We start from the raw sequence: 71730 nt of genomic DNA on the forward strand, positions 1-71730 counted from the left end.
CAGCCTCCACGCTGACACCCCACGAGGTCTGGTCACTCCTCCCGTACCCAGCAGGGCTCCAATGCACACAAACACCTGCAACGAGAACAGGCTGGATGCTCTAGCTCCCGTGCTCAGCCACCCCCCTCTCCCTTACACCCTTCTCCAGCCCCGGCTTCTCCCAAGAGGTCAAGTTCACACTTCAGCTGGCCCCTGGATGGCCCATGGGTAATTCAAAGAACATATCAAAAATGTACTCGCCCGGAGGGTCGCCGTCTGGCCGGGTGGAATAAGCACCTCTGTAAAACCGGAAACCCGCTCCTCTGTAAAAGCAACAAGATTACCGGCAAAATGGTCAAACTCAACTTTTTCAGAACTCTGGCAATTCATCAAAGGCCCACAGCAATCTAAGAAGTGTTCATCCGAAGAGTACATGCCTTTCAGCAACTTCCAACTCACTTTCCCTCCAATATTCCACCCCTGAAGGTTAAAACCCGAGACACCAAGCACAGCCCACCTCCGCATCCCCACGGCCTCCCCTCCCCCGTCCTGGGGCCTTAGCCAAGGACCCTGACCCCGTCATTTGTCAGACCAAGAGCCATCCCAGAGGAAGCCTGTCTCAGCTGGACCACCCTGGCTTTGGTCTCTGCTCCTTCACCTCGCCCATCCTCCTTCCTGCACCAGAATCACGTGGTTCCCACCTTCAAAACCCCTCCATGGCTCGCAAAGATAGAGACCAAACCCACACACCCAGCTTTGTGAACCCTCCTCAAACTAGCTGGAAGGCTCCCATACACCCTTTCCTGCTCCAGTGATGCAAACTGTAGGGAACAAAGCTGAGACCTGAGTATAATCCGCCTTGGCCGAAGTCACACCCAACTGCTGCTGGGACTTAGGGCTGTTGGCAGGTAAGACCACATGAGAGCTGGCAGTGGGCCAAGCTCTGTGCAAGCAGAGATATCGGGTTGGCCAGAAAGTTCATTCGGGTCTTCCCGTAACACCCTACACAAAAAGACCCAAACGAACTTTTTGGCCAACCCAACACTTTCATTTCATTTCATTGCCTTACGAGGTTGGTACCATTATCTGATCCCACAGATGAGGGAAATTGAGGCTTTTATTTTAACCACTTGGTCCCCACAGCTTGGGAGAGTGGCTGCAGCTCTGCAGGAGGATGCCTTCAGTGTGAAGGACCCCAGGGCTATCTCAGCTCCCCAGAGACCCCTGGAGGGGTGGGCAAGCCCAGAGGCACAGAGGCCTGGACCTACCTTTAAGAGGAGGGGCCCCTGGATTAAGACTTAGCTCTGCTCTCACCATGTAAATGTATTTTTTTTATATCATTCTTAGCACTACAGTACCTTAAATAACTTCACAGATCTATCAGGAATGCACAAAGAATTTGGGAAACCAGTGCTTTAAACTCAAGCCTGGCTATTTGAGACCATCACTGGGGGAAGCCAGAGGAAGCTTGGCTCCCACCGTGTGGGGCAAAGGCAGGGAAAATACCAGACGGAGATTTCTGGCTAAACTGTCTTCAAAGGAGTCATGGGTCTCCTAGTTTAGTTGGGACCCTACAGCCCATCACACTTACAACCATCCTTCACTCCCCTTCTTCACCATGGAAAAAAATGGACTCAAAGTTACAAGGTATACAATTTGAGATTTATATAAGCTTAAGTTATTTAAACTGCACAGTGCTGAATGCAGTCTAAAAAAGAATCAAACACACACCACTGCAAGGTAATTCAATGAGCTGCTTTTTTTTCTTTTCTTTTTTTTTTAAACAAATTTGTACAGAAAAAAAACAAAAACAAAAATCCCCGGATCACACCTATACCATACAGTCACCCTGTCAGGTATGCAGGATGCGATGGGAGCTGGGACGGGCAGCGGTAGCCGGCACAAGTAACTTCTGCTCACAGACAACATGGGATGTGGAAAAATCGTGGGTTCCCTTTGTTCTCCAGTGTATCTTGTACAAAATAATTACATTTTTTAAACATATTTACAGAGTTTGCACAAATAGAAAATGGTTACAAATTACAACAGGATTGGCAAGACAACAGTTCCCCCCTCTCCCACTGACCGAGGCTGGAGGTATGATTGCTTTGTATTTACAGATGCATTAAAAAGTCTGCCTTCTTTAGAGACCTAGACGGAATTTATAAAAAACGGTTAAATATCATAAATTCATTTGTAAGCTGTACAAGTGATCGATGCCCATCAGTCAGTTCGTGTCTTGCTCCCTGAAGATAGACTCTGAAGGTAAAAGAAACCCTTCCCCACAAGCAAGCAACACCTCCCCTGGCCTGTCTGCCACAGGGGCTTGGGTCTGGGTAGCAGAGGAAACAGGAGTAATGGAGGAACGGAATGGAGGGGGGCAGGACAACCTAGTTGAGACAGTTTTCCCTCCGCTTTTGTTTTAAATAAACAGCTTGCAACCAGGATTAGCCAACTGGCTTGTTATTCGCCATCCTATGGCTTTGAAAAGAACCCACAGTTCTTTCCTTGTCTCAGAGACGAAACATCTCAACATGACTACAGTACAGAAAGAAAGGACTTTCGGGGGAGGACAAATGTTTGTAATTCTGATGTAAAGTCTTTGCCTTGAGTACCAAGCCCAACTTCAACAGTGCAAAAAAGACTCCAGAAGCGGCGTGGGGAGGGGGTCAGAGGCTCGAGTAATAGCTGTCCACCCACTGAGCAAGTCCTCGCTCCACCAGCGACCGGTTTATCAACACCACCTAGGAGAGAAAGGTCTCTGGAGAGCACGGCCACGGCACCAGGGACCACTTCCCAAGCCGGCGTGGGTTCCCCCCTCACCGCAGGCGCCTGAGTCATGGGGTGGAAATCTGATTCATCTTCTGGGCCAACAGGGGATTCGCTTACAGGTTCTGTCGGCATGCAAATAGCCTTTCCAATAGGCTGAGGAAATCTAGGCTTTAGTACCAGGAGATGAAGGAGAAACCCCAAATGGACAAGGTCCAGGAAGGCTCACGGACATTCCGTTGTGGGGACTGTCACGTGCACTGTAGGATGTTTACAGCACCTCCGGCCTCTACCCACTAAGATGACACTAGCATTACTCCCAACTGTGGCCACCAACAGCGTCTCTGGGTGTTAAAAGGGAAAGAAGGACAGAACTCACTTCATCTCCAATCACACTCCAGAGCTGAATCAGAGGAAGGCCGGTTGGACTATACCTCGTCACCTGAAAAAAAAAAACAAAAACAAAACCCTCCACACCATGTTTAAAAGCTACCCCATGCACCTCTCCTTAGAGACTGCTGGCCAACCCGGGGTGTGAGGCACAGGAAAGCAGGCACCGAAAAGTCAGTTCCCAAGAAGCCCAGAGAGTTAGGCGAGGCCGGGAGGGACTGCAGATGCCAGGGAGGAGGCTCCTGAGACAGACCCTGAGCGGCCTGCCCCCCGCTCCCGCCCCCCCCTCCCCCAGCCACACACCTGAGCCAGCAGTGCTGCATTGCCTGTCATCTCACTCATAGCTGCATCCGCCTCAGGTGAGAAGTGGTCATCATCTTTAGAAGGAAAAGCAGCATTTAGACTCTCACTGAGGCGAGGCACTCGTCACTCACACAGCTTGCAGGTGTTTTCCAAGCAGAAGACTTCACACACTCCCGTGGACTTAAGAACTCCATGGGGCGTAGCCACACCTACGCCAGGTTCAGAGCCCCAAGCCTCCCCGGGGCTCCAAGTGGGTACACTCGGGGTGCCTGCTGCATGCCAACCGCTGGGGGACGGAGGGCCAAAGGGACAGAAGCTCTGCCTTCAGCGGAAATACCACCACCACCGCCGCCACTTATTTGGGGGCCACGTGGACTGAGCACGTTGTATGTGTTCTCACACCGAATCAAGAACACGCTTTACAGGCGAGAGCACGGAGACACAGGCCAGTGGCCAAAGGTCAACCAGCTCCCAGAGCGATGCAGGTGGAATTCAGATCGAGGCAGCTGGCCACACAGCCCAATTCAGGCAGTGACTCTAAGTGGGCAGGGCACGCAGACCACATTCTTTGTCAGGTTATACAGGTCACGTCCTTGTACAAGGACATACCCAAGGCGAGAGGCAGTGAGGACGGGAGGGGCAGGATTAAGGTCTGGGAACGTCTTATGAGCCACGTTCTGGCAGGTGCCTCTGTTGGAAGCCGGAAGCCTCTCAAAGCTGGAGGCCTGGGCAGAGTCTAGAACAGTGGACCTGAAAGGGTGGTCCATGGACCAGCAGTACTGGCATCGCTGCAGAACTCGTTAGAAATGCGAGTTCTCAGGCTTCCGCCCAGACCTATTCCATCGGAAGAGCGGCAGCAATCTGTGTTTGCTTAAGCCCTGTAGGTGAGAACGAGGGTCTCAAAGAGAAAGACCTACTTTCAACACCTGCCTGCACCCCCCCAAGCCAGAGGCCCCACCTGTTACCTGACAGGGGCATCACGCTGTCCAGAAGGACCTCTGCTCCCTGGAACGGCAGGGTCACAAAGTCAGACCTAGAAAGGCAAGAAAGGCACAAGCTGAACATGGACTTCACGGCTGACTCACTCTGGGCTGACGTTCGCCTTCTGCTTAGCGCCGTGAGCCCCACAACCCAGGGTGAAGCCACACAGAGGTACACATGACAGGCAGCAGGCCACAGCGCCCAGCTTGCCCTGCCACAGGCCTGGCCTCAGAGGCGCTGCCTGCGTCCCGCTCCCAAAGAGAAGCTGCCTCACTTTTGCCTAATGACACTTGGGGGAATTCTTCTACCAGACGGGCCTTTCTAGCTCCGTCTGGCTGAGGCGAGCATGGAGTTTGTTTATATCATACTCTGCTAAAACAGAGTAGGCAGCAGCAGGGAAGAGTCAACCCACGTCCCAGGCTCCAGCTCTGCAGAAACCACTCCCGACTCACCGGATCTGCCGGAGCACGTCTACTTTCACTCTCTTGTATCCACCATAGTCAACGTAGCGAATCTCGACTTCATTGGTCTCCTCGTAGGAGGCCACCACTTGGGCTCGCCACCAGGCACCGTCCACGCCAGGGGCAGCGCAGATGACCGTTACTGCAGGGCAGGACGAGAGCATGTGCAAAGGCCCGGCTCAGGGCAGGGCGACAGCAAGCATCCCCCAAGGGGAGGACTTGGCCCGCCTCACATCTGCGCCGCCCAAAAAGCTACCCAGACCAAAAGGTGTTCATCCACATCTGTTTACTCTGAGACTTCCTGAAGCCAGAGGTAGACACAGATTAACCGGAATAAACCAAGTAAATTCCACAATTCAGGGAATGGACCAGCAACTCTGCCTTCTACTCTTTAAGGGAATGTTCCAGAAAAACATCGAGAGCCTCCAAGTGCAGACCTCCATGGCTGGTTGCTAGCACCTGCTCTGGCTCACAACTCAGATGCAGGGCTCGTCAGAAGGCTCCCAGGCCTAAACCCCACTTCTTCTGGCCTTTGCTTCAGGAAGGCACTGAGAGCACTAATGCCCAGGGCAGCCAACCAGGCCAGAGAGCAAGTGCCCCCAGCGTCACCAACCGCACCCTGGCGCAGCAGCGGGGGGGTCTGTGACACAGCTGGCCACGCTGTGTCCTAACCCTTAAAGGCAGCCCCTGACGTAGTCACCTCCTGGCCTCCAGTTTGCTCATTGCTTCTGGGCTGAAGCAACATCAGAGAATCTGACAAAAGTGAAATCCTTATTCCTCTAAAAGAAAACCCATAAAAAATGCTACCGAAATTTCAAAGGTTTTCCTCATGCCTTAAAGCCCTCTGGGGGCTCCAGGTTAGGAGTCCCTGATGGGGTGGGTTAGAGACACGTTTCAACGTTCGATTCCCTCCCGCTAACGAGGGCAACAAAGGTAACAGCTCCTGCGCAGGGACCACCTGGGCAAGTCACTGACTTTCTCACCTGTCCACTAGAGATGACCCAACCCACCACAGGACTTGTTGCACTTGGGGATCTTCAGGTACTGTGCATGTTTAACACACACAGTGGCCAACTGCAATTCCTAGATCAAGTGGGCATCAGCCCCACTCAACAGGTAAGTAGCAGAGCTGGATCCAAACCCAGGTGCCAACAACTCTACTCTGACCCCTTTCCTCCGTCAGCCGATGGAAACGCCATATTGGTCTAGCCAGGAAACTCAGCCCAGCACACTCCATGCCAACAGCAAGAACCCAGGGATGCTGCTCCCACGAAGGGTCCAAAACAGCCTTCTCTCGGTCAAGACCAAGGGCAGAACAACAGGAGACCCCCAAAGCTTCTCCCCAAGCCTGGCCAGAGCCCAGCCTCCCCTCTGACCCCCAGGGCAGCACTTACTTTCCACTGGGGTGGGCAAGGTGGGGATTCCAGGCTGAGAGTAGCAGAGGTACATCTGCTGGTCCAGGCTGCGCAGCGCATGGAAGGTAGGGTGTGTGTGCTGCTGCACAAACAGGTGCCCGGCATTGACCTGGTTGACCACGATCACCTCCACAGTGATGCCATCCGGGAGCATGAGCTGCAGAGGAGAGGGGTGGTGAGCACGGCAGCAACTCTTCTCATGTCTGGGATGAGCACTGAGGCCCCAGGGGAAGTGTCTGAACTGGCACATCTTTGAAAAAGGCATGACTACCCAAAGCAACATGGCACCCAGAGGCTGACAGAGGTTCAAGGAGAACTATTTGAGCCGTGCAGTGTTTGGCTCCACTGTGGCCCTTGCCCTGCAATACCACAAGTAACCACTAGAGGCGGCCTCAGCTCAGCTGGGCAGAGAGGCTCCCAGGAGCCAGCTGTGGATGCAACGTCCCGCCTCCCACTGGCCTGGGCACAACTTCCCTCCCTCGCCTCTTCAAGAGTCTGTAAGACCCAGGGAAGGCAAACAGGAATGAGGTGGCCACTGAGAACAAGAATAAGAGGTAGACCAGCCCTCGGACCCCTCAGCCAGCTCACTGGGACCTGCAGCTGACCCCAGGAGCTCTGGTTTGACAGCATCTCTCTGCTCTGCCTTTCTACCAGCAAGCAGAGGCCTGAGGTCAGGTCCACCGTCAAGGTCTGCACAGTCCGAGCCATTTGTTCTTCTCGACTCTCCACAGACATCCTCCCAACTCATTCCCACTCTGGGATTTGGAATGTAGGTTTGCTCGGTGCGAGGTCCCATGCTAAAGACCCTAGAAGAGGCCAAGACTGGTCTCTCAAAAAAAAAAAAAAAAAAAACTGTCCTTAAGGCACTCGTTTCCCTGATACTAAGGCAACATCCAGGTGCACCGGATGGACACAGTAGGGCATCTACTCCACCTCCCAGCCAGGTGGCCACAAAAAGAGCCTCTGGCTGAGAGTTCTGTGCCTCCCCCCCGCTCCTGCCCCCGTCCTCTCAGTGCTGCTGGCTGAGAGGCACCTCTCCAGTCCCACCCAGCCACAGAGCACAAGGGGAGGAAGCCTTACCAACCACTCACTTACTTAAAAAAAAAGTGGGTCTGTAGTCGAACCTGGTGGGAAAAACCCTATGATTCAGAAGTGGAGCATGGAGTGGGGTTCAGACCACTCCCAGATACCCATGGGAAAGGAAAGGGACATTCACCTCTCCCCGCAAAGCACAAGGGTCTTTGGAGGGAGGAAGATACCCTCCCCTAAACAAAATCCAGCTTGGAGCTGCACATTCACTCCACCTGTGAAATGCAGTGTTCTCGGCCTTCAGAACCCTACAGCTCTACTCCCGGTGAGACGGGGCTCAACAGGGCTCGGGGCACACAGCAGGGAAGGATGACAGGCCCCAGAGAGCCTGCAGCCCCAGCACACAGGCCCCCGACGCGCCCGCTACCCCTCTGCCGGGGCTTCCGGGGTGGGGGCGGAGGCAGGGGTTCTTCTCCTTTATGACCCAGGAACCTCCCGTGAGGCAGGAAGGCGAAGGGGAGCCTTCGCCAGGGCCACCGCTAGACCTGGCTCAACTAGGAGGAAGGAACAACGACACAGTAAGAGCCCATTCGAGCCCAAAACGGTGGGTCCCAACCAGGTCTCAGAGGTGATCCAGGACACAGCACCAGCTTTAAGGAGTCCCGAGCCAGCCTGCACACACCCAGTCTGGACAGACTATAATCCTCTCTAGGCAAACGCCCTGAAAACACGAAGGGTGCCCAGGCGGCAGAGCCAGGGGAGAGTGGTCCTTCCGAGCAGCAGGGAGCGAGAGGCCTGTGGCTTCCGACCAGCACTGCGGCCCTCAACCCGATCCAGAGAGCACAGGCTAGAAGCAGAACTGACCAGTGGAGGGCAGAGGTGAGAGGGCACGGGCATCAGTGTGCTCCCGGCCTTCCTGGCCCACGCTCTTGGGAGTCTCCTGTTCGGGGGAGGCTGGGGGAAAGGGGCACAGGCAGCCCCGGCCCCCAGAGGCATGCTCACCCAGGAAGTCATCGGGAGAGAAGGCAGGGCCAGCGAAGGCAGTGGGGGAGCGTAGATGTTGGTGAGGTTCAGTTCCTTGAACTTCTTCCCAATCAAGCTCAGGGCCTTGTCCACATGATGCTGAGAGCCTGAGTGGGGTGTGGGAAGCAGGACACAGCCACAGGGGTAAGACAGACAGCAGAAGGGCACTCAGGCACACCCCCCACCGCACGGGACTTTTCCTAGAGTTCGGGTACGTCTCTCATGTGCCAGATGCCAGGCCTCGCCTCCGGATGAAAGGCACCTAAAGAAGCTTGCCGCCTGCTGACCTTTCAGACGAGACCTCTACTGTTGTGACTACACTCACGGTAACAGGAGCCTAGCAGCCAGGGAGGCCCAGGCTTCCTCGACCATCAACCCAGGACCCCTGGCCTGCCCCTGAGTGCCCACGCCTTTCCTGACCAGAAGACCAGACTCAGGGGGGACCCGAGTCTCTTTCAAGCACCAGAAGTGGAAAGGAGGGTAAAGGGAAGCCCCACTCCCTTCACCTAGGGTGAGAAGCAGGGCTTTCCACTCAGAGACTTAAATCCCAAAAGGGGAGCAACCGGGACTCAAACGCTTCAAGTTACTTACACTTCAGGTAAGAAAACTCAACACAGGGCAGCAGCCGCCACTGACCTTCTATGTGGCAGATCTGGACGTTCTGGGTGTACGGAAGGCTTGAGATGTAGATCTTGGCACCAGACGTCTGCTTCAGAAAACTCACATACCGCCCCTGCTTGCCAATCAGCCGACCAACTAGGTGCTTCCAGAGAGAAGGAAAGACGAGAACTTAATGAGAAATCAACTCCCTGCATCCCCAAGACCTGCCTTTGTTTTATACCAGGTCAGCCTCGAACATAATATCTGTTAACACGTCAGCACTCACTTGCCAGGCACCGTTCTAAGCACTTACATTTACTCAGAGTAAATGTATGAAGCAAACTGCATGCGTTTATCACCATTTTACAGTTGAGGGAACAAACCCAGAGGGGTTAAGTAACTCGCCCAAGCTCACACAGCGACTAAGCAGCTGAACTAGGCAGTAGGGCTCCAGGCCTGGGCAGTTTCCATTTCATCCCCGACAGTGGGGCCCGTATTCAGAAGCTGCAGAGGCAGTATTTTCTCCTCCCAGATCCACACTGTGAGATGTTTCACTAGCACAAAGTTTGATTTACAAGTCGTCCACTCCTCCAAGTCTGCTCAGGTCCGAAAAAGAGGCTCGATTTGAAAATAAAAGTCTATGAAAGAGCCCTTGGGCTCCAAACTTAGCCACAACGTTAAGACGAGCCCTGAAACATTCCCCAACGACCCCACCCCGAGGAGCCGCGAGGGACATGGTCACTCCTCACCCAGAGCTGCCTGGGTGTGCCCTTTGCAACCACTGAAGGAGAAGAGGGCAGGACTGCCATCAGGGTGACCAGGGGAAGAAAGAACTCAGGGAGCCAGAACCGCAGGGCAGAGCCGCCCCCTAGACCCCGAGTTCAAACCAATCCAAGTCTCCACCTCGGTGGGAGGCTAAGAGCCTCAGGAGAATGCAGTCGGCCAATTATTTCTGAGCCCCAGAGACAGACATCAAGATCGAGCTAGTAAGATGTAAGTTAGAAAAGAAGCTAGAAACCACTTAAGCACCCTGGAACTGGGGGACTGGTGAAGTAAATTGACATTCACACAATGCATAATGCAGTTAAAATTACATTTTCAAAGAATAACTCAGAAAGCTAAATTGTTAAATATTTAAAAGCATTAATTAGAGCAACATAATCTTAGTTTTGTTTAAAAACCACAGGGTGCAAGATGAGAAGGAAATAAAAGTCTTCCCAGTCACTCTCGGGGGTGGAATTAGAGCCTGATTTTTATTTTCTTCCTACACTGCTACACTTCTCAAGCCCTCTAAGATACAAGTTTATGCTGTGCTCAATCATAAAACACACTTTGCGTCGGAGAGCACGAGAAGAGCAGCGAGGGGACTCCCGGCCGGCCCCTGCCCTCAGTCCAGTCTTGCTGCCATCTCCAAACAGATCTGAGTCCCAGGCCCCCAAGAAAAGCCCCAGAGGAGGGGAGCAGGCCTGCGAGTGGGAAGAGGATGCTCCTGAAGGCAGCCGGAGGGATCCCACTCTGCAGGAAGCTCTCTGGATCCCGGCAAAGTGGAGCGCTCCCATCCCTTCAGCCTCTGGCTCCCTGGGCGCTTCTTCCGGTTTACGGCCCCTCCCTCAGACCCCTGACCCCAGCCCGATGACGCTGCGCCTGGGGGCACCGAGAGCTCGCAGCCCTTACCTTAGGCACCTCGATCTCCCAGACGGTGAGGTCGACCTTCTTGGGATGGGAGCCTGCCTGGGCATTTTGGAAACCGTCAGGCTTCCTGAGGCCACAGCAGCTGTCCACCGAATCCATGCTGTTCCCGTCCGAACCTGCAGGGGAGGAAGCAACACGCACAGACACACAGACACCAGCCAGAGCAGTTAATAACATCCAACTTCCAAACTCGCATTCCCGGGAGGCCCCCGCCCCTTGCCCCCTCCCTCAAACTTGGCAGGTGACTGTCAACTCGCCGTCTAGAAGGCTCAGCACAGCCCCCAATGAAAGGAGGCCTGGGGGTGTAGAGACACCTAATTTTAGCCTGTCACTTACAGTCCCACTTGCTTAATTGGCAGCCGCGCCCAGCACAGCTGCTGGAGCAGAGACAAGTGGTGAACTACGAAGAGGGCGACGCTGGCCCAGGAAGGGGGGCCCACGGGGGGGAGGGGGGCCGGCAGGTCCCACGGTCTCAGCAGCTGGAAGTAGGTCCCCATGGAGACCAACCCGTCACAGCTGGTCCGCACCCTTCCAACTATGCAGCCCCTCAGACGAAGGGCCCCTGGTCCCCAAGGCCCCAGGCCTGGGCACACAGGCGGTGGCCTTCTGCCAAGCAGAGCTAGAGAGAGTCCTCCACGGCCCTTATCCCGGACAGGGTCCTGCCAGAGAAGGTGACGGAAGGAGGCCCCCCTCCCCTCTGCTTAGGCCTGACTCGTGCCGCTCCTCTGAGTGCTCTTCTGGGCCCAGGGTGGGTCTTCGACCCCCGCTCAAAACCGGAGCGAAAGTCCGGTCCCGAGAGGAGAGAGCGGGACGCGGGACTGGCTCCGACAGGGGCTGCTCCACTCCCGTGCGGGGTGTGCCAAGGGGCCCATCTCAGAAAACGGGGGCCAGACCAGCTTCAGAGAAGTGGCTCTGGCTTCAGTATGGAAGGCTCAAGTGCCAGAAGGAGCTCATTCCTCAGCGTCTACTAACTAGGTTATTTTCCACAGCGTTTCTCCAAACCCTGGACGGACACAGTCCTCTGCCGAGCAATCCACATGCTACCTGGATGCGGGGGAGGCAGGCGCTGCTGCCAGCTAAGGACGAGTCCCCGTGAAGCGACTCCTTCAGCCCCGGGGGCCCAGACGCGCTTCACGCAGGGAACACCACCCCTTCAGAGAGAAGCCTGCTTAGCCGGCCTGCTAGGACCAGAGGTGGCTGACGGGGGGCTCGGCTCGTACACGGCCCCCAGCCGCTGCCCGACGGAACAGGACGCGCCTGTCACCCCAGTGACACCTAGAGGCAGCTCCAACCACACCAGGAACTCCGGCAAGGCCGGCTCCACTCAGCTGGGTGGTCCCTGGGCCACTCTAAGCTTCGACTTCCTCGCGCCCAAGGCAAGGCTACTGCGGGAGAATGCTGGAAGGCTCGAGCCTGGAGCCGGGCACAGCCAGTGCTCAGTGGGTGGCTCCACCACGCTCCCACCTGCCATGCCCACGCCTCCCCGCTCACCACTCTCTCCCCTGCAGCCTGGACACATCTGAGTAGCTACTACAATCAAACTGGAGTCAGCATGGTGAGGCTGAGGGGCAAGAGGCAAAGGGAAACTCCTTTATTCCTAGAAGATTTTCACCCATTTTAAGATGCTTTAAAACAATTTTAAAGCATTTTAACATCCCTGAAGTTGGGTGCATCTTACGGTCTCTGGCTTCCTGCACTCATGAGCAGCAGCATTTCTTTCTTCTTTTGGAGGTACACACAAAACAGCAGCGTCTTAACAACAGCATCTTACAGGTGACAACCTGTAGCGTGTGGTACACACCAGATGCTGCCGAAAGCAGTAATATTCCCAAGAGTCCCGACCTTCCTGGAGCCGCGACGGTAGGGAGTGGCTCCAGGACAAGCAAGCTGGATACCCACAGAGGGAATCCATGGCCTCTTTCCGTGAGATCAATGAAAATACCCCAGGGAAGCTGCAAAACCGGGGACAGGAGCTGCTGACCTGTCTACGCTGGGGTCAGCACTCGAAAAACCCAGTGGACACTTCGTTACCAAAGTGCCCCTTTCCCGGGGGTGGAACTGCAGCTGCACAGAAAGGAAATGGCTGAGGTTCTCTGCGAAGGAATAGGTGACAGCAACACGCAGGGAGGAGTGAGCCTCCCGCAAGGATTCAAGGCTGTGGCCATTCTCTGGGCACTTACCCCGAAAGAGCTTCTGGAGAAGGAAAGCAGGCGAAGACATGGGAACAAGCACATGATTAAAAGGAAATAAACCATAAAAAAAAGCTTACCCATCCTTGGTACTCAAGGGAATTAAAGCTGAGGAGGCCTCTCCTTTTTAGAAAAAAAGCTACTACGAGGTTAGCGTTTAAGAGAGAGCCACACTCAGGTTAATGGGTGAACCCAACTTTGAGCTGGTTCCTTCGGAAGGACTGGGAAGGGTCCCCTGGCTGACGAACCAAGTTACAGTTGCCGTGGCTTTGGGGTTCAGGGCAGCTTAACTTCTCAGTTACCCACCAGCTCTATGCTGTACCCCGACTTTCTGCAGGCCGGCTGGGACACAGCATTGGAGAGCGTCATTACTTGCACAAGGAGCAGAGGCAGGCCGGCTGCCTTTCCCGACCAAATAAAGGGAGACCCCTGGTCCTCTGAGGGACACCCCAGGCCCTCCTACCTCCCGAATGATCTGCTTCCGCACCCATGGTCCATCCATCCTCAGCCCCCAGGTCCGACAGCTCCCCTTTCAGCACCCCGTTGCTGAAGGGCACAGTACTTTCTGGCAGCAGCGGGGTGGCAGCCTTGTCCCTGGGGCTGGAGGTGGTCTCGGTACAAGAGTCTTCGAGCCCCGAAGTGCTGACAGAATCTGAGCACTGCCCAGAGGAGGCCACGGAGGGGACACCCTGGCCGTTGCTGGACACGCAGGTGACACAAGCGGCATCTTCTGCCAGGATGCTTGCCTCGTCCAGTGACTCTCCAAGGGAGGCAGCCGGTGGAGGGCAGGGGGCCAGGGAGACGTGGTGCGCGGAGTTCTTTGGCTTCCTGTCCTTGGTGGGGCTGGACAGGGGGCTGGTCAGGCAGCTCACGTACGTCTTTGGTGGGGGCAGATCCTCTGCCAGCAGGTCTGCGGAGGGGAAGGCGGCGTCCACCGGGCCCGTGGCTGCCCCCGCTGCGGCCAGAGCAGGCTCCGCGGCATCCTGGCCCAGGGCAGCTCTCTGGTGGGCTCGGGCACAGCTCTCCTCCTTCGGCCCTTGGAGCTGAGCGGCCGAGGCCTGGTGCACCCGACCCGCGATCCTGCCCATCGTGGTGCTCAGCACCTCCTCGGTGGCCTCCAGGATCACTTTGGAGATGATCTGGAAGGCAGCCTGCTCGACCTTCTCGTTTCTGTCCAAGGTCTCTTCCTTGCCCAGCTCCCGGCTGAAGTCTCCGTCCCAGCCTCTGCTCCCCCTGACCCGGGGCGCTGGTGTCTCATCTGGCGTTGCCAGCTCCGAGTGGGCCGACTCCACGAAGCTACTCAGCAACTTCCCCACGGGGTCCTCGTCCACCGCCAGCAGGCTGCTCCCCTTCTCTCCCCCTCCTCCCAAGGGAGCCAGGCTGGGGGCTCTGCTGCTCGGCAACTCGGGGCCCTGCTCCCGGGACACGGGACCTTCTTCCGGCACGTTTTCTCCCGTCACCACGTCACCTGTGCCTTCGGCACCACCCGTCTCCCTGGTCTTCTCCCCAGGGTCCACCTTCTCTGCGGGGGCTGCAGACTGGCCCTGCCGGCGCCGCCCTGCCGGCCTGCCCATCACGGTCTCTCGATTACACACCTCAGCTGCTTCGTGGGGGAACGGAACGCCTTTTGGGGACGGCAGGGGACACTCTAGAGGAGCACACTTGGCTTCGTCACCCGTCAGAGCGAGCTCCACCCTTGCACTGTCCTCTTTGCGTGGTCCTGGTGGAAACCCCGTGTCCGTGGTGTTGGGAAGGCCGCCCGAGGACTCTGATTGCCGGTAGGCCGGGTGTGCCCGCAGCAGGGCCGGCGGCTCCACAGGGGGCTTGCTGGCGGTGGGGAGCTCCCTCTCCGGCGGCTGGGCGGCACCAGGGGGCGGGGCCGCTGCTCCAGGACAGGGGTCCTCCACGGGGAGCGCGTCCTCCGTGGCAGGGCCAGCCCTCAGCTTCACAGCGCTGGCGCCCATCTGTTTGTTGTGGCTGCTGAGGTGCTCTTTTTTACGAGAGAAAAACCACCACCAGCCGAGGAGCGCCAGCACTCCAGGCAGTGCCAAGGGGAAAAGTGAGCGGAACTGGATCGCCATCCTGGAGGCCTGAAGTAACTATACCTGCGAGAACAGGAGAGAAAAGGGGATGCTGTGAGAGCCAGGTAAGAGGATCCTGATACGACTGCACAGCAAAGACAAACAGGTTACGGCAGAGCCTTTGCTCCCCCACTTTCCCTGACCCCAGAAGGAGCATCCCTCCCTCTCGGCACGCCCAAGACTCTGGGTGATCCTTGGAGGTGGGTCGGCAGGAAGACACACCTCCCCCACTTCTGCCCCCTCATCCATGCACACTCCCTTGAAACAAGCTGAGCCTTCTCTTGAAACCAAATCCCTTCCTGCATCACTTTTTTTTTTTTTTTGCGGTACGCGGGCCTCTCACTGTTGTGGCCTCTCCCATTGCGGAGCACAGGTTCCAGATGCGCAGGCTCAGCGGCCATAGCTCACGGGCCCAGCCGGTCCGCGGCATGTGGGATCCTCCCGGACCGGGGCACGAACCCGCGTCCCCTGCATCGGCAGGCAGACTCAACCACTGCGCCACCGGGGAAGCCCTTGCATCACTTCTTGATGCCAAATTCTCCCTATGTTCCCCCAAGGGACTAGTTATGTTTAGTGCTTTAGTTCTCTAAACTCCCAGAGCACTTATCTATCCAGGTGGTGTTGGAGCATTTTTAAACACCAATGGAATCCACATGTACATGTCCCTCGCGTGCACCCCCAAAATCATGAGTCAGTGAAATAGTAGTTACGCAGCAGTAAAGTCAGAACAGAGGATGAGTAAGATTTTTAAAAGGATAGGGGAGGACTTCCCTGGTGGCACAGTGGTTAAGAATCTGCCTGCCAATGCAGGGGACAAAGGTTCGATCCCTGGTCCGGGAAGATCCCACATGCCGCGGAGCAACTAAGCCCGTGCGCCACAACTACTGAGCTCACGTACTGCAACTACTGAAGCCGGCACACCTAGAGCCTGTGCTCTGCAACAAGGGAAGCCACTGCAATGAGAAGCCCGCGCACCACAACAGAGTAGCCCCCGCTCGCCGCAACTAGAGAAAGCCCACACGCAGCAACGAAGACACAACGCAGCCGCCCCAGAAAAAGGATAGGGGATACTCCAAGGTGAGGGACCAGTAAAACACACAGTGGCGTGGAGATAGGGTCATGTTTGAGAGTCAAGTCGTTTACTGGGCTCGATGAGGGTCCTGCACCCGCTGCAGAGTCTGGACTTTTTCCTGTAGACAACAGAGAACCAGCTTTGGTCTGCAAGGCACACACACCAAACTGTGTCTCTAGCTTATTCTGGGTGCAGGACAAAGAGTATTAAGCGAAAGAAAGCTGAAGACCTAGAGTCCGTTAGATCCAGGTAAGCAGAAATAAGAGCCCAGAGGAAGGCGGGAGACACGTAAAGGAGACAGGGAACTGTTTTCTTCACCTGTAAGGTGGGGACACACCTTGTAAAGGATGGCTGGTATAAGATCACTTGAGATACGTGTTAATCCTTGTAAAGCAGGTTAGCTCTCATTAGAGGTATGTGACAAACTTATTCTAGAACACACACTTGTATCCTCTGCCTCCCATACAGCAAATTTTATTGTCTGCAAAAACTGTAAGTCTTCTTAAAACCAAAAATCCTCCACTGATATGGTGAATTACTCCTTAATTGGGTTTGTGCTTTGTTGCAGAGATGAATGTAAATGCTTTAACAACTCTTATTTACTTATATCAGTGTTCAATTTACTTCTATCAATGTTCTCGGGAAAAACCAGAGCAGAGTTCCCCAGGTGGTTCTAATGTTCAACCGAGGCAAAAAAAAGTTCAACCACTGCACACACACACACAAAAAAGTCCTGGAGACTCTGCTTCTCAGAGTGCAGTTTATGGACCAGAAGCACTGAGCATCACCTGAGAAACTGCTCTAAATACAGTATCTCAGCTCTACCCCAGACCATTTAACAAGACCAGCAAAGGACTCACGAGCAACATGACAGCTTGTGAAGGAATCCAGGAAAAGTGTTCTGCTCCAAAGTTAGGGGGTCGGGGAGGGGTGGGAGGGGTCATCTCCAGAAACTCCTTCATCTGTAAAAATAAACCTTCTTGCTAATACCTGAAGATGAAGCAATGGAATTGGAAAATACAAAGCAGAGTTAAACAATGGCCAGGGCTCAGAAGACTATATTAATCCCTTCAGGCACAAAACTCCAATGATGCTACCTTAGAGCTTCAAATTCAAACACGGAACCTCACTAGATGCTTTCCCTTGCATTGCTTAATCCTCAACCACCAGGTGTGCAATATGTATTACCATCCTAAAGGTTAAAATAACTCCAGGTCACACAGCCAAGAGGTTGAACTCACGTTCTACTCCACATTAAATCTAGAACCCACTTTAATGAGTCTGTGCAGACGAGGCATTGTACAGGCCAAGGAAAGGAGAAGTTTGTACCCCTCTTAAAACTTGATGGCCCAATTTTTTGACCCACCTCCTCAAGTAATGGAAATAAGAACAAAAATAAACAAATGGGACCTAATGAAACTTAGAGGTTTTTCACAGCAAAGGAAACCATAAACAAGACGAAAAGACAACCCTCAGAATGGGAGAAAATATTTGCAAATGAATCAATGGATAAAGGATTAATCTCCAAAATATACCAACAGCTCATGCAGCTCAATATCAAAACAACAAATAACTCAATCAAAAAATGGGCAGAAGACCTAAATAGACGTTTCTCCAAAGAAGACATACAGATGGCCAAGAGGCACATGAAAAGATGCTCAACATCACTAATTATTAGAGAATGCAAATCAAAACTACAATGAGGGGGCTTCCCTGGTGGCGCAGTGGTTGAGAGTCCGCCTGCCAATGCAGGGGACACGGATTTGTGCCCGGGTCCGGGAGGATCCCACATGCCGCGGAGCGGCTGGGCCCGTGAGCCACAGCCGCTGAGCCTGCACGTCCGGAGCCTGTGCTCCGCAACGGGAGAGGCCGCAGCAGTGAGAGGCCCGCGTACCGCCAAAAAAAACTACAATGAGGTATCACCTCACACCGGTCAAAATGGCCATCACCAAAATATCTACAAACAATAAATGCTGGAGAGGGTGTGGAGAAAAGGGAACCCTCTTGCACTGTTGGTGGGAATGTAAATTGATACAGCCACTATGGAGAACAGTATGGAGGTTCCTTAAAAAACTAAAAATAGAACTACCATATGACCCAGCAATCCCACTACTGGGCATATACCCTGAGTAAACCATAATTCAAAAAGACACATGCACCCCAATGTTCACTGCAGCACTAATTACAGGTCATGGAAGCAACCTAAATGCCCATCGACAGATGAATGGATAAAGAAGATGTGGTACATATACATACAATGGAATACTACTCAACCATAAAAAGGAACGAAATTGGGTCATTTGTAGAGACGTGGGTGGACCTAGAGACTGTCATACAGAGTGAAGTAAGTCAGAAAGAGAAAAACAAATATCGTATATTAATGCATATATGTGGAATCTAGAAAAATGGTACAGATGAACCTGTTTGCAAGGCAGAAATTGAGACACAGATGTAGGGAACCAATGTATGGACACCAAGGGGGGAAAGGAGCAGGGTGGCATGAATTGGGAGATTGGGACTGACATATATACATTATTATGTATAAAACAGATAACTAATGAGGACCTGCTATATATAGCACAGGGAACTTGACTCCTCTTTGCTGTACAGCAGAAACTAACACAACACTCTAAAACAACTATACCCCAATTAAAAAAAAAACAAAACACCTTGATGACCCTACCCTATGACCCAAAAATCCCACACCTGGAATCTTTCCTTAAAAAAAAATACCACAGGCAGAGGTCTATATAAGAGTGCTCACTGGGGTACCATTTGAAACAAGATTCAAAGCAACGGCTGCTATATCTATTGTAGACTCCATGGTCATACCAGTTTTGGAAAATGAAGCTGATTCTCCTGTACTGACATGGAAAACTTGCCATGATACAGAAAATAAAAGCGGTAGACCACTGTGGGTACGTGATGTCTATGTCCACATAATCCCGTGGAAAAACTGGGAAAGATCCAGGCCAAGCCTTTCAGCTGTGGAAGAGGGGAAGGTTTGTACATTGATCTTGTATCCTACAAACCTTCCCAAACTTGTTTTTTTCCTTATCTGCAAATAGGGACAGTCTTCCCTTTTTCCTTTTGGAAAGAGAGAGTTTTAAATTTCTTTAACAGAGATCCTCCAACTTGGCTGCCCACCAGCATCACTTGGGAGGCTTTTAAACTCTCACAGTGGTACCCAGAACAATTGCATCAGAACCTGAGGGTGAAACCTGTGCATCGGGTTTGTTTTTTTTTTCCACTGTGCAGTCAAGTTGGGGAAGTCACTGTTCTGTAACAACCTGCACACACCCGCAGAAAGGTGGTGGCAGATTATGGAGATCCGCTTTCTGTTCAACGTCCTTCACATAAAAATAAATAAATAAATAAAATGAAATTTGAGAAGGAAAAGAGGTTACGGGGGACGGGCACACTCAGGATAAGGCCCATTATCAGGAAATCAAGTCCCACCCAACAGATCACGTGCCACAGGAAGTGGGGCTGGGGTCTGAACACAGGTTTTCTTCTCGTCAGTAAAGTTATATTCTAATTCCTTATTATTCTAATCCCATTTCAGCAGGGCTTATGGCTGTGATTCCCATAGTATTCTAGCAATTCTCTGCTCTCAGGTAAAAGATTAAATGGAATGGGATGGAGAGAAAGAAAAAGAATCCTATGTCTTAACTACCCATAGGGGGCAGTCTCCTCACTTTACACACCAAGGACCCAAGGCCACAGACTTACATTGGGTGTGTGTGTGTGTGTGTGTGTGTGTGTGTGTGTGTGTGTGTGTGTGTGTGTGTGTGTGTGTGTGTGTAAGGGGGGAGTTGCTACCAAGACATAAACTGCTTCTCAAAATAGCTGGAAGAAGCCCCCCCTTTGGAAGTAAAAGCCCATCACAGGGGTCTGCTCTCCAGCAGGTGTCCCCATCCAACCCCCAGGACCTCAGAAGCTGGCTACACTACAGTAAGGCAGAGGCCCAACACAAACCACCAGTCTAGCTCTGGTTCTGCACTCCACGAGGTCCACACCGCGACCCAGACCACAGCCCACCACGCCCCTGGCCTCCCCTGCGGCCTCATCAGTTCCGTTCCCAGCCCTAGTTCAGATTGAACGCACAGAACCAGCCGCCTGGGGCCATGACACGTGTTCCCTGCCTGCTGCTCTGTAGCCCAGGGACACCGCTGCCACCTGCCCACCTAACCCTGCCAGCCGAGCTCGGTCCCCAAGAGACTGAGGCACAAGCCCCCGGATCCACCATCTATAGCCCCCCCACCGCCCCCCAACAGGCTACTCAGCTAATGACAGCTCAGGAGACACTTTCTGCATTTCCAAGCCAGACAAATACCCCGTTGTTGTGCCAGAAGGGCCTCAGAGAAGGGGGGTGATGCTGCCACCGTGAAGCAGTGTCAGCCACCCCACAGGACCCTGAATGTCCCACCTGATCCCAGTGGCCACCACTCACCCCAGGGACTAGAGCTGGGGCACCAGGAGCCGCTGCTTCTACGTGGGGAGCAGCAGTGGCCCCTCTTATCCACGTCCACAGGGACAGGAACCGCCCGACAGGGAGAGCTCCAGGCGCTTGAGAAAAGAAGTATGAGATCCCCAGAAAGAAGGGGAACACAGGGCTCCTTTACTTTTTCCCAGCAACCAGGGGGCTGTGAATAGCCTCAGGAGCCAGCTCCACCCAGAACAGAGCCAGGAGCCGCCGGGGTCAGCAGACACCCCACCCAAAGGCGGCGGGGTCAGGAGGCTAGTGGGTTTCACCAAGGGCGCGGCGGCCTGGGGGCACCTCACGGGGAGCCCCACTTCTCACCAGTCAAGGAAAGTCCCTCACTTCCTCGGCCCTTCAACTTCGAAGGGCCCTACCTGAGCCAATTCACTCAGACAGACTTGCGCATCGGTAAGGCACTGTTTTCCCTGCTCCACCCGGTCTGATAGGCCTGGACAGGGGGTGCAGGATGCACCCGCCTTCCCTGAACCCTGAAGGGGCTGCCTTCACGCACACACACAGCGGCAGCCCTCACGAGGCCCGCTGCTACCTTCCTTCTCTGGGCACAGACTCATGTATGAGCTGCTCTCTTTGCCCTGGTTTTGTGTGCATGTGGTTTTTTTTTTTTTCTTTTTTAAACCTGAACCTCTGAAGAGGTTTGTAGTGGCATTTAACACTGGAGGTCTAACGGCCTTCACACTCGCTCACTAATGAAGATGGCCTCCTCCCCCAGGGCCTCCCACCCCAGGCCCAGGACACTCAGGCGCAGGAAAAACCTTGCAGAAGAATGCAGAGCCGGCCCTAGCACTGGTGGGGAGGAGACCTGGCTATTTTGAATCTGGCTGCCTGCTTATTTTTAGCAGGTCCATTTGCTGGGAAATAGATGCAGGCTGGCTGGCCGCCCAGTGGTCACACAGAGCTCAACGCAGGCACGTGCCACAGCCCCACAAGGCTGTAGCATTCACCTGGGTCAGTCCAGGTTCTAAGAAGACGTCTTCCTTCTCCCGGAGGAGCAGGCAGCTTCTCAGAACAGCTTACCTCCGGAGAAGTAATGGTCTCACTCCCAAGCGTGATGACCAGTGCAGTCACTGCAGTCTAGAGCCTTCTGCTAAGTAAGAAGGCAGATCTTTGCGAGATTTACTAAACAAGAAAACAAAGAGTGTTGGTTCCATTAAATCAATTTGGCTGTGGTTATTGTGGGAAAAGAGCTGCGTGTGATTAATGATGGGGGGAAAGAAATCGACCCTAAAACAAGAGCTTAGGGGGTCAAGAGCCTTACAAGTCCAGTGTGGGCTTGGGCCTGGCCGGTGAAGCCAGATCTACTCTATGATCCGGGTCTTAGTTGCGGCATGCATGCGGGATCCAGTTCCCCGACCAGGGATCGAACCCAGGCCCCCTACAATGGGAGCACAGAGTCCTACCAGCGGGTCACCAGGGAAGTCCCTACTCTGTGTTCTGAGTGGGCTTTTAAACACTCTCCAAGAAATCTGGACATTTCTTCCATTATTCCAGCATTACATGTTCACTTTTGCTGAAGACGGTCCCTGGGTGTTCACCAACAGGGGGCGCAAGACAGCCCATCTCTGGAGTGTCCAGCACATCAAATTCTTGCTAAGGGGCTTCCCCTCTTGAAGGGGGCCTTCCAAGGACAGGGAACAGCTACATGACTCAGAACCTAAAGCCTAGCACTGCTGCCACTGCATTCAGAGAATAACGGCAGGCTGCTGGCTAGGCCCATGTCGTCCCCCACCTGCCCCCCCACCCCAGAGGAAGGCCACATACACAGAGGTCTTTACAAGACTCCAAGGGTGTCTCTGGGTTTGTATAGGGTGCATTTACCCAATTCCTCATCAGGTTGAGCTTCCGCACATACAAATACGTTTAAGTCGCTGCAAGAAAACGCTTCTGGCCGCCAGAAGCTCACAATCCGGATGGAGGAATCTCTCTGTCTCTCACACACAGATGACCAAGCTGAGCCTGACTTTGGAAGTGGGCAAAGAGAACACAAGGAGGCTGTCTCAAGGAAGGCCATGACTTCCTTAGGCTGTAATGGTGGGCTAACAGCATAAACTAAGGTTCTAAACCCAAGATGCCTTGGGGGTGGAGCGGGCAGCAGGGTAGAGCAGGATGAGTCCGGGAGCTGGAGCCGAATCGCTGGCAGGGCCGGACAAATGGTGTTTGACCTCTACTGTCAGGACAACGGGAAGAAGCCGTGGCAGCTGTGGCACGGCCAAAGCAGAGCAGGTCGCAAGAGGCAAAGGCCTGAGCCGCCCCCGAGGGGGGACTGCAGTCCAGGACTGGTGGCCACTTAAGGCACAGGGGGCCCCTGAGCACTGGAAACGTGACCAGTGTGACTGGGGGACTGAATCTTAAAGTTTATTGGATGTTAATGTAAATGTAAACAGCCACATGCAGCTGGTGGCTACCTAGTGGACAGCGCAGTGCTAGGTGGTGTCCCCGAAGACCTGAAGGAAACACAAGGGCTGGATAAATGCTGCAACGGCCAGCGCCTACCTTGCTGAGCAGAGCATGGTCCTGCCCCTGGGGGTGGGGGACGATGGTGAGCTGGGCCACTGACCCTCAGCAGCATGGCTGGGGCCCAGGAATCACAGCGCTGGGGCCATGCCTCAGGCGGCTGGTCTCGCCCAGCCCGTGTTCACAGGGTTGTTACCTTCATCCTTAGGGGGCCTGGATGGGCTGTGACGCATGTTGGCACCCTAAAGACTCCAAATTAGCTCACAGTGAGGACTGTCCCCCACACCCTCCATTGTGATGGCCCAGCACAGCGGCCAGGGGAGCTAGACCAACCACACTGCCCGTTCTGGGTGGACCAGCTGTCCCACAAAAGTCACGGAACACTTCCAGTCTGCTTTCCAGGAGACCAGAGGCTTCGCCCAGTAACATCTGGGTGGGAGAACCTGCTCACTGAAGCCTCCTCCAACCAAAGCGGAAACTCGGGGTCCAGTACCTGAGCTCCAGGTAAGAAGAGTCAGAAGCAAAAAAATCCCATCTGGACATGGTCTCAAATTAAGAGCTCTTCCTCCTCCAGCTCAATTGAAAATTAAACTTCCACTTAGGAAAACTCGAGAAATCAGGGACCCACGCAGGGTTAACTGCCCAACCTCTCTCCTCCTCCTCTGACCAAACCCACAGCCATCCAGTCTCACCAGGCTTCAGATGATATGGGAAAATCAGCATCTCCTACAAAGGACTTCCCATTGCTTCCCTTGGGGGTAGAGATGTGGTTCTTAAAAACGTGAACAACTATGTCACATCCATCCTGCCCCTTATCCCTGGCTCCTGGCAACCTTCCTGCTTTACAAGTGAATTCTGACAGGTTTCTGAGGACAATGATAGAGCAGGGGCCAGGAAACTGTTCCCAGGCACATGGAGTTCCCACCCATGACCACAGAACACAAGACTGCCCAAAAGGTATGCAGGTGTGCTCTGACAACACGCTCACCTGAAAGCTAATAAGGACGGCATGTGCCTTCAGAAGGAATCAGAAAAGATGCTGCTATGAGGCAAAAGACCCTTCCCACCACCAGCTCGGGTGGGAAAAGCAAAGAGGTAAGACAACGGCTTTCCAAATGGCAGACAGTGCAATATGACCAACTCAGAAATCCCATAAAGGCACATAACGTAATTTCTACTCAACAAACGTTCATCGGTACCAACAGCGTACAAAGCTCGGTGCGACACAGACAGGAATCAACAAACGCGCTGCCCTCTTTCAAGACTTTCAATTTCTTTGGGGGCAAAACCCCCCAATGACCTCTTCTCCAGTGGGCCTGGTACTGCCACCCTCTGCCACAGCCCAAAAGTCAGGCAAACGTCCTGGCTGGGCAAGGGGGCGGGGGTAGGAATCAGGCTGCCAGACACCCCAAATTAGGATGTTCTAGTGTCCTGGGGTGAGAGACGAAAGGACGTTAGCCTTAATGGCAGTGCCATGGGAGCCAAGGGGGCTGGGGTGCCCCCTTCAGCATGCAGACTTTCATTCTCACCACGACTTGGTACCCAGGTCCAGATCCCCTCTCATTTCAACTACTACTGAAGTAAAGCCCGGCCTTTTGCTGGTGTGGCAGAAGGGACCCGGGGGCCTGGTTGTCTCTGCCGTCTTTCCACCAAACCTCAGCCTTCAGCTGCACAGCTCCGACCCCTGCCTTCAAAGGGGCTTGTCCCTGGGCACAGATCAGCGTGCTTCTGGTTGGCTGCCCACCCTCGCACACTTTCTCACCAAGACGAGGGAGTAAAACAAGAAAGGAGAGGGCACCAATCCAGGAAGCAACACAAGAGAAGGGGAGAAGGAAGTCCCAGGATGCAGGGCAAGCGGAGCCAGGGGACCGGGGATGCTTCCCAGGAGCGACTCGGAACTGCTGAGTCTGCAGTAAGTTTAAGCACGAGAGGAGCTTCCCGAGAGGAGCTTCCGGGCAATCGACCCGCAGTGGCCAAGGCCCAGGGGTGAGTCAGAGAACTGGTGAGACATACAAAGAAACCAAGCTAAGGAAACAAAGGAAATTAACTAGGAGAAGAGAAGGGAGGGGGAAGACAAGAAAGGAAATAGGATTGCAGCCATAGCAATTTTTAGATCACAACACTGTCATGTGACCAAATGTTGGGTTACCTCTATACTGAGAGGATGAGGGGGGAAAAAGTGGAGGAATGGGCCAAGTCCTTATCTTGCAGAGCAGAAAAACAAAACAGATAATATTTTTAAAAAGGAAGGAAGGAAAAAAAGGAGTAGTATACTATTTAGAAATACAGTCAGCCCTCCCTATCTATGGACGCAGAACCCGAGGACAGAGACTGCAAGGGATTTGAGCATCCGCAGATTTTGGTTATCTGCGGGGGTCCTGGAACAAATGCCCCAGGAGACCAAGAGTCAACTGTGTAGAGGTAAATGGCAGGGAGGACGGCTGCCTCTAGGAGAGAACAGGACAGGATGGGGAAGCACTCCAAGCAAAGGGCTGTTCTTTCAAAGCTTAACAGAGTCAAAAGTCAAATCTGTCTACAAGCAACGCTTTGACAGAAAATTAATACATTCTTAAGTATTACCTACAATGGACGCTCTACTACCATACAACTTTATGTTTCTTGTTAACCATTATAACAAATATGTATTAGTGCCAATTCATCTTTTTTTTTTTTTTTTTACGGTACACGGGCCTCTCACTGCTCTGGCCTCTCTGTTGCGGAGCACAGGCTCCGGACGCGCAGGCTCAGCGGCCATGGCTCACGGGCCCAGCCGCTCCGCGGCATGTGGGATCTCCCCGGACCAGGGCACGAACCCATGTCCCCTGCATCAGCAGGCGGACTCTCAACCACTGAGCCACCAGGGAAGCCCCCAGTTCATCTATGCACAAACTTATACTGCTTTATTTTCCCATAATAACTGATACCAACCTTCCTTCAGAAAACCCCCAACTGCCGCGCTGACATAGAGTAACACTCAGAAAGAGAACATGCTTACTGACAGCTAGACCCTTTCAGAGACAAGGCGTATGATCCCCCCACCCCGGTGAGGTCACACCAGCATCAGGCAGCAGAACCCCCCAGGGCTAGCCATTTAATAAAGATTTTAATACCCACAGCGAGCCAGGTTCCACTGGGGTTGGGGGCAGGGAGGTGGGGGAGCCCTCCGGAAGCAAAGGTGGAAGGAGGGGTAGGGAGTCACATTTCAGATGAGATAATACCGCAAAGAAGCCGGAACCTGCAGCCTCTCTCAACAGATTCAGACAGCTGAGCCCTAGGCATCCCCTGCACGTAATGAATTAACCATACTCCTGTGCATCCAGAATGGTACTAGTTGGGAGAGTTGAGAAAGCCAATCACTTTCTGTGTTGCGTAGATTAAACGAGGAACCCAGGCTGACGAAGGCTGGATCAAGTGTGCCTGGGAGAGGGGGAGCTTTAGACAGAATGGTCAGGGAAGGTCTCTCTGCAGAGGTGGCAGGAGAGTGAACAGCAAGGAGCGGCTCTGCCAAGATCCTGAGAGGACAGGGAAAGGAGAGGGGGAGAAGGCTCCAGCGGGGAGAAGACGTGCCAGCAACCTAAGGCAGGAACAAGCCTGGCTGACTCAAGAGACAGCAAGAAGGGGAGGCAAAGACGAGGCTGGAGGGCCGCTGCCAGAGAAACTGCTCCTCAGCATCGCTGCGCAGAAGCCATGCTGAAGGTTAAGAACCTGGAAGACCAGGTTCACCCAACTCCCTCCAGAGAGGGGGACCGACTTGCCCGAAAAGCCAGGGGACTGTAGTTTCTGAATGAACAGAAGTTGACTGCAGCGTCCGCTCCAGGACAGAGTGCCTCTGTGGCTGGTAGCATGGCGGGCACGTACTGTGTGAGCCAACAGAGGTTCGCTCTGAGTTCTCAGCGAATGCATCTGCCAGGAAGCCCTGAGGTCACTAGCCCTGGAGGACCGCAGCTAAGCCCTCACCCACAGTGCCTCCACACCCTCAAGTGCATCTGTCCCAATAAGGTGGCCCAGCCCCCCTCCGGGGGTGGGGGTGGGGTTGCAGATGGAGGACAGAGACAGACAGACAGACACACAGAAGTCCCTGCCACTTCTTTGAATCGGACTTTGCGAAAACAACCTTGTTCTCCAGCCAACGTAAACCATAGGCAACAGAGGACCTTATATGGCTCTAAGCTTTCTTAATCAGAAACAAGAGAGATGGGCTGGAGCTGGCAGCTCCAAGTTAGAGGAAAGAAGGGACAAGAAAGGGGGGAGAACGGAGGGCAGCGAGGAACAAAACTTGTTTGTCAAACCCCTTTTTCGTATCTCTTCAGCCTCAGTGGCTTCCCAGTAAGAATTCCTGCTGAAGGGCATGGGTTTGTCTTCTCTTGTGGTTTTATTTTGGCTTAAGTCAGAGGATGCCAGTTATGAGGCTGCCGCGGATTCACAGTTTTACAGAGTTTTTAGTGGCCTGTCCTCAGGCTGGATGACTTCCCACGAAGACAGAACTAATGTGATTTCCTGAGAGATCGGCTGCTGGGTCGTCCTTCCCTAGGACAGCAATCCTGACCTAGGAGTGCCGGCTCACTGGGCTGCCTCGGTCACATGCCTGCCTGGCCCGGGAGGCAGGGGTGGGTCCTTGCCACAGGTCCAGATAGAAAAAGCAGCCCAGGGACCTCTTAAGTGACCGCACACACATACACACCCCCCATGACAGTCTCTAGGGTGGCTTTATTCTCCTTCCTCCCCTGATTAGGAGAGGCAGCAGCTCTGGCACCAGGACCTGCCCCGTACACTGAAGCCACATGCACTTGGCCCTCCTAAAGGATACCACCTGCTAAAAATAGCATGATAGCACATGCTTGGCTGGGCGGGCCTCACCAAAGTCAAAGGACAAAGCAAGGAGGTTAGTCTCAGCATGGCCTCTCCTCACTAGAGACAGAGCTCACGCCCATCCCAGTGCAGCTCAGGGCAAGCCACTCCCATCTCTCAGGAGGGGCAGGAAGGGGGAGGGGCAGGAGATCTGTCTTCCCAGCCAAGGCCGGAGGGAAGGGGGGGGCAGGGCAGCGTGCTGAGAGCTGAGGGCTGGGTTTGAAGGGATCCTGCTGCCTGCTCCAACACGGAGCAAGCCAAGCTACTCTCAGGCGATGGCCTGTTGAGGCCAGGGGATGGTCTCGAAACCCTGTGTGAGGTCTGACAGGCCACACTATTACTAGCCAGGGAATGAGTGACTTCAAGGCTGCCTTTTCAACCAGGTGATCAAACTAAGCCAGAGTCTTGAGAGCCGTTTTCCAGGCCCTAAGGCATGGTTATGCAGCTCCAAGGCACTGGACGGTTGCACAATTCTGATAAAACACTTGCCTTAAAGATCCTTAACTTCTGTTTCCTGTAAAATGATAACATCCAAAGAAATGGGATACAAATACCTCCCTCCTAGGGCTGAATGAGGCTGTAATGACCTAACAGTCTGACTCAGTTTGTGGGATTTTATTCTTTTAAAAACCCAGTTTCACTTTCTGGATGAGGATGGAGGGCTAATGGGGCAGTTAACAAGAAACAGCCTCTAAGCAGGGAGCTAGAGATACTGAACCCTGATCTAAGCCCCAAGACAGCCCAGTCCTGTGCCCTAGGATCAGCTTACCTTCCCTAGGGCCTCTGTTTCCACATACACAAACTAGAAATTCTTTTTTTTTAAATTAATTAATTTATCTTTGGCTGCATTGGGTCTTCATTGCTGCGCACGGGCTTTCTCTAGTTGCTACTCTTCATTGTGGTGCGTGGGCTTCTCATTGCAGTGGCTTCTCTGGTTGCGGAGCACGGGCTCTAGGCGCGAGGGCTTTAGTAGTTGTGCCTCGTGGGGTCAGCAGTTGTGGCTCGTGGGCTCTAGAGTGCAGGCTCAGTAGTTGTGGCACACGGGCTTAGCTGCTTCTCAGCATGTGGGATCTTCCCAGACCAGGGCTCGAACCCGGTCCCCTGCATTGACAGGCAGATTCGTAACCACTGTGCCACCAGGCAAGTCCACAAACTAGGAATTCTTAACCTCATAGGATTGAGAGAGAATAAAAAGGGAATAACGTGCAAAAACCCTGCCAAATTATCAGGTATACGGTAGGTACTCAGTAAGTGTCTGTTATGCATCTTCTGCTGTTGGGGCCCAAAAAAAGAGTTCACATTATATGCCAAAGGCCAGTCTAGTAGGGTTCAAACTAAGCACACCCAGGACTAGATGAGGGGCATCTGGAAATAGAGCGCACTCCCCAGAGCCGGCTCCACACCAACACTTCGGGATCCCCACTGGGGACCAACTCTCCCCGAGGCCTTCAGTAAAGCCAGGCCTCCTAACACTGAGATGGACCGGAGGAGCAGAATGAAAATGACGCTTGTCCGCAAGGTGTCTGCAACCTGGCTCAGCAGAGGGCCCACACTGAGACCTGCAGGAAGTCACCAGGTGAGTGAAGGACCAAATAGCAAGTCTCCTGACGTAACGACCAAGCCAGTGAGCACTGGCCTTGGAGAAGCAGCGAGGACCTTTACACTGATAAACAGGCTCTCAAGCGAAAACGGCTTTCCAAAGGCTTGGCGTCTGGCCCCTTCACTTCACACTCCCATCCCCAGAGCCCTCACTACACTCCTTTCTCAAACTGTTTCATAATTGATCACTGCCCTCCAAGCTGGCAGACCGGAACTTGTTCTGAACATGCCATGGAGAGGACTGATAAATAACTTGTCACCAAAGCTGTTGGGTGTGTGGAATATGGAAGACTAAGCCCAAACACGTGATGCTTTACAAGGCGAGACAATGAAGCTTTTAGAGTTGGGCAAAGAACTAAGTCCAGTGCTGTCCAACAGAGCTTTATGTGATGATGAAAATGTTCCAGAACCTGCACTGTCCAGTACTGCAGCCACTGGCCACATGAAGCTACTGAGCACTTGAAATGTGACTACTGTCACCAAGGAACTAATTTTTTAATTTTACTTAATGCTTTAAAAAATTTATATTTAACTAGCTACATATAACTAGTAGCTACCCTATAGGACAAGGCAGCTCTAGACCCTCAACCCTAAAGACAGACTGAGGAGAATAAAGATATTGTAAAAAATAAAAATATTTAGTACAGTAGCACCTTAGAGTTAAATGAACTTCAAATGCACCTAAAACAGTGGGTTGTCATTTTTTTCTTAGACTTTGGCTTGTACTACCCAGGCATCCCCAGCCCAAACACACCCTGCCTCCCATACACAACCTGCGGCAACTCTACCTCCCAGCAGCCCTAAGGGGCTGACTAACTCCAGGGGTTAGTCAGATTGTGCTCTTAGGGGCACAATCTGAATGGCTTTGGTGTTGACCAATCTTCTTTCACCAGCTAAAGAAACTAAGACCCTGAGGGCCAACAGACCTGCCTGGAACAACAGCCAGGTTTCAACCCTGAAAGCGGCACCCAGATCTCAACCTCCACTCCACCCACACCCCCCAATCCAGGGCTCTTGCTAGCTAAGCCCAGGGTGAAACAAGCCTCATCAGCCCTCAGCACTGCATACCTTTACTTCCAGAACTCTTCTGAGGCCCTGCTTTGTTCCTAAGTACATAGGCCTCAGTGAGGACCGGCTAAGTGAAGGCAGCCAGGCTGTACGACCAGATGGGGACAGAATGTTTACTGTCAACTGTTGCAAACTTATCAAACCGAGCTGCAGAGACACTCAAGATGGCAAGAACTGGACAGAACAAAGACCACTTAGTAGAACCATTTAGGAGGAGGAAAAGGACACCTCGAAAGTTCCTTATAACTGAAAGCCAGTCCTCAGAATGCTGAATGATAACACACATTCCTTTACTGCAACAATCTGCTTAGAAAGCAACAGAAAGGTTAGGTGAAAAGCCCATGGACTTGATGACTCCTTGTCCTTCTCACAAAAGTCCTCTAGTTCAAGTCCAAACCCACACTTGTCGGTTTCTCTATCCCTCTATTTGTATTTTTTATTAGCCACTGAAACAATCCCGAATGAACTCTAGCTTCACCCTCCTCAACTGCACTCAGAGGTGTCAGGATTAAAGGATTAGGGAGGCGTTTGCTTGTAACTCACCTCCCAGAGTAACTATCAAGGAAGAGGTGTCCCCTAGATTTTAGTTTCCATGTCCCCACCAGCTATTTCTCCAGCTACTCTGTCCTACCCGAAACACTGTCACTGTTTTACACGGCCCAAGTTTAAAACTAGGTACGAGGGCCAGCAGGTTTGCTCGGTGGAAATGCCACACACAATGGGTACTTGATGTTAAATGATCAAAGGTGAAACCTGTGTGAGACATTACACCAGAAAGGGATGTGGAAGAAACAACCTGCCCTAGAAATGAAGGTTTAGGATTAAAATACATCCCACAAAGATCAGCAACTCAAATAGCATGAAATGATTTCAGTGGGATAAGAGGCCCGTAAGGACCCACCACCACCTGCCCAGAGCAGAGGGAAACTCCCTAGAAAGGTAAGCTGAAGGTACTAAGTCACACCCAAAACTTCCCCACAAGAGCACAGCGGTCCAAACTGCAGAGAGGCCCATTCATCCTAGACTCACAGGGAAGATGAGGAAGGAGGAGCCTGGGGAGAATGGGCTGGAAGGCACCAGCTCACCAGGCACATGGGGTGCTGTAGGCTTGAGCCAGGAGGCTGGCTGGCAAAGTGTGGGGAAGCCAATTTGTTTTCCCCCTCCTTCCAACCAAGTTTCCAGGTCAGAGGTTGGGGAGTAGGGTACTTTTATTAGAATTCAAGTAAGTCACTTAACAGATTCAAGGGAAACTTAAAGTCAGTCTCAGAGACTCTTTAAGAAAGAGGGGAAAAAAAAGAAATCAATGCTTGAGCACCCATCATGTACCAGGCACAGTGCCATGCCCCACAAATATTATCATAATTTGTCTTTAGGATGGGAGAACACTGAAAAGCCTAAAACTAGCCTTCACCCACAAACGATGGTTATGACCTGGCCTGGGTTCAAAGTCCAAGAATAATTTGGGTTACCAGGTAGAGCAAAACAAATGACTTTAAAATATTGATGCTGAGCAACCTTATACTGGAGACACATCCCCGTGGCACCTGAGCAGCCACTTCCAACAGACACCTTCACTGCCACCCTGCAGTGGCCAAGTCTGAGTGTACTTCCTAGAAACAGCTGGGAGGAGGAAATGATATTCACACAAAGGGCTCCAGCTAGACACTCACAGGCTGGGAGGGGATCAGTTACCTGCAACTTCTGGGCCATCACCTGACAAAACATATGACAATAGAGCCTATTTAATCCAGGTAGGCACAAAGGCTTCAAAGATTTGCATACTTGTAGGACGCAGAGAACCGACTCTGGCCTAGGGCCATTCTTCATCCGAGAATATACCCAGGAATTACTACCCAGAACCCACAAAACTAGTTTTGACGTTCAAGAGGAAAGGTTCAACACAAGTCAGAAAAGCTCCCCCAAAATTACTTCACTTGCTTCCAGTGCTGAGAAAATCTTAAATAATCAGCAGGTGAACCACCTGAACTTCAAGAAAAGAGGAATTTGATAAATGGTCAAATCATGCTGCCCTCTCTGCATTTCAAAGATGCTCTGTACCTTTAAGAGCAAAGAGGGTGGGTGGTGCTTACTAAGAGCCCACACTTCTAAATAGAATTTAAAAAAAAAAAACAAAAAAACTAATCCGGGAAGGACTTAGTTACAGTAACACGGTAGCAAAGTAAGGTCACTAGTTGCTAGAATTAATAGCTTCTTGTGAATGGTGCTTCTTGATCAATAATTTCGACAAAGGGGGTGGGGGGCTTGGATAGCAAACCAACAGATATGACTGTACCAAGTATCCAGCAACCCAGATTTCCCTGCAGGAAATAAATTTAAACACCAAGCAGCCTGAACTTCATAGGGGAAAGATGGCTAGTTGACCCTAATTGTCCTGCCCACACACCCTACCCGACCTGAGAGGCCTCCTCTCACACCTGGAGTTAAGTGCACCGGGTTTGTGTTAGTAGAGGCCGGGGGGCAAGAAGGCGCCAGCCAACCTCTGCATCTCCGCGGAGAAGGGAGACCGCGAAACGCCCAGGGCTTCCAAGCAGTCCCAGGTCTATTCGGCACCACCCAACACACCAACAGCTCCTATCCGTCTCTTGTGCCTTCCTTGGAGGAGAAATGGGAGGAACCGCACCCAAGGGCACAAAATAGTAAAACTGGCGAAAGCCTGCCCAAACACACTTTGATCCAGAACCCCGAAACTAGCGTGGTCCCTCCGGCCCGAGGACCAGAGGTGGGTGCAGGCGGAGCACGACACGTGACCCACAAACCCGCGGGCATTAAGTCAGCGGGCACACGGGACAGGACAGCCTCCGCCTCTCCGACACCCTTTAAGGGGCTGCAAAAGCTAATCCTCTTGAGAGTCACCAAGCCTTTCACATCGGGACCCTAACTCGGTTCAAACGGTTTCCCTCCGCCCGCAAAAAGGTTCCAATCACGACCTATCTCCTAGCTCATCCTCCCGGCTCTGCAAACCGAGCCCCTTCCCCTGGTTCGCCGCACTGAACTCCCAGGGGCAGAGCGACCAGCTCTAGTCTGCCACCGCCGGCCTCGATGGGGAGCACCCCCGGGCGATATAACGGGGCCCAGAAGTTGGGTGAGGTTCCTGAAGTGACCAATTCAACTCAGTGGGGAAGGAGTGCCCGCAGGCCTTGGGACACTTCCTCGCCCTTGTGAGCACCTGGCCCTGCCCACAGCCCGCCCGCCGGCGCCTCTCCCGGCTCAAACTGGGTACACACGACCTTTGAAAAGTAAACGCGTGTGGGGTTGGGCGACCTTGGGTGGAACGCACTCAGGTCCGTCTCTCGGGAGAGTGTGTGCGCTCGGGGAAAGTTAAGCCGCAGAGGGGTATCCCGGGCGTCGCGCCCTCGCTTCCCGCCCCCGAGGATGGTGACGCGCGTAGGGGACACCGCGCGGCTGCGGAGCGCGGCCCCAGCCAAGCACAAGCGATTTGTCAGCAAGAACCCGGCGGAGAAGGACGAGGGGGCGCGCAGGCGACGAAAGAGAAAGGGCCTGCTTGACAGCAGGCGACGGGCCGGAACCCCTCTGCACGCCCTCAGCGTCGGGAGCCTCGCACCCCGTGAGTCCTGGAGCACGCGACGCACCCTGCACCTGCACCCTAGGATCACCATCACCCCAACGGCGCCGCTCTCGGGGCCCCGGCAGGTGGTCCCCAGTTCAGCCGCTCCCTGCGGCCCCAACTTACCAGCTCCTCGGCGACCGTCAGGATGCAGAGTCCTCGCGCCGCCGCCGCCGCCCCCTGGCCCCTCGGCCCCCGCCTCTGCCCCGCCTCAGCCCGTCTGCCAGGCCGGTCCCGCAGCGTTGCACTCCGGCCGCTCCCCCACGTGCTCGCCCAGACCCGTGGAACACAGAGACATTAAATACTGAGGACGCGCAGAGACGTGCCCGCGGCGCGACGCAAGGCCCCGCCCCCCGCCCTCGTGCCCCCGCGCCTTCCCGGCTCACCTGCGCGTGCGCGCCGCCGGCCGCTCCCGCCAGCGCCTCTGCCAGCTGCGCCAGAGGGGGCGCGGTCTAGAGTGTTCCGCCAACATCCCGCCCCCGCCGCCCGCAGCCGGGCCTTGCTCAGGCTCTCGCGAGATGAGCTGTAATCTCGGCTGGGCTCAGGAGAGAGGCCTGGCTGGAGTCTTCGGAACGCCCCTCGCTCCTCCCCCACCTACGAACCTCGAAGCTCTGGACCCCTCAAGACCTGCGCGAATTCGCCCGCCTCGGGTGTGGGAGATTTCGAGGGGCCAGTTAGACCGTCTGCCTGCCTCTGTATAGAGAGGCCCCTGGAAAAGGCAAAGGGGCAAGTGATGCTCAGGGCTCCTCTTGCCTCCCTTGCCTATATATACTATATAGATAGAATATAGATCTATATTATATAGGTATATTCACTGTAATTCATCATTACATTGTACGCATGATTTAGTGATATTAATAACTGCACGATAATAACTGCGTGATGGGAGTACGTGGCACCACTCAGATGCGGCATTCTTGCGCATTTTCACAACTTGGTGATGTCAAAGTGAAACAAACTTTCCTCCAAAGGGGGTTGGGTTTTGGAATAATTCCTGCCAAGAGATAGTCATCATGATCTATCAGTGACTCCCTGAGGAAACTTGAGAAAATAAATTGCCCCCAAACAGGTGGACAGGGTGGGGGTTCCAGCTGGCCAGAGACATAGGGACTTTAAGTGAAAAGAGATCATGCTAAGAACTATTACTTGGGAACATGGTTAATCCTAACTAGTTATCAAATGCAAATTTAAATGATGATGAGATACCTACTGAGTTTAAGTTCATATATGTATATGAATCCCAATTGCATGGTGTGATTAGGGACATGAAGGAAACAATCAGGAAAGAAATAACAAGAGACCTATTTTAGGTTCTGTGGTTCAAAAAGGCCTAAGGTGAGACTTAAACTGAAACCTGCTTGATGAGAAGGAGCTGGCCTTGCAAATTGTACTTGAGAATAAGGGTTGGGGAGTATTCCAGCAGAGGCAGCAACACTGCCTGTGTCGCAGGAAACAGCGTTTGGTGAACTAGATTGGTGTGGATGGACTACAGTGAGGTGGGGAGAGTGCTAGAAAAGAAGGTTGGAGACTATAAAGGGAGGAGGGGTTTTTGGGGGGGCAGGGGGTGTGAGGGAACTGGACCACTTTATAAACCATAGTAAAGCTTAGATTTTCTTCTCTCTGTTTAGCTCCCAGGCATACTTCTCCCCCAGGGCCTTTGCACTTGCTATTCTCTCCAACTGGAATATTCTGCAGAGCTCAACTCCCTCATTTCTTTCAAGTCCTTTGCTCAAAGATCACCTACTCAGTCTCAGTGAAACCTTCCTTGGAGTCCCTGTTTAATAACTGTAAAGACACACACACACACACACACACACACACACACACAAAATTCCCTGTCCTTCACACCTTCTTTATTTTTCTTCACAGCATTTACCACTATCTACATACTACATATTTCTTTTATTTCGTGAATGGAGGCGTTGTTGAGGGTATGGCACATCGAGGGCACTGAGTAAAAATATGTTTAGTGAATGAATGGGAAGCCATTAAAGAGGGTTAAGTAGAGAGTGACACAGTATAATTTCTGTTTGGAAATGGGAGCTGTAGCTGCTGTGGAAAGAACGGACTAGAGGAACACTAGCATAGAAGCAGTGAGACCAGTTGGGAGGCTGGTACAGTGGCCCAGGTGAGAAATCATGTTGGCTGAGCCGAGAGTCATGGCAGTGAACACGAAGAGACTGCTTTGGACTCAAGACAGATTTTAGAAGTAGTAGCAACAAGACTCACTCATGTTGTTGGGGGTAAAGAAGAAGGAGAATGCTTCCTCAGGCCTGAGTTACTGTGTGAAATGGGGTACGGTTTATTGAGATGGGGGAAGATGGGGGCAGAGAATCATTCGTTTCATTTTGGACCCATTAAGTTTGTAATGTTTTCGTAACATCCAAGTGCAAATAGTAATTAAGCTGGATATGCAAGCCTGCAACTCAGAGGACTTGGGCTCAGAGGAGTGGATGGGAAATACAAGTATGTATTGAAAACCATGTAAAAAGTGGATATTTTAAAGGCAGACAATGCCCTGGTGGTGGTGGAGGTAGGAAATAGCCACAAGGAAGAAACTGAAAAATGATGCCGGGGGGTGAGACCTGGAAAGGTGGCAGGAAAAAATGGGGGGACGGAGGCAGAGGGGAGGAAGAGGAAGAAAGAGGGAGATGGAGCTATGAGTGTGGTTATGAGAAGGAGGGACAGAAAGCAGGGGCAAAGAAGACGGAGATGTCAGTCATATCTATGCCTGGGGATGAGGGCAAAGGCTGCCAGGATAAAAGGAATGAGGGGAGAAAAGAGGAGTGGGAGAACGGGAACACTAGGGAAGATACAAGACTCAAGTCCAAGGGGGAAAGGTGAGAACACAGATTAACTGTAATCACAACTAGAAATCAGCCCAGCAGCTGTGGCTGAGGAGGTGACCACAGGTCAGGGCAGTTCAGAGGTCAAAGAGTGATTCTAGTATGAGATTAGAAGATAGAGGAATGAGAAGGGAGGTGAGGATGGAATGTGAGTCTAAGAACGTGGCCATGAGGAAAATAGGATTCTATTATTAAACTCCAACATGAGCTCATAATGGGCAAAAGCCTGCTTAAGGCAGGGATTTTAAGCTAGGTTGCCCAAGCTTCTGGATGTCCATGAGCTCCCCAAAATTGCACACATAGTTTTATAAGTATGGTATTTTCTGTGGAAATAGGTTATTTTTAATATATTGCTTTTGTCTCATTAGATTAATATAACACCCCGAACAAAGTGAAACGAACCTCTCTTACTCTCCATCCCACTCCCTGTTCCCTTAAACTGCAGAAGCATTTGGTTCTGCCCCAGGACATGCGTGTCTGCAGGGAAGAATAAATGGTCTCCTTCTAGGGAAGTCAATGGACAGAGTTGGGAAGTAACAACACTAATGGCTAATGCTTAATGAGCACTTAACGTGCAGCACCGTTCACAGCACCTTATTCTAACCTCCACAAACCTCAGTCACAAAGCAGCAGAGACAAAGTTTTTAACCCAAGAAATCTGGCTCGGAACCCATGGGTTAACCAGTTCACTATACTAGAGGCGGATCTAGGGATCCAGAGAGCGGTATTATACAGGAACGTGTCTGCTATAAATTGAATTGTGTCCCCCCCCAAAAAAAAGATAATGATGAAGTCCTAACCCCCAGCACCTCTGAATGTGACTTTATTTGGAAATACGGCTGTTGCAAATGTAATTAGTTGAGCTGAGGTCATAACTGGAGTAGATTGGACCCCTAATGCAATATGACTGGTGTCCTTATAAGAAGATGGCCATGCGAAGACAGGGAAACAGAGAGAACATCATGTGATTACAGCAGATTGGATTTATGCATCTATAAGCCAAGGAATGCCAAAGATCACCCACAAACCACCAGAAGCAAGTAAGGGCCAAGGGCCAAGGAAGGATTCCCCTGCAGGCTTCAGAGGGAACAGAGCCTGCTAACACCTTGATTTTGGGCTTACTCCCTCCTATACCGTGAGACAATACATTTCTATTGTTTTAAGCCATCCAGTTGGTGGTACTTTGTCACAGCAGCCCTAAGAAACTGGTACAGTGCCCTTCTTTCTTGAACCCACGGGTGCCAGGTGGTACAAGAGAATGTGAAGTCATTCAGCAGTTGATAAAAGGTGGCTGTCCCCTTCCTCCCATCTGGGCCCAAGGTGCCATGTCTTCACAAGGCAGAGGCCTCATCCAAGTGGCTATGATGAAAGGGCCTCAGATAGGCACTACCCAGGCTCTGACACCATCACCACTACATAGTTCTTGGGAATTTTCCAGCTACGTATTTAAGATCTTAATTCTGGTTCTGTTCAGTGGGCGTCTGGCAGGGGTATGGTTGGCCATTTCCCAGAGCCCCCTCCACTCTTCCCAGCTTCTTCCAGTTTTGAAGTGGAGCCTGAGAAACTCTGCAAGCTACTCCAGATAGGGTGAAATTCTACCCCAAACCAGGTTAGGTCCTTCAACTATAGCCAAGCTCGTGCATATAGAGAAGCAATTAAATCTTCTATAGATAGACTGTTACCTACCTCATTCTGTTCCATGAGAGGCATCTCTTTGGGGCCAACTGTTGGGATCTGTAAGGCCACACATGCTGGGTGCTGTATGAATGTTTGAATTGCTTGGACTCTATGAGAAAAATTGCAGTGAGCCCTCTCTGGTAAGGTTAATAATCTTTATGAAATATTTTTGTTAGTTTGCATACCTTGCTGTGCACCACTGCAGCTGGGAGGGTCTGAAACAGCAAGATCCGGGAGTCTCAAGTAACTGCAGACAGACCGGAACTTCCCTGGGGATGAGACATTTAGTCAAGGTGACCCACCTCTAGGAGGGATGGGGCAGAGCACATCGCACTATGGGGGCTCAGACCCCTCTCAAATTTTCCATTGCCCCCAGCCTTCGCATACCCTCTGCTATTTCTCTGGAACCATTTCCTTGCTCTATCCATTCTAAAACCTGGCAAGTTTCTTAGTCATCTCTGTCTTCTGTTTGATCAGGCATTCAGGTTTCCCACAGACTAGCACATTCTACCCAGGAGTATCACCAGTCCACCCAGTGGCATTGTGCAGATTAGGTAACAAGGGTCCCTTCCCCCAGACAGGCAGCTCTGTGCCAGGCACCATGGTGAGCACAGTGTGATAGCATAGCCTGGATTTCAGTCCCTACTTGCCCTTGGGCCGGATGCCCTTGCGCAGAACTTGACCTGCACAACCCTCCTTGACGTTCCTGTAGTTGGGAGGCAGCCTTCACAGAGCGAGTGCTGTCTACCATGACACAGTCATCCAACCAGACGCCTGCGGGTTTTGGGCACCATACTGAAGTGGCTTCATTCATCTAATTGCTGCGAAAGCCTAAAGCATTGCCTTGCTCAGCACAGGTACACTTGTGACCTCAAGGAACTTTGCCTAGACTCTGTTTCGTCCTCTGTAAAATGAGGATAATAATAAGACCTACTTCATGGGATCGTTGTGACAATTAAATGAGATATTCAGCATAAAATACTTTGCACAGTGCTGAGCCCAAGAATAAAAGCAATGATTGCGTTTCAAGTTCTTTCATCAATAAATCAAGAGCAAGTCGAGGTTCATTCAACAAATATGTATTGACAGCTATTTTGTGCCAGGCATTGTGTAGGGTGTTGTGGTTACCAAGGTGAATACTCCCAATGTGGTAGGGAAGGCAGACGTGGATGTATACAAAGGCTGTGTACAGCGGGATCAGGGCTGTGACAGAGGTCAGTACAGAGGTGGGAGGAGAGGTGCTAAATGTCAACGAGTTTCATTCTGCTTGTGTTAGGGTTAAGGAAGCTTGACTATATCATTGGTACTCCTTCTGCATTTGACGTTCACCAAAATAAAATGTATTGCTTTAGTTCTATTGTTGCGTATCAATTCACCCCCAAACTGAAATGGCTTAAAACAACCATTGAGGGCTTCCCTGGTGGCGCAGTGGTTGAGAATCAGCCTGCCAATGCAGGGGACACAGGTTCGAGCCCTGGTCCGGGAAGATCACACATGCCACGGAGCAACTAAGCCCGTGAGCCACAACTACTGAGCCTGTGCTCTAGAGCCCGTGAGCCACAACTACTGAAGCCCGTGCCTAGAGCCCGTGCTCCACAATGAAAGAAGCCACCACAATGAGAAGCCCATGCACTGCAATAAAGAGTAGCCCCCACTCGCCACAACTAGAGAAAGCCCACGCGCAGCAAAGAAGACCCAACACAACCAAAAATAAATAAATTTAAAAAAAAAAACAACGATTGATTGTCAGCTCATCGGGAGGGTTTGTTTCTGCTCCAGATGTTGTTGGCATGGTGACTCAGCTGAGATTGGAGGATCCAAGATGGCGTCACTCACATGTCTGGTGCCTGAGGTGAGATGGCTGGAACAGCTGGGCTGGCCAGGCATTTACCTCTCCCTCCTCGCGGTCTCTCCAGCAAGGAAGTGGAACACGTCTATATAGTGGCTTGAGGTTCCAAGAGGATGAAGGGTGAATCTGCCAGGTGTCTTAAGACCTAGGTCCAGACCTAGGCAGCATCACTTGTGCTGCATTCTATTGGTCAAAATAAATCACCAAACCAGCCCAGGTTCAAGGGAAGCACCAATAGACTCCACCTCTGGGTGGGAGAAGAGGCAGAGAACTGGAGACATGTTTAACCCACCACATCTGTTATATCATATTCCATTTTACAGCCTATTTATTTATTTAATAAATTAATTTATTAATTAATTTATTTATTTATTTTTGACTGCACTGGTCTTCGTTGCTGTGCACTGGCTTTCTCTGGTTGCGGTGAGCGGGGGCTACTCTTTGCGGTGCGTGGGCTTCTCATTGCAGTGGCTTCTCTTGTTGTGGAGCATGGGCTCTAGGTGTGTGAGCTTCAGTAGTTGTGGCTCGCCGGCTCTAGAGCGCAGGCTCAGTAGTTTTGGAACACGGGCTTAGTTGCTCTGTGGCATGTGGGATCTTCCCGGACCAGGGCACGAACCCGTGTCCCCTGCATTGGCAGGCAGATTCTTAACCACTGTGCCACCAGGGAAGCCCTGTCTTTCTTCTTAAGTAAGGTAATAGGACTGGTAATAGAGTGATTTCTTCTACCTGTCAGGGGAACACCTAACAGACCTCTAGTATTGCTTGCCCCTCCCTGAAAACCTCGGCAATTATGCTGTGGAGTTGAGGCATGGCTTTGTCAATTTGTTCAACCTTTTGGAAAGCAATTTAGTAATCATTAACAAGAGTCGTAAAAAACGTTCATATCCTTTGACCCAATAACCAGATTTCAAAAAAATTATTCCAAGGGTACTGATTCAAAAGAAAAGCAAAATCCATATACATCAAGTTCTTCGTTGCCATTTTCTGTAGAATGGCTAAAAAGAGAAACAGCTTAAATGTCTAGTAATAAAGAAATGGTTAGTTAAATTATGATACAAATAAAAACTTGTTGGAATATTACATGATTCCTAAAGTGACAATTATTATCACTACATGAAAGCATGGAAACATTTTTTAACAAAATGCTAAGTGACAAATTCAGAATTAAAGAATTTCTCTACATAAACAACAACTAGAGACAAACAAGGAAAAAAAATTGTTAGTGTTTGGGAAGTGGTTTTGAAATTGATTTATTTTCTTTAAAAATATTCCTTATTTTTTAATATCAAAATCAGAAGAAAAATTTAGGCAGGGCCATGTGGGAAAGTGGTTTATTAAAAAAGAAATGCCACATCATAAAAGCCAGAGAATAAATTGCAGAGCTTTTAAAAATACAAATGCCCAAGCTCCTCCCTGAAGATTCTAATTCAGAAGGTCCCAGATAGGGCCCAGTTATTTATATTTTTTCAAGCTCCACAAATGATTTTGATGTACACGAGGGTGAAACTCATCATTATCCTTTCAAATGATCTAATAAACACTCTGTTTGATCAGAAATAGCAATACAAGGAAAACTTACATAACTAGAACTCTTTTTCCCTAATAAAATTGGATTCTACTTGTGGGCCTTCTCCGTTTCCAGTTATTTAGTTGTACTCTGATAAACTGTGGCCTTTGTACATAATCCAGAACACAGAAAGGACAGCTTTCGATAAACATGTGTGGTTCTGTACAATGTAAGGAAACAACATGACATAAGAGCTGATGACCTGGGGTTTAGCACGAAGAGTAATAGCACCAGAAAAAAATCTCATCTCCATATCAGTCAAAAGATATTGACAGAATTTCAAGGATCATCTCCCACTGTGACCAGCTGTGGCCCTTTCTTGAGGAATAGAGGTAGTGGGTAGGCTCATGACAATTAATATGCATATTTTTCTTTCTTTTTATATTGCTAACATTAACCCATAGACAGTTATTGTTAAAAACGGAAGAGTAGGAACAAATAAAGCCATATAGAGCCTTGTTCTACCCAACTTAGCTTCCACAGAATATAGTGAAAGAGACAGCACATTCTTTGAGAAAATCCTGGAGTTAACCAATTTTCACAATAACTGTTTCCTGAGACCATCATTTCCCAAAGTGAGCTCTTTGTAAAAAGCAGTTCCTCAGAAGGCTGAAAGGTATTGCCTGAAAAGGGGTTCCGTGATGAAATAAATTTGGAATGAAGGATTTAACTGAGGTAGAGAGGTTTCTTTGCAGGACTTGTCAGGGCCTTTGTGAATCTCTCAGAAAGAATTGTAATATGGAATATGAAAACCTCCTCTTGGTCGACGAGACATGCTTTGCAAAACACTTCCATAGACCATATGATTTCCAGTAAGAGCTAAATAAAGGTTAGTTGTTAAGTCAAAGAAAATTAATACAGGGTATTATGATCCTAAGTTTACATTACTAAATTTGCATATTTCACCTAAGGAAAATTAACTTTTGTGTAAAAATTAGGAGATAAAATTTCTAGAAAATTCAAGAGCCTCTCCAGACAAATCCTCAGAACTGATGGATTTCCAGTAAAAAGAAAGTTGCAAAAATAAAGCAAATAATTGGAAAATTTGATTTTAAAATACCATTCATAATAGGACAAAAATCTATAAGCTATATAGGAATAAGTCTTATAAAATATGGTCAGACTTCTATGAAAAACAATTTAAAGCTTTTACTGAAAGACTTAAAAGTATTCCTAAACAAATGGAGAGATGATACCATGTCTGTGGCTGCGGAGACTCAATGTAGTAAAGATGTAATAGTCTCCATCTTTCACTTCCTTTGCTTCCTAATGAAGACCTTTACTTCTCATCCTTTCATTTTCTTGTTTCTTGTAATGTCCAAAAACAAAGAAGGTAGTAGCTCTTTCATTGCCAGAATGTCTTCTGCCTATCTTAACAAGCCTCTAGTGAGACGCATTTTAGAGCTCCATCTAAAGATGCCCAGTGGTATCCTGGTAGTTGTTTTTAAGGTTTCCAGTGTAATATTCGTGTAATATCAGATTCTGTGAGGGGCCTAGGCAAGTTGTGTCTTCCAACCGTTGGATATCTCTGCATGGCTTAGTTAGAAAGGGCTTTTCTTGTGTTCGAAATTGCCAATTTAATTTACTAAGCAGGGTGCGATAGAGATAAATGAAGGTAGCTTCCTGGCTCACAATAATACTCCTAGTGGCCACATTTGTGCTACAGTTCCCCTGATAATAAACTCAACCTCAAGTCACAGAGGTGGGCAAGCAATCCCACCTGGGTTAATTAAAATGCCTCATTTCTCAGGCCTGTAATTGGACCAGTGGTGGATACATGACCTGAGCTGGGCTGATCAGTCTTTCCTGATAGGGGGAAGGATAAAGCTAAGAGGAAAAGAGCAGAAGAGATAAGAGACTCATAGTTTTTGAAATCCTGGCTCCAGTCACCCCTCTTCTTTCATGGGTTGAGGATATAAGCCAAAAACGGTCCCTCTTTTGCTTAAATTAGTTCAGTATGGCTTTCCGTCTCTTGCAACAAAAGAATCTTCACGATAAGTAAGCAGGTGGAAGCTTCCGTGCATCGATTTCCCAGGAGTCTCCACAGGCTACTAGTAATGCAGTCAGAGGTTATTCAGGGAAGCAGAAATGCTCCAAGTCATAGAGTAGGAATTTATTATAGGAAGGAGACTTACACAATGGTGGGAGAATCTGGTGAAGAGAAGGACCAGGAGGAAAGTTGGGGATCAGAGAAGAGATCACTGTTTGGTCAATCTGAGAAGCTAAGCACATCCAGCACCAAAATGAGCCAAGTCTCATGGGAGGTCAGTGGGAAGCTGTGCCTTTGGGGAGCGACTGCCTTTGTGGATCACTGTCAAGCATCTGGTGTCGGGGGCCACTCTTAGTCATCAGGGTTAGCAGTTGGTAAGAAGAGGCAGATCAGGGACTTCCCTGGTGGCGCAGTGGTTGAGAGTCCGCCTGCCGAGGCAGGGGACGCGGGTTCGTGCCCCGGTCCGGGAAGATCCCACATGCCGCGGAGCGGCTGTGCCCGTGAGCCATGGCCGCTGCGCCTGCGCGTCCGGAGCCTGTGCTCCGCAACGGGAAAGGCCACAACAGTGAGAGGCCCGTGTACCAAAAAAAAAAAAAAAAAAGAAGAAGAGGCAGATCAGGAGCAGAGGAGAACAAGGACGAGCTGGAACCCACAGGCACCTCTGCAGCTATCTGTAACCGCTTCTGACCACAACAACCTGCCGAGGGTGATGGCTACTGCTTCCCCTCCACCTTCCAAATCTCATGCCAATTCCTTTTTTGGCCAAACCCTACCTGGAACCATACAGAGAAGGGGATCCTGGGAAACGTACATCCCAACTTAGTCAAACAGACACAGTACAAATTATCCTAACTTTATCCAGGAGGCACACATTGAGAACGTCCTGTAAAGGTTCTCCATTGAGAAGGACAACCAGACGCTACTGCACTTGACTTGACCGTGGGCTCTGCGATAGTCTGACCCTCCAGATACTTCTCATCGGGCAATTTTTCTCACCCCCTTCCAGGTTCTTAGCTCTGCAGCTCTCTTCCCTTATACCCGAGAGCCCTTGATCCTCCTCCCAAATCTGTAGACTCAGCCTTGTCACAATTTCTAGGACCAATTCTAACTTTAGAAAAGGAAGATGAATGTTTAGTCTGATGATCAGGGACACGACATACAGGTACGCTTGCTCTGAGATCATCTTTGACTTCTTGCTCTGTCCTAGGTTCCTTTGGCTGGGGCCAACAAGGCCCCCTTTTTTTTTTTTTAGCTTAAACAACAGAAGTTTATTTTTTTCCCATTTCTGGAGGCTGGAAGCCCCAGATCACGGTGCCAGCACGGTTGGGTTCTGGTGAGGACTCTCTTCCTAGCTTGCAAATAGCATGTGCCCTCACATGGCAGAAAGAGATAGAAGCATCAAGGCCCTTTTTCTTATCACCCTAGTCCTCCCAGGACTAAGTCCTTACCTTGCTTTGGCTCTGCCCACGCCCCACCCAAGTCCTGCCTCTGAACTCCAGCTGGGAGAAATGGCTGCTACCTGCAAACATGCTTTCCCGAAACCGGCGCCTACAGGCTTGATTTCCAATTGCAGCAAACCCATGACATGCTTGAGCAATACTCTTCCAAGCCATTTCGAACCCCAACATTGTACAAGTGACTCCGTTGCGGAGTGCAGGCTCAGCGGCCATGGCTCACGGGCCCAGCCGCTCCACAGCATGTGGGATCCTCCCGGACCGGGGCATGAACCCGTGTCCCCTGCATCGTCAGGCGGACTCTCAACCACTGTGCCACCAGGGAAGCCCTGTATAAGTGACTCTTGTTCTCCAGAATCAAAGGGTCACCTGCTTGTCGTGTGGAGCCTCTCATCACCTACTCACCTCCCTTTCAACGTTCACAAAAATTTAACTCTCTTTTGATGACCAGTTTCTGTGCCATATGCAAACAGCTTCTTTAATTTCTTTTTTTTGTATAGAACACAAGTGGACCTGTTCATCCCTTCCAGCCCAGCACAGCTGAGTTTGACATTCAGTTATATTTCATTTTTCTGACTAAATTTCTTTTCAGTTTAATACCAGCATCAGCAGCTAACTTCTTCTTTCAAAGAAAAAAAAAACATTGTGGTTATTGTTATTTTTTAATTACCTAAGGAAAATTTCTGTATGCCCAACAATGAGCAAAGAACCACAGCGTCATGGTGAGATGGAAGACCAGTCATTCGCTCAATTAGCTCACATGTGCTCAGGTGTTTAAGATGCTTGTCCTGGCAAAATGACAAATGGCTGCATGTCATGGATCTTCGGGGTCCCTCAAAAGTGTTTTAAGTGGTGACTGTGACATCCAAGAATTCCAAGGGTGTTAATTTATTAGCTGCTCCATTGTTACCCTGTATCCGCCTCTTGTCATATCAGATGACCCTGATGTCTCCTATTTTACAAAACAACTGCTTATCATTGATTGCCCTGTTCCCCAGATTCCACGTTCTGCCTACAACACTGGAGAGCCTCATAGCACCCCAACCTGTGGGCTGCATTCCCAGGGCATATCCTGGGTGGGTGTGTCAAGTGCCAGGTCCCCACCCCTTCCAGTGCACCTTGTTTCTTCAATGCTCTGGACCAGATTGGCTAGGATGGCTGCCATTACCAATAACACATTGAACACTGGATATACTGACTCATGGAAATAGTTTTAAATACCTCAGCTGGTTCCAGGGAAACATATCAAGAGAAAATACAGGAATCCGTAAGATACCTTAGATCATTAAATCACCTCTTATGAGCCATCTAAACTCTAACAAGTTGAGCGAGATTATCATTTACCCTTTATAGCCATCAACTTAGGCTCTAGCTCAAGTGTATGATCCAACGGCACTTTTATGCACTTACAGCTCATTGGGCTCTTGTGGAATCATTGCAGCTATATTTAAGTCTGTTTTATAGAAGTTGAAGTAGCACACTTTTATTGTTCTAGGTGATAATAGATTTTATAATCTTTTCTCCTAGGATGTATTTTTGACCATGTCTCTGACTTATTTAATGCTGAGTCCTTGGTTAGGAGCCCACTGTCCCATTTTAATAGTATTCCTATGAAGAAATGAAATACATCTTTATTTTTTCATTCAATGAATATGTTTATGTTTAAATGACCCATTCTGCTACTGAGGACATCATGAGCAGTCTGCCTCTGATTTGTGCACTGAGTGTGTGTGTGTGTGCGTGTGTGTGTGTGTGTGTGTGTGTGTGTGTAGCCAATAGTGAGGGATGGAGTGGTATGGAATGGATATGATCCTTGGAAAAGGCTCTATTCTAGTACTGATAAGTGTGACAAGTTTCCCAAATGGCAATAAAAGTAGAGAGCCTGCTGGTTGGGATGACCCTGAGCCAGGCTCCCCCAAAGATTCAACATCTTCAGCTTCCCCTAGGTTTCCTCCCTTAGAATTTCAGCTCATTCTTGTTCTTTTTCTGGACAAAATGGAGCCATTCCTTTTTATCTTGACCCTACTTTGTCTAGAGGCCCTAGCGTCTTTTCCCTGAAGCCTCAGCCTCTCCTAAGTACCTCCCAGGGATGTCCACATCTTAATCCCCGGAACATGGGAATATGCTACCTTGCAGGGCAAAGGGGACTTGGCAGATGTCATTAAGTGAAGGATCTTGAGATGGGAAGATTATCCTGGATTATTTGTGTGGGCACAACATAATCACAACGGTCCTTATAAGAGGGATGCAGGAGGGTTAGAGCCAGAGAAGGAGATGTGACTATGGAAGCAGAAGTTGGAGTGATGTGGGGCTATGAGCCAAGGAATGTGGACAGCCTCTGGAAGCTGAAAGAGGCAAGGTAACAGTGTCTCCAGAAAGAAGGCAACCTGACCAATATCTTAGCCCAGTAATACCCATTTTGGACTTCTGATCTCCAGAACTATAAGAAAATAAATTTGTGTTGTCTTATGCCACTCAATTTGGGGTGACTTGTTACAGCAGCAATAAGAAACTAATACAGTGCCCCAGCCAACATTGACTAGAAGGTAGAGACAGAGGGCTTATCTAGAGCCGTGCTGTCCAATATGGTAGCCATAGCCACACGTAGCTACTGAGCAGTTGAAATGTGGGAGGTCTGAATTAAGATGTGTTCCCAGTGTAAAATACACACCAGATTTTAGGAACTTCATGAACATTTTGGATACATTGGGTTAAATAAAATATACCATTAGGATTCCTTTCACCTGATTATTTTTACTTGTTTAAATGTAGCCACTAGAAAATTTAAAGTTACACCTGTGACTTGCATTATACTTCTATTGGTCAGCGCCATTCTAGGGATTTGGATGAATCTTGCTACTGGGGTTTCTTTTATTACTATGAAACCTGACTGGGTTGGTGCTTCCAGCTCAGATGTCTCTAGTCCCTGTTGAGTACTCCAGGATGCTGCCAGAAGGAGGACCAGTCCTGAAGTTCCCTGCCTGTCTTGAGTCCTGGTATTCCACTTTAAAAGTTTTATGGACTGGGGGCCACCTTTAAGAAAAAGAACAGAAAATTAGGTATGGGTCTTGGAGCAGTCTGTGCAAATAAAGGGCTTGGAAGCTTAAGCCTCATTTAGCCTCATGGTGATCTGCCTCTGCCTCCTCTCCCAAATCTCACCTAGCGGGTCTCCTTTCCCCTAGTTGCTGATCTGTCAGGTTTTCCAGTCTCCATAGATTCTCACTATTCCAAAGACAACATCCAAAGTGGCCACCACAGCCCTTAATCCAGGCAAAAGGGGCCCAAGCCTTGAGCTTTACACAACAGATAAGTGTATTAAGGAATGTAAGAGTGCCCATCATTTGGGGTTTGGCAGTCAGTGCTACCACAGCACAATCCGTAAACCCTAAACATTTGTTCTCATGACTCACACTGCTCAGCTCCCAAGAAATGGCTTCCTTACATTTCTAACCCTATGTCCTTGAAATACAAAGGGACTGAGACCAAATGCCATGAAGATTTGTCACTGGTGCTACCGCTAACATAGAGCTAGACATTGCCTCCGAGCGCAAGGAGGAGGAAGAATTTAAGAAAAAAAGACAAATCAATTAACTTGTCAAATCTTTCCTCTCAGCTAGCTTGAATGCAACAGATTCCTGCATAACAAGGTTGTCATTTCCCGGTGGTGCATGGTTCTGGTATTTGCAAGAGTTGCAAGTAAAAGCTAAGGGATATTTTGTAACACTAAATAATTCATATCACTCTTAAATTTGTATATATGCAAGTTTAGATGCAACATTCAGGAAACATATGAATTGGCAACTAGGTGGACAGATACAGTGGCAACTAGATGCACATTGAATGCTAAAATGATTAATTTTCATTAACATTTGAATAAGATGTAAATTTTTCCAAAATTTAGATATACATTTCAGCTTTATTTAAATAATTTTGAAAATGAGTACAAGATCATCATAGAGACAGAAAATACAAAAGTGAAGCTCAGTGAAGAAAAAAGATGAAGGAAAAGGAAGTATTGATAGAAAGCAGTCTGCTTACATAGAGAACAGACTTGTGGTTGCCAAGGGGAAGAGAGGGTGGGAGAGGAACTAATTGGGAGTTTGAGGTTAGCAGATGCAAACTATTATATATAGAATGGATAAACAACACGTCCTACTGTATAGCACAGGGAGCTATATTCAATATCCTGTGATAAACCATAATGGAAAAGAATATAAAAAAGAATATATATATATACACATACATATATGTATGTGTAACTGAATCACTTTGCTGTACAGCAGAAATTAACACAACATTGTAAGTCGACTACACTTCAATAAGAAAAAAAACCGGGCTTAAATTTCTAAAAACTAGAAACAATGAAAGTGGGCAGGTTTCTGCTGAGCATGACCCACATAAAGAGACAGACAGGATTTTACAAATTTTTTACCTAATAAAGATTTCATTACTAATCAAATAACAATGAACAAAATAATTTCCAACTCATCTTTTGGAAAGATTAGATGAAATCCCCGCAACTTCATATTCTCCATTAAATAAAGGCTTAATTATTGATTAAAATGATAACAGCAACAAAAAGAATTATTCATAACAAAATTATGACTCAGGGAGCCAAATGCAATTCTGGCCTGTCCGATAGCATATGAAGAAAATTGCATTTATAAAAGCTGAAATTGAATGTGAAAACGAAAAACCTCTGGAGCTTTACTGTGCTTATTGGACAGTGATCCTGAAAAATGGCTGTCACATCTTTCTGACAGTGTAAATATATTTCTAGCAAGATGCAATCCAATTCAAATGAATGAGTACAATTTTCCATTGTATGAATATAGCAGAATTAAATTTAGTATTTAATTTTACAGCAAAATTATTTTAGATGGAGAAAGAAATTGTAGAAATAGCTGTTACATGTTTTTATATCCTAGGTCCAAAAGCAGTATTTTGTTACCACTGTGACAAAATTTTAAAGCAAGCCTCATGATCAGTTTTGGCCAATTAAGGTGTTTGTCTCTGGAATCACTTAGGTTCTTGACTAAAATGAAACAACACTTGCACACAAAAAATATTACATATGTAACTACTACAATTAATTTTTAAAAGATTGAATAAACAGCAAAACAAAAATAGTATTCGACAGAGACAAATGATGTTCTTATATCATGTATGATGCTCTTATAAAATAGTATGTGTCCAGATGGCAAATAGGCACATGAAAAGAAGCTCAACATCGCTAATTATTAAAAAAATGCAAATCAAAGCTACAATGAGGTATCACCTCACACCAGTCAGAATGGCCATCATCAAAAATACACATACAGGCTTCCCTGGTGGCGCAGTGGTTGAGAGTCCACCTGCCGATGCAGGGGACGCAGGTTCGTGCCCCGGTCTGGGAAGATCCCACATGCCGCGGAGCGGCTGGGCCCGTGAGCCATGGCCGCTGAGCCTGTGCATCCGGAGCCTGTGCTCCGCAACAGGGGAGGCCACAACAGTGAGAGGCCCGTGTACCGCAAAACAAAAACAAAAACAAAAACACATACAATAAATGCTGGAGAGGGTGTGGAGAAAAGGGAACCCTACTACACTGTTGGTGGGAATGTAAATTGAGGCAGTCACTAGGAGAACAGTATGAAGGTTCCTTAAAAAACTAAAAATAGACTTGTCATATGATCCAGCAATCCCACTCCTGGGCATATATCCAGACAAAACTATAATTCAAAAAGATACATGAGGGCTTCCCTGGTGGCGCAGTGGTTGAGAATCTGCCTGCCAATGCAGGGGACACGAGTTTGAGCCCTGGTCTGGGAAGAACCCACATGCCGCGGAGCAACTAGCCCCATGAGCCACAATTACTGAGCCTGCACGTCTGGAGCCTGTGCTCCGCAACAAGAGAGGCCACGATAGTGAGAGGCCCGCGCACCGCGATGAACAGTGGCCCCCGCTCGCTGCAACTAGAGAAAGCCCTCACACAGAAACGAAGAGCCAACACAGCCATAAATAAATAAATAAATAAATAAAATAAATTAAAAGAAAAAAAAAAGATACATGCACCCCTATGTTCATAGCAGCACTATTTACAATAGCCAAGACATGGAAACATCTTAAATGTCCATCAACAGATGAATGGATAAAGAAGATGTGGTACATATATACAATGAAATACTACTCAGCCATAAAAAAGAATGAATTAATGCTATTGCAGCTACATGGATGGACCTACAGATTATCGTATGAAGCGACATAAATCAGAAAGAGAAAGACAAATACCATAGGATATCACTTATATGTGGAATCTAAAATATGACACAAATGAACTTATCTACAAAATAAACAGACTCACAGACATAGAGAATGGACTTGTGGTTGCCAAGGGAAAGGGGGATGGAGGAGGGTTGGATTGGGAGTTTGGGATTAGCAGATGCAAACTATTATGTATAGAATGGATAAACAACCAGATCCTACTCTATAGCACAGGGAACTATATTCAATATCCTGTAATAAACCATAATGGAAAATAATTTTTTAAATTAGAGGATAAAATAGTATGTGTCCAATATTTAATCAAGCATAATGATGCTCTTTGTGGCAATGGCAGCTCAATATTTACAGAAAACAATGGAAATTTTCTCAGTTTCATAAAAATTATTTTACAACATAATGCAAAAATGTTCAGCATGGAAAAAGAGAAAAAAAGAAAAAATAAATTTAAAAACAGAAAAACAAAAGATGAAAAAACAACTACAAAAAAGGGAAAAAATGTTCAGCATGTAATATAGGTTAAAAAATGCATCAGATGGGGCTTCCCTGGTGGTGCAGTCATTGAGAGTCTGCCTGCCGATGCAGGGGACGCGGGTTCGTGCCCTGGTCTGGGAAGTTCCCACATGCCGCAGAGCGGCTGGGCCCGTGAGACATGGCCACTGAGCCTGCGCGTCCGGAGCCTGTGCTCCGCAACGGGAGAGGCCACAACAGTGGGGGGCTGACATACCGCAAAAAAAAAAAAAAAAAAAAAAAATGCATCAGATGATCATTATATAGAATGGAGGACTCAAAATGAGATTATTAATTTAATGTGTTTTAAAGTAAGAGGAAAAATCATATACAACATACTTAGAAGTAAATTTTACTTAGGTACTCAATTTACTTAGATCATATTACAGAATATAATCAAAAGTATTATTTCTTTTTCTTTATTATTATAAAGGTAACATTTCAAAAGTCATGGAAAACAAGTCGTATATATTATATATATTGATGAACTACCAGAAGGAAAAAAAAAACAAGGAAATTGAAATTAATATTCGCTGCAGTAATAATTACATTCAGTTATCTTTGCTATTTTGTTGGCTTTAAGTCATGTTAAAAACCACAGCTTTATGGATTTTTAAAAAAAATTTTGTTGTTATGAAAGTATGTTTGTTTTGTTGTGATGAAGCTGTATGTGAGAGTTAGAATTTATTTTATTTAACCGTTTATTAGTTTGATTGTAAACTCTTAATTATGTAGACATATGGTACATGAATCTATTTAATATTCTTACTTGGGCCCAGCAAATGTTAGGTGCAGACCCAGTTGCCACCCACCACCTTTCTCAGGTCTGCAGACTCAGAGCCTTTAGGAACCCAACTTGCAGCTACACCGGTTTGCCAAGTCCTGGTCACACTAATTCCCAGCTTCTTCCACAACCCACATAGCTAGTTGTTGATGTACCATCAGGTGTCAGGCACAAGGGCACATATGTAACTAACCATAAAAGTGTCCAAAGTGTAAGACATACTAAATCAACCATGTGTGAGGAGCAGCCTCACAGATGAACACTTTTACCTGCTGACGAAATGATCCTACTTCTTTCTCCCACACTCTAGGCTCCCAGACAACTAGTGTTTGGAGTACCAGACCCATGGGAAGTGAAGAGAGACTTAAGTTTATACTAATCTTCCTCATCCAGAGCCTAATTACGTCATGGCCATTCGTCTGTGTGAACTCAAATGGCTGTGTAGAGTCGGGGAAGTCACGTATTAATTATTCAAATTACTGATCTCCTGTATGAATTAGACCCTTACCTTCGCCCAAAGTCCCCAGCCTGTTTCCTCTCTCAACAGCCACTCTCTTGGGGGGATACAAGCTCTTTCGAATTGTCAGAGCAGTACATTTGCTGGTTCAAAAAACAAAAACTGGGCTTCCCTGGTGGCGCAGTGGTTGAGAGTCTGCCTGCCGATTCAGGGGACGCGGGTTCGTGCCCCGGTCCGGGAAGATTCCACATGCCGCGGAGCGGCTGGGCCCGTGAGCCATGGCCGCTGAGTCTGCGCTTCCGGAGCCTGTGCTCCGCAATGGGAGAGGCCACAACAGTGAGAGGCCCACGTACCGAAAAAACAAAACAAAACAAAACAAAAACTAAGTACCTGTAGATGAACACCCTGGGTTCAGTCACCAATGGTTTGGAGGATCTCCTCATGTTTTCTATCACTGCTCCTATTATCACAGATCCTTAAGAGTAGCTGCAAAGAGAAGAATTTAGTGGCAAGCTGTGCCCACATCCAGATAAGCGACAAACTGCTCCAGGCTCTTTGATGTCCAGGACAGCCTTGAGTCTGTGTGGTAGGATTTCCCTGGGAGCGGTACTTGTATTCATCAAAGACAGACTGAGAGAGTGAAAAAACAAACAAAAAACAAAACAAAACAAAACAAAAAAAATAGGACAACTGAAGCCTGCCAAGATAGGCTGGTACCTTATCCATCCCATGGCATCTGGTCATGAAGCTTTGCTAGATCTTCCAGAAAATCACTCACTGTTTCTCTTTCTTTTATAGTGACATTTTTTTTTGTTTCTTTTTATCATTCCATAAGAGTTGCTATGTATTGTACAAACTAGAGGAATTACAGATTGGCAGAATAATATACAGCCAACTGCATATGTGCAAAGTAAAATATAATTTTAAAAATCACCTGTAGTTCTACCCACACTATCATTGGTAAACTCTGGTGTATATCCTTCCAGTTGTGTGTGTGTGTGTGTATGTGTGTGTGTATTTTAATAAAAATGAGATCATGTTGTAAATGCTCTTTTGACAATCTGACTTTTTAATCTATAATATTATGAATGGTTTTCATGGCTTCGAATTTTCTGCTATATTATCATGATTCTTATTATTGAAAATGAATTCTCAGTATATGATCGCTACCTCTATGTGCCATGTACTATACTAAGCACTTCACCTATGTCATTTAATCATTTCTGTGACCCTGGGAAGTAAGTATTACTATCCCTATTTCACAGATTAGGAAATTAAGTCTCAGAGAGATTGAATAAGTTAAAATATGCCAAAGAGTTAGTAAATGCCATAGCAGATTGGAGCCCAGTTCTCTCTGCTGACAGAGCTCAGGTTTTTAACCAATATGATAATAATTCTGATTAGCAGAATTGAGTGTTCTAATAACCTTTTAGTTAGAAACATGGATAGATCAACAGGTAGTAGGGAGATCAACAATCAAAAGATATACATAAACATATGTAAATATAGTCGAGCATGTCATCATATACATGGATGTGCATGGGTATTTGTAGACACATACACACGTGCACATGCACACACACACACACACACACAGAAAAACAATATAATCCAGGATCAAAAGAAGGAAAACCAGAAGAGAGAGTAAGGTCAGAGGCAATGACATAGAAAATGTTCTCATTCTTTCCCTGGATAAGTTGTGGATGTCTTGGAGAAGTAGAAACTACCCTTTAGTTTTCCTTTAACTCTTTTTTTCTCCTATTGGAGTAAAATTGCTTTACAATGTTCTGTTAGTTTCTGCTGTACAATGAAGTGAATCAGCTGTATGTATACCTATAACCCCTCCCTCATGGACCTCCCTCCCACCCCCCCATCCCACCTATCTAGGGCGTCACAGAGCACCAAGCTGAGTTCCCTGTGCTACACAGCAGGTTCCCACTAACTGTCTATTTTACACATGTTAGTGTATTTATGTCAAACCTAATCTCCCAATTTGTTGCACATTTCCCCACCGTGTTCCCCACCATGTTCTCTACATCTATGTCTCTATTCCTGCCCACAAATAGGTTCATCTGTACCATTTTTCTAGATTCCACATGTATGTGTTAATATATGATATTTGTTTTTCTCTTTCTGACTTACTTCACTCTGTATGACAGACTCTAGGTCCATCTACGTCTCTACAAATGACCCAATTTCATTCCTTTTTATGGCTGAGTAATATTCCATTGTATATATGTACCACATCTTCTTTATCCATTCATCTATTTCTGGACATTTAGGTTGTTTCCATGTCCTGGCTATTGTAAATAGTGATGCAATGAACATTGGAGTACATGTGTTCTTTTGAATTATGGTTTTCTCAGGGTATATGCCCGGTAGTGGGATTGCTGGGTCGTATGGTAGTTCTATTTTTAGTTTTTTAAGGAACATCCATACTGTTCTCCATAGTGCTGTATCAATTTACATTCCCACCAACAGTGCAAGAGGGTTCCCTTTTCTCCACACCCTCTCCAGCATTTATTGTTTGTAGATTTTTTGATGATGGCCATTCTGACTGGTGTGAGGTGATACCTCATTGTAGCTTTGATTTGCTTTTCTCTAATAATTAGTGTTGTTGAGCATCTTTTCATGTGTCTCTTGGTCATCTGTATGTCTTCTTTGGTGAAATACCTATTTAGGTCTTCTGCCCATTTTTGTGTTTGTTTTTCTGATATTGAGCTCCATGAGCTGTTTGTATATTTTGGAGATTAATCCTTTGTCCGTTGCTTCATTTGTAAATATTTTCTCCCATTCTGAGGGTTGTCTTTTCATCTTCTTTATGGCTTCCTTTGCTTTGCAAAAACTTTTAAGTTTAATTAGGTCACATTTGTTTATTTTTGTTTGTATTTCCATTACTCTGGAATGTGGGTCAGAAAAGATCTTGCTGGGGTTTATGTCAAAGTGTGTTTTTCCTATGTTTTCCTCTAGAGTTTGATAGTGTCCAGTCTTATATTTAGGTCTTTAATCTATTTGGAGTTTATTTTTGTGTATGGTGTTAGGTAGTGTTCTAGTTTCATTCTTTTACATGTAGCTGTCCAGTTTTCCCAGCACCACTTATTGAAGAGACTGTCTTATCTCCATTGTATGTTCTTGCCTACTTTGTCATAAATTAGGTGACCATACGTGCATGGGTTTATCTCTGGGCTTTCTCTCCTGTGCCATTGATCTATATTTCTGTTTTTGTGCCAGTACCATACTGTCTTGATTACTGTAGCTCTGTAGTATAGTTTGAATTCAGGGAGCCTGATTCCTCCAGCTCCATTTTTCTTTCTCCAGATTGCTTTGGCTATTTGGGGTCTTTTGTGTTTCCATATGAATTGTAAAATTTTTGTTCTAATTCTGTGAAAAATGCCATTGGTAGTTTGATAGGGATTGCACTGAATCTGTAGATTGCTTTGGGTAGTATAGTCATTTTCACAATATTGATTCTTCCAATCCAAGAACATGGTATATTTCTCTACCTGTTTATGTCATCTTTGATTTCTTTCATCAGTGCTTTATAGTTTTCTGAGTACAAGTCTTTCACCTCCTTAGGCAGGGTTATTCCTAGGTATTTTATTCTTTTTGTTGCAATGGTAAATGGAAGTGTTTCCTTAATTTCTCTTTCTGATTTTTCACTGTTGGTGTATAGGAATGCCAGAGATTTCTGTGCATTAACTTTGTATCCTGCAACCTTACCAAATTCATTGATTAGTTCTAGTAGTTTTCTGGTGGCATCTTTAGGATTTTCTATGTACAGTATCATGTCATTGGTAAACAGTGACAGTTTTACTTCTTTTCCAATTTGTATTCATTTTATTTCTTTTTCTTCTCTGATTGCCATGGGTAGGACTTCCAAAAGCTATGTTGAAAAAGAGTGGTGAGAGTGGACATCCTTGTCTTGTTCCTGATCTTAGTGGAAATACTTTCAGTTTTTCACCATTGAGTACTATGCTTGCTGTGGTTTTGTCATATATGGTCTTTATTACGCTGAGGTAGGTTCCCTCTATGCCTATTTTCTGGAGAGTTTTTATCATAAATCAGTATTGAATTTTGCCAAAAGCTTTCTCTGCATCTATTGAGATGATCATATGGATTTTCTTCTTTAATTTGTTAATATGGTGTATCACATTGATTGATTTGCATATGTTGAAGAATCCTTGCATCCCTGGGATAAAGGCCACTTGATCATGGTGTATGACTCTTTTAATGTGCTGTTGGATTCTGTTTGCTAGTATTTTGTTCAGGATTTTTGCATCTATGTTCATCAGTGATATTGGTCTGTAATTTTCTTTTTTTGTGTTATCTTTTTCTGGTTTTGGTATCAGAGTGATGGTGGCCTCATAGAACGAATTTGGGAGTGTTCCTTCCTCTTTAATTTTTTGGAAGAGTTTGAGAAGGATAGGTGTTAACTCTTCTCTAAATGTTTGATAGAATTCTCCTGTGAAGCCATCTGGTCCTGGACTTTTGTTTGTTGGAAGAATATTAATTACAGTTTCAATTACAGTGCTTGTGATAGGTCTGTTTATATTTTCTAATTATTCCTGGTTCAGTCTTGGAAAATTGTACCTTTCCAAGAATTTGTCCATTTCTTTGTGGGTCTCCTTTTATTGGCATATAGTTTTTTGTAGTAGTCTCTTATAATCCTTTGTATTTCTGCGGTGTCAGTTATGATTTCTCCTTCTTCATTTCTAATTTCATTGAATTGCATCCTCTCCCATTTTTTCTTGATGAGTCTGGCTAAAGGTTTATCAATTTTGTTTATCTTCTCAAAGAACCAACTTTAAGTTTTATTGATCTTTGCTATTGCTTTCTTTGTTTCTATTTCATTTATTTTTGTTCTGATCCTTATGATTTCTTTCCTTCTACTGACTCCGGGTTTTCTTTGTTCTTCTTTCTCTAGTTGCTTTAGGTATAAGAATAGATTGTTTATTTGAGATTTTTCCTTTCTTGAGGTGAGATTGAATTGCTGTAAACTTCCCTCTTAGAACTGTTTTTGCTGCGTCTCATAGGTTTTGGGTCATTGTGTTTTTGTTGTCTTTGTTTCTATGTATTTTTTAAATTTCTTTTTTGATTTCCTCAGTGATCTCTTGGTTATTTAGTAGCACACTGTTTGGTCTCCATGTATTTGTGCTTTTTACAGTTTTTTTCCTGTAATTGATTTCCAATCTCATAGTGTTGTGGTCAGAAAAGATGCTTGATATGATTGCAATTTTCTTAAATTTTCCAAGGCTTGATTTGTGACCCAAGATGTGATCTATCCTGGAGAATGTTCTGTGTGCACTTGAGAAGAGAGTGTATTCTGCCACTTTTGGGTGGAATGTCCTATAAATATCAACTAAATCTATCTGGTCTATTGTGTCATTTAAAGCTTGTGTTTCCTTATTTATTTTCTGTTTGGATGATCTGTCCATTGGTGTAAGTGGGGTGTTAAATTCCCCTACTATTATTTTGTTACTGTCAATTTCCCCTTTCATTGTTGTTAGCATTGCCTTATGTATTGAGGTACTCCTATGCTGGGTGCATAAATATTTATTATTGTTATATCTTCTTCTTGGATTGATTTCTTGATCATTATGTATTGTCCTTCCTTATCTCTTGTAACAGTCTTTATTTTAAAGTTTATTTTATCTGATACGAGTATTGCTACTCCATTTTTCTTTTGATTTCTATTTGCATGGAATATCTTTTTCCATCCCTTCACTTTCAGTCTGTATGTGTCCCTAGGTCTGAAGTGGGTCTCTTGTAGACAGCATATATATGGGTTTTGTTTTTGTATTCATTCAGTCAGCCTGTGTCTTTTGTTTGGGGCATTTAATCCATTTACATTCAAGGTCATTATCAGTATGTATGTTCCTATTACCATTTTCTTGTTTTGGGTTTGTTTCTGTGGGTCTTTTTCTTCTCTTGTGTTTCCCACCTAGAGAAGTTTCTTTAGCATTTGTTGTAAAGCCTGTTTGGTGGTGCTGAATTGTCTTAACTTTTGCTTGTCTGTAAAGCTTTTGATTTCTCCATTGAATGTGAATGAGATCCTTGCTGGGTAATCTTGGTTGTAAGTTTTTTTCTTTCATCACTTTAAGTATATCCTGCCACTCCCTTCTGGCCTGCAGAGTTTCTGCTGAAAAATCAGCTGATAACCTTATGGGGATTCCTTTGTATGTTATTTTTGCTTTTCCCTTGGCTTTTCATATGTTTTCTTTGAATTTAGTTTTTGTTAGTTTGATTAATATGTGTCTTGGTGTGTTTCTCCTAGGGTTTATCCTGCCTGGGACTCTCTGTGCTTCCTGGACTTGGGTGCCTATTTCCTTTCCCATGTTAGGGAAGTTTTCCACTACAGTCTCTTCAAATATTTTCTCAGACCCTTTCTTTCTCTCTTCTTCTGGGGCCCCTTAATTCGAATGCTGGCATGTTTAGTGTTGGCCCAGAGGTCGCTGAGACTGGCCTCAGTTCTCTTAATTCCTTTCCTTTATTCTGCTCCTCGGCAGTTATTTCCACCATTCTGTCTTCCAGCTCACTTATTCGTTCTTCTGACTCAGTTATTCTGTTATTGATTCCTTCTAGTGTGTTTTTCATTTCAGTTATTGTGTTGTTTATCTCTGCTTGTTTGTTCATTAGTCCTTCTAGATCTTTGTTAAATGTTTCTTGTATTTTCTCAATCTGTGCCTCCATTCTATTTCCGAGATTCTGGATCATCTTTACTATCACTACTCTGAATTCTTTTTCAGATAGGTTGCCTTTTTCCTCTTTATTTATTTGGTCTTTTAGGTTTTTACCTTGCTCCTTCATCTGTGACATATTTTTTTGTCATCTCATTTTTTTTTTTTTTTTTTTTGCGGTACGCGGGGCTCTCACTGCTGTGGCCTCTCCCGCTGCAGAGCACAGGCTCCGGATGCGCAGGCCCAGCAGCCATGGCTCACGGGCCCAGCCGCTCCACGGCATGTGGGATCTTTCCGGACCGGGGCACAAACCCGTGTCCCCTGCATCGGCAGGCGGACTCTCAACCACTGCGCCACCAGGGAAGCCCTCATTTTTTTTTTTTTTTGATGGGTGGGATTGTGTTCCTGTCTTACTGGTTGTTTGGCCTGAGGCTTCCCGCACTGGAATTTGTAGGCTGTTGGGTAGAGCTGGGTCTTGGTGCCAAGATGAGGCCCTCCTGGAGACCGCACTCTGATGAATATTCCCTGGGGTCTGAGGCTCTCTGTTAGTCCAGTGGTTTGGACTTGGAGCTCCCACCGCATGAGCTCTGGCCCGACCACTGGCTTGTGAACCAAAGTCCCGCAAGCCGTGTGGGGCAGCAAAAAACAGAAAAGAATAAAAGGAGCAGAACTGTAACAAAGAGTAAAAAATAAAATAAGGTTAGAAAATTAACAGATATGTTAGAAAGAGTAAAAAAGTAAAAATATAGATGAAACAGCAACCAGAAGGTAAAACAGAACCACTGTAGTAGAAAAGAGGAGACAAAAAAATAAGAAGCTGGAAAAGGCCTTGGCTGGGGGGTGGGGCTTAGGCTTCACTCAGCAGGAGGGGCCCAGGAGTGCCTCTGGCCTTGGCGGTCAGAGGACCAGGTCCAGGACCCCAGCAGGCTCACTGGGCCCGAATGGGTGGGGGAAATGCTAGGCACGTTCCCTCCGATCCCCTGATCCCAGAGGGCCCCTCCCCATTGGCATCTCCTTTTCTTCCCCTCCCCTCCCTCCTATGCCCCTAGTAGCCATACGGACAGAGGGGGCCCCAGAAGGCAGGGAGGGGACCAGACCTGGAAGCCCAACAGGCTTCCTGGGGCCAAGTGGGTGGGGGAGATACCCTCCATGCCACCCCAGATCCTCCAGTCCTGGAGGGTCTGCCCCCCACCGTCAGCCTCTCTCCTCTTCCCCCCTCCTCTCTTCCTCCCATGCCCCTAGGATCCACAAGACTGGAGGGGGCCCCAGAGAATGGAGGACCAGAAAATCATTCCAGGGAGTTTTGTAGGAAATAATGGGAAGAGACTCTTCCTTTCAGAGTTTGTGGATAATAAGAAACTGCTGGTTGCTATTTTTATCATGACTAGGGAGACACTAGTTGAGAATGAAGCCCAAACAAAAGGGAGCTGGATCACTGAAGACGACTCTGAGTATCTAGATCCAACTGTGTCTGAAGCCAAACGACCCCTAGACTCAGGTAAGTCAGCAAATTCCCCTTACTGCTCTGGCCAATTCAAATATGATTTGCCATTTGTAACTGAAAGAGACTTGTAGCCTTCACAGGGCTCTTCACAAATACTCTGCTTCTTTCTTTCCAGACACGTGGTAAGACTGTACTTCCACATCCTCTTTAAGTTAGGGGTGGTTATGGGACCTGCTTTGACCAATTACGTGTGAACAGATATTTTAAGAGCCAGTACAAGATATGCCACTTTTTTCTCTGTGCCGTAGCAACCAGCAATACTCCAGATAGCGTCTCTCCCATCAGCCTGGTTCCCAGCTGACCTGCAATGGACATGTAGCGTGAGCTAAAAATAAACCTTTATTGTTTTCAAGTTACTGAGATTTTGGAGTTGTTACTACAGCATAACCTATGCCATCCTCACCAACACTAATACAGACTAGTTTAGAAAGGAAAGGGATTATGGCTTCATTAATCTGTGTATCATTTAAAAATCGTCAGCATGCACAATGATGTAAATATACACATGCCACTGAACTGTACTCTTAAAAATGGTTAAAACGGCACAGCCCCTTTCAGGGGGTTACAGTATCATCACCACTTTACTGCAGGCTGTGAGCCCAAGTACCAGAGCTGTGACATCAGTCACCTTCATGAATGATGCTCTTCATTTACACTTTAAAGTTGCTCACTCTCACCTAGCTCAGCACCGGACTGATGTAGCCCCTTCCACGTCTGTCCATCTTCAATCCCACTACAGCACAGAGAGCAATGCAGGGGCATATATATGAGGTTTCTGATTGGACTGTAACCATGAGCAATACCAAATTTCAAAATTCCACTCTCCGGTTCGGATATTGTATGATGCCCTATGACAGCTCTGAAGATAACATTAAAAGGCCAGGTTACTTTCTTCTGGAAAAAAAAAGGTTAAAATTGTCAATTTTATGCTATCTATATTTTATCATAATAAAAAATATCACCAGCAGGCAATCAGGTATTTATTAGGGCCCTATGGGAGAGTTCCATGTAAATGGCCCTGATGGCCAAAATAATTCTTTCTTGCATTCATTCAGCAGACCTTTATTGAGCACCTACTATGTGCCTATCACCATGCTAGGCACTGGGGCTACAGAGACCACACTTTTGCTCTTGAAAAGCTTTCATCCAGCAAGAGGGCACTCATCACAGCTGGTCATCAACTCATCACAGCTGTTCGTCATCCTCGACTCCCTGCCCACCCCCTCACCCCCACTTTCAGGTTCTTGTATTATCACTAGACCCATCTATGGGCCTCATCAAGCAGTACTGACTCAAAGCCATTGTAGCCATTTAAAGAACACTCCCTCTTTCTAATCTCTTTGCCCTCCTCCTCACTAGGACAGTGTTTACGAGGATAGGCTGGAAGGTCCAGCAGGCAGAGTCAAATCCCAGCTCTACCACGTAATAGTTTTGTGACCTGGGCAAGTTACTTAATCTCTTAAAATGGAGATGCAAATAGTAACTGCTTTGTGATGGTTGTGAAGATTATATGCGGTATTTCACATAAACACGTAGCCCAATGCCTGTACAGAGTAAGTGCTGAATAAATATTAGTTATCATCAGTAGTTGTTCTGAACTTCTGGTTTGCCCTGTGATGCTTACATATCCAGCCCACTAGTGGAAGTTGCAGTCAAGGATCCTGTATCCCAGGCTTCTCCATGTTCTCCATGTCCTGATACTTGGAGTTGGGCTCCCATTTCTTGCTTCTCTGCAGGGGACCATTGCTGGTCCACAGCCACTTGGGAGCACCCTTGAGTTAGGCACGACCTGTTCTCCCTCCAGACAGGTGGCTCCATTCCCAGCCAGCAGAATCCAGTCAGAACCTTTCACGTTCTCATTTAGTCAGAACTGGGTGTGTCCTCCCGGACACGGACACGAGGCTGGAGGCTAGTTCCCAACAGCTAAAGGAGGCCACCCCTGCTGCGAGAAGGCTTATAAGCAGCTCAGTACCCCAACTTCCCAGCCTTGTCAGAAGGATTTGTAAGTGTGGCTGGATTAATATTTCAAAGTCCCCCTCACTCTTGTCAAATTTCTGGAAGGCCTCCCTGCATACCCTGCTCTTTCACCCTTTGTGAACAGGAGTCACCCTTCTGAACCAGAGAACAATGGTGCAAACACCGGACAGTTATAGGCAAGATGCCGCTGGGCTAAACAAAGAGAGACCAAAGGGCACATTTGTAGAGAAAATCTGTGTGTACAATCCTTCTAGATGGTAATTAATAATTTTCTTCCAAGTGTTTGTAGTTATCTCAACCAAATCTAATTCCAATGATTTTTTTTTTAATTCCAAAAAATTTTATTTTTTGAAAAATTCCAAAACATCTTATTTGGATTTTTTTCTTCTATTTTCCTTATCTTGTAAAAAATTAGCAGACATTTTTTAGAGCAGTTTTAGGTTTATAGAAAAATTGGGCAGAAAGTACAAAGAGTTCCCATATACCCCCTCTCCCCAAGTATACACTTTCCCGTGTTATTAACATCTGGCATTAGTGTGTTATACCTGTTACAATTAATGAATCAATAATGATGCATTATTAACTAAGGGCCCTAGCTGACATAAAGCCTCACTCTTTGTGTCATACAGTTCTATGTGTTTTGACAAATGCATAATGTCATGCACAGTATCAGACAATAGATTCACTGCCCTAAAAATCCCGTGTTCCATTACTCATTCATCCCGTTCCCGGCCCCCGACAACACTGATCTTTTTACTGCCTCTGTAGTTTTGCCTTTTCCAGAACATCATATATTTAGAATCATACAGTATGTAATCTTTTCAGATTGGCTTCTTTCACTTAGAAATATGCATTTATAGTTCTTCCATGGCTTTTCCTGGCTTGGTGGCTTGCTTGTTTGCTTCCTCTCTTCCTTCCTTCCTCCCTTTTTTTTTGTGGTGAGAACATTTAAAATCTATTCTCTTAGCAACTTTCAAGTAAATGAAACAGTATTATTAGCCATAATCACCACGTTGTACCTCAGATCCCCAAACTTGTTAATCTTATAACTGGAAGTTTGTACTCTTTGACCAATATTTCCCCCGCCCCTGCCCCCAAGCGGCTCATTTCTTTTTATCATTGAATAATATTACATTGTATGGATGTACCATGATTCGTTTATCCATTTACCTATTGAAGCACATCTTGCTTGGTTCCAAGTTTTGGCAGTTATGAATAAAGCTGCTATAAACATTTGTATACAGGTTAGTGTGTAGACATAAGTTTCCAACGCATTTGGGTTAATACCAAGAAATCTGATTGCTGGATCATATGGGAAGACTATGTTTAGTTTTTAAGAAACTGCCAGACTGTCTTCCAAAGTGGCTGTATTATTTTGCATTCCCACTCTTTCGGATGCTCATGTTTTGTTTTCATTAACGTGCAGTGAGAATTTGTAGTCGGAGGAGATCTAAGTATAGCATTTTTCCAGATAATAATTATCTTTCAGTCATTTGCAGTTATTTGAATCAAATCTAATTTTTTTTTAGCAGCTGTCTCTTATTGAGAAATCCCAAAACATCTAATTTGGAGTTTTCTTCTTCTTTTTTCCTTATTATCTTTTTTTTTTTTTTTTTTTTTTTTTTTTGCGGTACGCGAGCCTCTCACTGTTGTGGCCTCTTCCGTTGCGGAGCACAGGCTCCCGACGCGCAGGCTCAGCGGCCATGGCTCACGGGCCCAGCCGCTCCGCGGCATGTGGGATCTTCCCGGACCGGGGCACGAACCCGCGTCCCCTGCATCGGCAGGCGGACTCTCAACCACTACGCCACCAGGGAAGCCCTCAACTAGTACTTTTATTGAGGTATGCCTTTATTGAGGTTATACCTTTATTAAAGTAAAATTTATATACAATAAATTGCATCCATTTTAGTGTACAATTTGATGAGATTTAACAGATGTATATATACATCCTTGAAACCGCTGCCATAATCAAAACACAAAACATTTCTATCATCCCCCAAATTTTCTTGTGCCCATTTGCAGTCCATCCCTCCCTCTGCTGCCGTTCTCAGGCAACCATGAGATGCCTTTTTTTTTTTTTTGGACAACATACGTTCCCTCCTCATATTATTTTGAAGCAAATGTCACATATTGCTTAATCTATAAATATTTTACTATACATTTCTAAGAGATAAGAGCTCCTTAAAAATACGTCATGTCAGGACTTCCCTGGTGGTCCAGTGGTTAAGACTCTGTGCTTCCACTGCAGCAGGGCACGGGTTCGATCCCTGGTCAGGGAATTAAGATCCTTCATGCCACACTGTGTGGCCAAAAAAAAAAGTAAAAAACAAAATGAAAAAAACCCAAATGTCATTATCATACTTCATAATCAACAATAATTCCTTAATATTATCAACTATCCAGTGCAAAGCAGGTGTGCACCCTGCACACTAGGTAGAAACCCCCAAGGGCTGGCAAAAGGGAGAGAAGTGTGAGCAGATCGAGCAAGTGCAGGCACTGCTGGCTGCAGAGCCCAGGAGCATTTCGCCTGCATCCAGCTGTCCTCACCTTTGCTGGATGCTGGGTACTCTCTCCCCTAGGGTTGCCAAATAAATACACAAATAAAAATAGGATGCTCAGTTGAATAGTTGGATTTGCATTTCAGATAAGCAATGAATAATTTGTTTAGTATAAGTACGTCCCATGCAATACTTGGGGCATGCTTATACTAAAAAGTTATTCGTTGTTTATCTGATATTCAGATTTAGCAGGCGTCCAGTACTTTATCTGGCAAGGCTACCTCCTCTGAAATTGATGGTGGAAGGACGCTGTCATGAGCCCAGGGCATCTAGAGGGCTGGTAATTCAGAGAGCAAATCTCCAACTGACTAAGGTGGGACTGGTTAGAAGGAGCTCCAAATCCCCCAAAGAGATAGGACATCTCCCAGCTCCCGACCCCCCGGCCCCTGTCCCTACTGATGGACAGAGACTGGCTTCCAAATCCCTCTCAAGTATTTCCAGCTGGTCTGGCTTCACAGCCTCACACAGAACCCACCCTAAAAGACCTCTCTGCATTTTGGACAGATTCTAAAAGGGAATAAATTAAAGCCTAATTAGTCTGAGGTGCCCAGGGGGGGAGCTTTCCCTGGCACTTCTCTACAAAGTTGCTCTTTGCTCTGTACTGATCTAAGTGGCCATTGTTATAATGGGAATCGTCTCCAGCAGCCCTTTGTGGAATAGGAAAACCCCACTTGCTCAGACTTGCTGTATCAAATTGCAAGATGATCTCACCAAGCGCTTGTCCTCCTCAGAATTTATTTTGGGTGTAACACATGTTAAGAACATAGGGGTGAGCCAGGCTGTGAATCTATCCGTGCCAAAGGCAAAAAGACCTTATGCCCCTCATGTCTATAAGAGAGCTCTTCACCTGCCATCACAGGTGCATGCACCTGGCAAGTAACATCCCACTCAATGCAATTGGTTCTTTATTGTCATTTTATTTATTGTGAGATATCTGATATATACAGAGGAGTAAATAAAAACACATGTACAGTGTAATGCATCATTATAAACTGGACACCCATATAACAACCAACCAGGTCTAAAAGGGCACTCAGCCTTGTGAGGCCCCCATCCCAAATCATATTCCCCTCCTCCTCCAGAGATGGTCACTATCCTAACCTGTGCAAATCATTTCCATGCTTTTCTCTTTAGGGTTATGACTATTTGTGCACCGCTAAGCAAGCCCGTTTATTTAAAAATTAATTAATTAATTTATTTTTAGTTTTTGGCTGTGTTGGGTCTTCGTTTCTGTGCGAGGGCTTTCTCTAGTTGCGGCAAGCAGGGGCTACTCTTCATCGCGGTGCGCGGGCCTCTCACTATCGCGGCCTCTCTTGTTGTGGAGCACAGGCTTCAGACGTGCAGGCTCAGTAGTTGTGGCTCACGGGCCCAGTTGCTCCGCAGCATGTGGGATCCTCCCAGACCAGGGCCCGAACCCGTGTCCCCCACATTAGCAGGCAGATTCTCAACCACTGCGCCACCAGGGAAGCCGCAAGCCCCTGTATTTGAACTTCATACAAATGGAAGGACATTGCATATATTCTTTGTGACTTGTTCCTTCCTCCCAATTGTTCTTAGACTAGCAATGTTTTCTGGAGTAGGCTGTCTTCATAAAAATTACTGGCCTTGAAGTCACACTAACCAGTTTTGCCCTCCTGGCTCAGCCACTTACCCACTAACTGTGTGACCTCTCTTTTCCTCCTTTGTCAAATTGTATCCCTGGACATGAACACCTCAAGAGCAGAAAGTGCACTTCACATATCATTCTGTTCTCAGCAGCTCACAGGGCCTGATACCTGATGAATCTTGTGTGAATGAAGGCGTCGTGGTGAGATGATGTATTCAGGGCCAAATCCCACACCTGATTCATAGCAAATGGTCAACACATGGTGGCTAAAATTATTATTGTCATCAGTGTTGTTTACTTGAATATGCACCTGCCTATGGGAGGAAGCCTCTGTAATGGCTGCCAATGGTCCCTGCCTCCTGATAGAATGTGGCAGGAGTGATAAGATGTCACTTCCAAGATTCCATTATAAAGGGCCATGACTTCCACCTTGGGTCCTCTTTCTCACTGTCCCTGGGGTAAGTCAGCTGCCACGTAATGAGGTAGCCCGGAGGAGAGGTCCCTGGGATGAGGGACGAAGGCCTGTCAACCACCACACAAGTGAGCTTTGAGGCATATTCCCTCTCCAGTGGAGCCTTCAGATGAGACCGTGACCCCAGTACAGCTTGACTACAACCTCTTGAGAGACCTTCAGCCAGAGGCTCCCAGCCAAACTGGGCCTGGATTCCTGACCCACAGAAACTATAAGAAAATGAATATTTGCTGTTTTAAGCTACTACATTGGGGGGCAATTTGTTACACAGCAATGGATGACTAATACACTGCCTTTTCTTGGATGAAGGAGCACTGGTAATTTTTAGAGCATGAGGCAAACAAAGAGATTCAGTGTTCAGATCCCCATTTAAGGATGGACTCCTGCCCAGATGCAAGGAGTACAGTTAACTGACAGCCTTTGGGGTCCAGCCCAGCTTTCAAGCTGAGATCACATTTTTCTTAAGTGCCTTCCCCAGCCAACAGGTAAGCTGAAGTAGTGGTACAAGGGCTTGGCCATCTCCATCTCTGTCTTTGCTTACAGAGCTCCATGTTGGGCTCCAGAGACTTTGACAGGTCTGCACTGGAGTCTTGCCTTTCCATGGGTGTCACTTCCCAATAAACCTTTCTCGTTCCCAATCCCATCTCAGCCTATGCTTCCCAGATAACCCATTCTGCAAACCAAAGACAACATCTGCTTCACAGAAGCCCAAGCTTTCTAGTCAGCCCAGACCTGGGTCCAATACAGACTCTGCCCCAAGCTAGTTCTGTGACTCTGTGGAAGTTACTTAACCTTTCTGAGCCTTTTTTCTCACACGTAAATTGGATGGTAAATAACGTGGGACTCAAACAGGACTTTTATTTACAGTGTATAACAGAATGAGCAACACATAGTAAGTGCTAGATAGAGGACAACTATTGGGCTTCCCTGGTGGCGCAGTGGTTGAGAGTCCGCCCGCTGATGCGGGGGACACGGGTTCGTGCCCCGGTCCGGGAAGATGCCACAGAGTGGCTGGGCCCGTGAGCCATGGCCACTGAGCCTGCGCGTCCGGAGCCTGTGCTCCGCAATGGGAGAGGCCACAACAGTGAGAGGCCCGCGTACAGCAAAAAAAAAAAAAAAAAAGGACAACTATTGTCTATCCGTAGACTATATACCAACTAGTAGCCACTTTATATTTTCCATAAAGTTTTATTGGAAATTATTCCAGTAATTTGTCCAAAATATGTTGTCTAGTATATCTATAATAAACCTTTGATTTTCATGAGGGTGTCAACAAAAAATTAATCATTCAATCTAAGAAAAAAATGGAAAATTTTATTCAAGCCAAATTTGAGGATTATAACCTGGGAAGAGCATCTCAGAAAGCTCTGAGAACTGTTCCACCCCCCCCCCCCACCTTAGAAGTCAAGGCACAGTTACATAAGTTTTTTTTTGTTTTTTTGTTTTTGTTTTTTTTTGTTACATAAGTTTTTTGAGACAGAGGACTGTACCTCAAATGACATATTATTGACAGTTTACATAATCCAGATATAAGCCTCATTGTGGTGGGTCATGTGACCCCTAACAAGATCAGGAAGGAATGCTATCTTTTAAGGAGTTGTCTTGTTGATGCTGGGAGAATGTTGCTCTTTATGGCTAAGCAGGTATTTCTACCAATGGGGGAGGTCTGGTCAATGTTCAATGCAGATACACAATGCACAGTGGGGGAGAGAGGAGGCCAAAGGGCAGAGATTTTTGTTTAAATTTTTCTTGTCTTGCCATAAAAATAAGACTTTTATTTCACAAGGGTTATACCTGTTATCTCTGTGAAACCTCAAACCACCAACTGCCCCTCTAGCACGTATTGTCAGCCATAAAATGAAATCAGGTACAACTCAAACACATACATGACTCTTTTAAGTCCTTAACAGTTCTATAAATAAGGAACTAAACCTTTTTAAAGCGGTTAACTTGTGCCAAAGCAACTGGGTGAATTGTTTCTCTTGTTTGCATTGAACTTTACCACATCAGAGGTCTGAGCCACCTCTGAACGCTGCCCTTTTAATAAACCCAGTCATCTGAAGTTTAAGTCCAAACCTGTTCCTCCCACAGTCTGTCTCACTTTGATGGATAATTCCAAGCCAGGAGATGGGAAGCCATCTGTGTCACTGCCCTCTCTCACTCCCCACCTCCAGTCCAACAGCATGTTTTGTCTTCAAAACACCCTAAATCCACGCACCTCTTTCCATCTCCATGGGCACCATCCCAGCCTCCTTTCTTTCAAGAGCCTCCTAACAGTCTTCCTCTTGCATTTAGAATAAAGACCAAAAAACCCTTTATCAAGGCCTAGGGGCTCTGCATGAACTGGCCCCTCCCCTCCAAATCTCACCTCCGTTCTCCAAACACTCCTTCCCATGTGTCAAGCTTGCTCTTGTCTCAGGACCATCCTGCAGACACTTCCGGTGTCTGGAACCGTCCTCTGTCCACTCTGTGCATTGCAACCTCCTTTTCCTCCTAAAAACCTGAGCCTAGGGAACTGCTTTCTCAAGCAGGTGCCATCACTCTCAACCACAGCACCCAGGTCATTTCTTTCAAAGCGTGCATCTCACTTTGTCATGACCTATTTATTCGTTTACTGAAGGTTTCCCTCGATTTATTACAGTTTCTCTGAGTGCAGCGGTCTTATCCCTTTTGTTCATCCAGTGCCACGCCCAGTGCTGTCCACAATACAGCCTTGAGAAACATCTGTTGGAGGGATTTTCTAGCTAAAAATATCACTTTTATCTTTAACAATTATTTTTCCCCTATTGCAAAAGCCATACTTTTCGTTGTAGAAAAGATTAGAAAGTACAGATTAAAAAAACAAAACAAAACATGTTATCTCACATTTAGAGATAGCTGCATTAGCCTTCAGGTGTATTCTTCTAGGGCAATTTCAATGCATCTCTACCCACGTATATAGGGATATATATGCTCCCAAGTCCTTCAACTTTCTGGGGCTACTCTTTCAACAGCCAAACAAAATGTCTTGGTCCCCGGGCAACACACAAAGGGAAATCAAGCCTTCTAGAGGGACTATAATGGGGCTTGGTATCCCAGGAGGAATAAACATTACAGATTGTGGCAATCAGTGACAGAAGCCTTTGGGGAGGTCCCTGGAAGGGGAAGAGGAAGCAGCTAACATGCTGAACTGCCCAAAGCTAGAGGAAAAGGCTCTGGCTCGTAATAAATGTGTTTGACTTAGTTTATTCCATCTTAGCCAGTTTAGTTTTCCCAGCAATCTCAAAATAGCCTTTGTCATACTTCAGCCAACCTGCCCAGCAAGATGCTAAGATGAGGCCAACTGGGTTTCCAGACAAAACAGAGGGAACAGTTCTCACTGAGTTTGACTCCAGTCAAACTTAACCAAATGTGGGAAAAGTCTGATGTCCTAGGAGCCCCCAGAGCTATTTAGAATATATGTGTAGTAAAGCATAGTAGGGCAGGGGAGCTCCTAGACAGTGTCATGATCAAAACAGATGGACA

At 47.7% G+C, this 71730-nt stretch overlaps 1 protein-coding gene across 1 annotated transcript; it reads right to left on the reverse strand.

Moving 5' to 3' along the window:
- Positions 1 to 1619: 1619 nt before the first annotated feature.
- AKAP1 (A-kinase anchoring protein 1) lies at positions 1620 to 34240 on the reverse strand. The gene is made up of 11 exons (XM_082861767.1): positions 34167 to 34240; positions 13295 to 14936; positions 10625 to 10758; positions 8987 to 9113; positions 8330 to 8457; positions 6278 to 6455; positions 4875 to 5025; positions 4407 to 4474; positions 3442 to 3515; positions 3128 to 3190; positions 1620 to 2723 (listed from the first exon to the last, which is right to left on the reverse strand). Exons 2-11 carry the CDS (start codon positions 14910 to 14912, stop codon positions 2649 to 2651), a joined length of 2616 nt encoding a protein of 871 aa, XP_082717893.1. The 5' UTR covers positions 14913 to 14936; positions 34167 to 34240; the 3' UTR covers positions 1620 to 2648.
- Between the last annotated feature and the right edge of the window lie 37490 nt (positions 34241 to 71730).

Source organism: Leucopleurus acutus, assembly GCF_964270905.1.
Source record: "Leucopleurus acutus genome assembly, chromosome: 19".
Taxonomy (NCBI): Eukaryota; Metazoa; Chordata; class Mammalia; order Artiodactyla; family Delphinidae; genus Leucopleurus; species Leucopleurus acutus.

What these genes read in the sequence shown, in the direction of transcription:
- AKAP1 (XM_082861767.1), bottom strand. Translation starts at nt 14,912, where the DNA reads ATGGCGATCCAGTTCCGCTCACTTTTCCCCTTGGCACTGCCTGGAGTG. An exon ending in CTTGCCCACCCCAGTGGAAA is followed by an intron (nt 5,026 to 6,277) that starts GTAAGTGCTGCC and finishes CCTGCCCTGCAG; the next exon opens with TAACGGTCATCTGCGCTGCC. An exon ending in GACGTGCTCCGGCAGATCCG is followed by an intron (nt 4,475 to 4,874) that starts GTGAGTCGGGAG and finishes TTGCCTTTCTAG; the next exon opens with GTCTGACTTTGTGACCCTGC.